The sequence below is a fragment of the Convolutriloba macropyga genome, chromosome 4 (assembly GCF_964194025.1).
Source record: "Convolutriloba macropyga chromosome 4, txConMacr16.3, whole genome shotgun sequence".
Lineage (NCBI taxonomy): Eukaryota > Metazoa > Xenacoelomorpha > Acoela > Convolutidae > Convolutriloba > Convolutriloba macropyga.
Genome location: NC_134471.1, coordinates 7,365,181 through 7,437,269, shown reverse-complemented (window position 1 = coordinate 7,437,269; position 72,089 = coordinate 7,365,181). Strand labels below are relative to the sequence as shown.

Sequence of the window (72,089 nt, the reverse complement as noted above, 5' to 3'; positions counted from 1 at the left end):
TCTCAATTTTTACTTTTTCCGGTATCTGAGTACTTTTACGACTCTAAGAGGCAACAGTGTCTTCTATAATGGCTACTGGAAGAGGAAAATTTGAGAAATGTCCTTTGTAAAATAATTATATCTGATTGAGTTTTTGGATCGATTCTGTTTCGGCCGGCAGTGTTTTTTGGACCCCCATTACAAATTAAATGTTAATTTTTAGCACATTACTATGTAAAAAAGAGCGCGTGCACCTGGGGGACATAAAAAAACTTTTGCTTGCTAAGCTGGAGGGCCAAAACAAAATAGATGCTTTTTCTGAAACAGGAATTGAAACGAATGATTCTAGTAGTTAATGTAAAGCAAAAATGAGAGTGGGCGTGAAAAGAGATTGTTTGTGAGCATTTTTGTTTATTCAGCTGTTTTTGAAAGAGCGAGAAGTTGAGGAATAAAAAAACTTGCTTTAACACAGCAATTTTTTTTTCAAGTGCTGTTTTTTTGGGCAGTTCTGCTTTGAAATGTTTTTTTTGTCTTAGTGGTTTGTATGTGTCATAATGATAATTTGAAACTTGCGTCAGAAACTCTCTTTGATTAGTCAGAGTTCGATTAGATTTTTGAAGTTGTTCAGCTATTTTGCCTTTTTAATTCATTCTTACTGATTGTTTGTTTCATGCTTTGTTTTTTTGCATTCTTCTATAATTTATACGACGTTCGGTGTAATAGTTATTTTTAGCTGCCAGATAATTGTGTGATTCTTTAAAATCTCATTGAAAGGCGGTTCTAAAATTTAAAAGTTTGACAACCCTTGAATAAATTCCGGGGCCGAGGTTTCACCCTTAATCCACAGCCCTAAATAGCTGGGATTAGAGTGTAATGCAAATTCAACTCCTGTTTATCGGGGAAAAAATTGTAAGATTGTAATTTTAAAAAACTGCATTTTTAAAATTCTTTGCAATGAGTGTAGTTTAGAGTTGACGGATAAAAATTACACACTTACAGAATTACCCTTATAAGCAAAATGAAACGATAAAATGATGTATAAGTTGGCGCAATGATTAATGCAAAAAGCGAGAGTAACATGTTCGAAATAGGAAAGGACCCGGTATCAATCCTCACTACCTCCTTCCACCTTCAATTTTTGAAATTACACTCTTATAGTTACCCTCTTCCACCGTCAATTAAGCGGAGGAATACGGGTGCAATTTTTTTTATTTTTACACTCTTTAAACTTTTATCCCATTTTTTTGGGAAAATCCTCGGCCCTGGTTAGGACCCCTCTCTCGTCATCCTCCCAGCCCTGCCCCGTTTCCCAAAGCTCTTCCATCCTCATCCCCTCCCCTTACCCCACTAATGCTCCCCACTATCTACCAACCTAAACCTCAGCAGGTTACTACCAAAACCAACCTCGTTCTGAAAAACGAATAAAAAATTCTAGATTTTGTGACGATTTATCATTATTCAGCAATCACTTTAACAATGTCAGAGAAGTTTGTGAGCCCTAAATATTTCGATCCTTTCCATTGGAAAGAAAAAAAGTTTTTGCACGGATAAATTTTTTCATGTTCACTTGTATTCCATGAAAAAGTAGTCAAAACTCTGATATTTGTGTTCAGTTGAATTTTATGAATATTTTCTTTGGTTTGGCTTTATCGTTTTCTAATTTTTTGTATCAGTTCAGTGAAAAAAAATCTTCTTAGCCATAGTGACGGGTCGTTTCAGGAATTGTTTTGGCTGTGTTTTGGTTAATAGAGTGAATATTGTTTGAAGAAGTCGTTCCGGTGAACAGATTGGAAAGCAGAGAAAAAATCGATAAGGCTTTCCATCTCCTAAGGAGTTCCATCCTCTGCATTCGTGGGTCAAGGAGGCTTAGGCGACGCAAATTTTCCGATGCTTCTCCGGGAGCTCTGGTTGAAGAAAGGAGGCTGTTAGATTGACTCATTTACTTTTGTCAATAAATGTTTGTTTTCTATTGCTGTCTGTCTTTTGTTTTACTTTCTCAGCTCATGTTTCTACATATTATCATTTTATTGATAGAAATAAACAACATGAAATGCTTTATGAAGACTTAGTGCTGGGAGAAACCCGGACCAGCCAATATTCACGCAGTGTTGAGGAGGGGCATTTCTTTATTTACTTTTTTTTTAAAAAAAAATGCTTATATGGTTTCTTCTGACTACTGAATTAAAGCAAGAAATGTACGTGTTCAACGACTTATGCTCAGCAAGCTTTTGTTTTAAACACAGGTGCTGCCTTTTCAATTTTTTGTTACAAAGTCTTCATGCTCTCTGAAGGTTTTTTAGACTGAAGTAATAAAAGCCAGGTAGTTTTGATCCTTTTAGAAAATTATAAGGAGTTCCAATTTGAGTGGTATTCACCTATTTTACGGAAATTTTTATTGGGTCTACTTGCAACTCAATTGCATTAAATTTCTCAAATCCGTTTTCCATTGAGAATTCAGTAAAGTTGTTGGGTACAAGAAACAGTTGGCCATTAAATTTGACAATATTGAGACGTTTTTATAAATTTTTTGCAGGTTTTTCTAGTGTTCAAACTATAAATTTTTGAAAAAAAATGTGAACAATTATATACTCCTGGGCCGACACACCAAGTTTTTGTTTCAAAATGTTTTAAGAAATGGGGGAATATTTATGCGAAGCTGGTTTTTTCTTTAGTCAAATTTTCCATTTTTGTTATGTATCTTAGCGTAAAATGAATGACACCACTTTATAGCCATCAGGAACTATTTTGAAAAAAGGGAACTAAGAATTTTTTGAGAGAACGATCATTATGGGAGATTGAGGTGGGGGACAGATCGCAATGAATTTTGAGATAGAATTAAAAGAAAACTTTATAGCACAATTGGTTAGGTTAAAAAGAGTTTTTTAATGTTACTTTACGTTTCCAGGCCTAAAAATATCAAAATAACTTGTTTGACCAAAAAGTTCACAAAAATTAATAGTTCCGTTTTTCTCAAAAAAATTCTATCTATCTCTGTGTTCTGCTACTTAAAAACTATTGTACGAATCGTTTTTTCTTTCTCATTTTTTATGGGAAATTGAAGAATTGAAACAGTTTAGAGCTCTCAAAATAGCAGAAAAGTTTTTGCAAGTGTAAAAATATAAGAAAAAATTGTTTTCTTTGCCAAATTCTCGTGTTGTTCTTGCAAAAAATTATTCGCAATTTCTTTGGTCTGACTTTATAGTTTTTTCTGTTTTTGACGGAGTTTTTATGTATAAGTTCAGTGAATAGAAACTGTTTCCTTGGCAGAAGCGACGGGTCGCTCCGGGAATTATTTCGGCCATGTTTTCGTTAACAGACTAATTAATGTTTGAGGAAATTGTTTTGGTGAACAAATTTGAAAAGCAGGGAAAAGTTGATTGCTGATTTTGTTCGTTCTGTCTATCGAAAAAGAACAAGGTATGTATGTATTCAAAAACTTATGCTAAGCGAGCGAGTTTTTTAAAAAAATATATGTGGTATTTTCGTTTTTTTTTGTTTCAAATTGTTAATGTTCTCTGAAGGTTACTCTAGACTGAACAATAAAAGCCAGGTTGTTTTGATATTTTTAAGAAATTATAAAGAGTTCTAATTTGAGTTGTATATGCCCATTTTACGGAATTTTGGGCAATATAAGTGTTTGTTGGCCCTTATTCCTTCATTGTTTTTATTGAGTCTACTTGCAACTCAATTGAAGCAGATTTTTCAAAGCCGTTTTCCATTGAGATTTCAGTAAAGATGTTGGGTACAAGAAGCAGTTAGCCATTAATTTTGACAATTTTGATACACATTGAACAATTTTTCTCAATTTTTGCAGGTTTCTCTGTTCTTGAAGTTAGAATTTTTTCGGCTAGCCTAGTATGTGAGCAATTATATATTCTTGCGCGGACACACAAAGAAGTTATTGTTACAACAAATGGGTGGTTATATATGTTGGGGAGGGTTCTTTTTGAAAAATAGGGGGATATATATGGGTGGCTGGTTTTTTCTTCAGTCAAATGTGGTCATGCATCGTAGAGTAAAAAGAAAAGAAAGACACCATTTTATACCCCTACAGTTGAAAAAAGGGAAGTTCTGAACATTTCAAAAGAACGATCCTTCGGGTTTTTTTTCAAGTTTTGCTTAAAAAATTTCTATCCATCTCTGTGTTCTCCTGGTTAGAAACTATTGTACAAATAGTTTTATTTTTTTTCTGCATCAGTTTTTCTTGGGGGAATTGAAGACTTCAATTAATTTAGAGCTTTTAAAGTAAGCAAAAAATTTTTTGACAGTGTAAAAATATAAGAAAAAAAGGTTCTTTGCCATATTTTTGCAAACAAATTCTTTCCACTAGACCAGAAATAACAATCAGTTTATCTTCAAAACCTCCGTAACATGAATAGAAACAGTATTGTGATATGAACATCAAATCAACCAAAATAATTATCGACAAAAAGAAGGACATCTTATCTTCTTTATTTGTATTCCTTATAACGTCAGAGCAGATAGTTCAAACTAATCTTCTCCATTTTAATGAGATAGAAATATAATGAAAGTTAAAGAGTTTATAGATGGTCAGGTTGAAACATTTCATGCATGAAAAAGAAAGAAAAGTTTCAACTTTCAATTCTGAAAAGAAGAAAAATTATTTGTCAATTTTCTGTATTTTTAAAATGATTTTCGAACGGAGCTTTTCCTCTCTTTTGGCGTTTCTGTAGCTTGAAGAACTAAAGCTTTCTCTAATTGCGAAACTCCTCAAATGAAAAAAGAATTTGTCAAGAGCAAAAACTATCAGAAGTACCGAAAAATGAGAAAACAGCTTCAGAAAATTTTGCTAAATTGCGGTTTTTATAATATTCATAACCAAAATTGTGCTCATTCAATCTACCTTTTTAACACATCTGAGAAATTTTTAGTTAGCGAATTGGTTGACAATGCTAATGAAACATCAAACATTAGAAAATATTTTGAATTATTCAAAGTCATTTTGCAACTTTATTACCAATACAAATGCCATATGAGTGGCTTTCGGGTACTAACATCAGTTTCTCAGCCAGAGCTTAAGAGGTTTTTTGCAACCTTGAGAGGTATGTTAGAACGTACTGTGCTGCGAACAGACTCCAGCGAGCCGATTTGTTTTGTTTATCATATATATATATATATATATATATATATATGTATATTTATATATATATATATATATATTTAAATATATATGTATATATTTAAATATATATATATATGAATATATTTATATATATATATATATATATATATATATATATATATGATGTTTTATATATATATATATATATATATATATATATATATATATGATGTTTATATATATATACATATGTATATATATAAATATATATATATATATATATATATATGATGTGTACTTTTGCTTAATAAAAACGGAATTGATTTTTTAAATATCAGTTTAGGTTTTGGTATTGTTTTTTTGTCGTTTTGTTTGCTGCTTTGATGCGTTATGCTGGTAAATGCTAGTTAGTTGGAATGTAAGTTATTGACGAAGATGACTTGGAGTTGTGTCGGAACTCTTCTGGCTATGTTTTATTATTCTTTGATCTGCTATTAAATTTGGGATTTTTCCGTATGTTCCCCTGGTATGTTATGCATTCCCAGTTACAGAGCACGTACCATCACATAGTAAACCATTATTTAAAAAAATAACACGTGCGTGTTGGGGTTGCAAATAACATAAACCCAATCCCTCCCCTCCATTCACTAATGCTCCCCACTATCCACCACCAACCTAATCCTTAGCTGGTTGGCACCAAAACCAACCTGGTTCTGGAAAATTAAAAAAAATGCTGGATTTTTTGACCTTGACCATTTATCGGTTTTCATCAATCAGTTTCACCACAGTAGAGACGTTTGTGAGCGTTGAACATTTTGTACTTTCCATTGAAAAGAAAAAAAATTTTTGCACGGATAAATGTTTTCATGTGCACTTGAGTTCCATGAAAAAGTAGTCAAAACTCTCTGATATTTGTGTTCAGTTGAATTTTAGGGACATTTTCTTTGGATCGGCTCTATCTTTTTCTAATTTTTTTGTATCACTTCAGTGAAAAGAAAGTCTTCTCAGCAATAGTGACGTATCGTTCCAGGAATTTTTTGGCTTTCTTTTGAATAATCGAGTGAAAATTGTTTGACGAAGTCGTTTCAGTGAGCAAATTTGGAAAACAGAGAAATAATCGTGAAGCGTTTCATTTAAGGAGTTCCATCCTCTGCATTCGTTCAAGGACGCTTAGGAGGCTTGAATTTGCCGATGCTTCTATGGAAGTTGTGGTTGAAGAAGGGAGGCTGTTAGTTTGACTCATTAACTTTTGACATTAAATGTTTGTTTTCTATTGCTATCTATCTTTTGTTTTAATTTCTCAGCTCATATTTGTACTTATCATTATCTTATTGATAGAAATAAACAACATGAAACGCTTTAGGAAGACTTAGTGCTGCGAGAAACCCAAACCAGCTAATATTCACGCAGTGTTGAGGAGTGGCATTTCTTTATTTACCTTTTTTAAAAAAAATGCTTATTTTGTTTATTCTGACTACTGAATTAAAGCAAGAAATGTACGTGTTCAACGACTTAAGCTCAGCAAGCGTTTGTTTTAAACACAGGTGCTGCTATTTCGATTTTTTTCCAAAATCTTCTGGCTCTCTGAAGGTTTTTTAGACTGAAGTAAAAGAAGCCAGGTAGTTTTGATCCTTTTAGAAAATTATAAGGAGTTCTAATTTGAATGGTATTCAACTATTTTACGGAAATTTGGGCAATATAAGTGTTTGTTGGCTCGTATTTCTGCATTGTATTTATTTTGTTTCTTTCTTTCTACAGTTTGTTCTTTTTTAAAAAGAAGGCATTTTGATTTTTGATTCGAACAGTACTAGTTATTTTCTCTAATGCATATAAATGGCTTTCGGGTACTCACTACAGTTTCTCAGCCAGAACTCAAGAGTTGTTTTGCAACCTTGAGAGGTTTGTTGGAACGTTCTCTGCTGCGAACAGACTCGAGCGAGCCGTTTTTTTTCCAAACATGTAAATTAATAATATAACCGAAAGGTTAAAGTTTACACGCCTTCAGAATAATCACGAATATTTTTTGAAATATTCAAAAATATACATCAAACTTCTGGTTATTAATGGATGTTACCCATTAAGCTGTTCGTTCTACTTTATAATAAAATTAGACACGAATGATCCTAACTGTCTATCTATTGGAAAATTTTCATGCTGACGTTGCAAAAACCCTGTTAAATTTCTTTTGAAAAGAATTTTGTTCTCCGTCGCTCTTACGTTAGAGGATAACTTATTCCATTTTTGTATGCTCTTTAAAATCAAAGATCTATTACTCTGCTTAGTATACTTTTGCGTTCTTATTATCAGCTGTTTTGTCCGTTTGTTCTGTTTTAACTATAGGCGGTTTGCACTTTTTTAAAAAAAATTTCTGATACTATCCTCTGATTCAAGTCTGTGTGGAGTTTCAGTATACTAAACTTTGAAATAATTAATTCAGCTGGTAGGACGTGGGATTTGAGAAGGATATCACGAAAATGATCGAATTTACGACGCATATAGCACTTTTTTATGCCCCATTTATTGTATCGATTTATACGCTGTATATTTTTTACTGACAATGTTTGTAGATTAACTCCACTGAGTGACAAATAAGACAGGACTAAAGATTTGAAAACTTGCAACCTTACTTCCAATGGTATATGGTTTCTTACTAGATATAGTGAGCGAATGGTTTTTTGTTTTTATGCGTACTTTTGCTTACTGAAAATGTAACTGATTTTTTAAATAACAGTTTACGTTTTGGTAGTTTTTTTTGGCGTTTTGTTCGCTGCTATGATGCGTTATGCTGGTGAATTCCAGTTAATTGGAAGGTTAGTTATTGCGTAAAGATGACTTGGAGTTGTTTCGGAATTCTTCCGGCTAGGTTTTAGTATTCTTGGATCTGCTAAGAAATATGGATCTTTTCCGTATGTGCCCCCGTACGTTATGCACCCTCTTCCCCCCAGTTACAGAGCACGTGCCATTACATAGTAAATCATAATGTAAAAATATGGCACGTACGCCTGGGGGTTGCAAATAACATGCACCCACTAAGCGGGGGCGGGCACAAGCGGAAAAGATTCGAAAATATAGATTTGGAGTTCAGGCTCAGTGTGCTTTCGTCGCAGTACTTAGCTGTTTGTAGTCTCTTGAATGAATGCGCGCATCTTTTGAACCGGGTTTTGGTTACAGCTCATTTCAATCTCATTGACAAATTGTTTTATTGCGTTAAGTGCTTTCGATAGGTGCAGCTTTTCGTACCATAAACTGTGTGATCAACCTTTGATAGATATTTACATTAGGTTTCGAAATATGGGAACTGAGAGATGTTTTATCGTGAACTTAATGAAACAGTTCTAATGTAAAAATCCTGACACTTTTTTGACTGAATTTGTTTTTTTTCCAGATAATCTCAATGCAATATGTGGTCCTACTTTTCCCGCGATTCTCTTGCTCAGTTCGGTTACGAATTCTCCGATGAAGTTATGTATCTAACTGACAAAACGTTATGGAAAGTATTCAACGGCAAGAAAAAAGTGACCCCATATGATAAAGCCACACTGTTTTTATGTGAACTAAAAGGCCTGATGCCTGATAAAAGTGAGCAAATGAAAAGTTGCTTCAGGAGTTTTAAAACTCTCAGACATCCGAATTTGTTAGCTTTCGTAGACGGGGTTGAAGCTGCAGATAAAATCTGTGTAGCTACTGAACCTGTGATTAGTCTCAGCCAATACGCAATGGACAACGATTTATCAATAGAAGAAGTAACTCTCGGTCTTAATCAGATCTGTACAGCCTTAGAATTCGTCATACAGAGGTGCAATATGATCCACAATAACGTCAACTGGAACTCAGTTTTTGTCACAAGAAGCGGCGAATGGAAACTCGGTGGATTTGAATTCCTTATGAAGAAGGATTCGGAAATATTTCCTTCTAAGCTGCCGTCATTGCAAGTGTATGATCCGCCCGAAAAATCACGAGGTGGTTTGAATAAACGGGCATTACACGCGACTGATTCTTGGGGTTTGGGTTGTATTTTGTGGGAATTGTATAATGGACCTATGCCAAAGCCTCAGGCTGTGAAAACTGCAGGAAAAATACCTCATTCTTTGTGCGATATCTTTTCTACATTGACCACTACTAACCCCGGCAACCGATTGTCGCCATGGCAATTGAACGAGCAAAGTTTACTGCCCGGTGGCTGCATGAATAATGTGTTAGTTAAAACAAATTTATTTTTGGATGAAATTTCTATTAAGAATACGGAAGAAAAACGTTATTTTTTCCAATCGTTGCACGAGAAACTAGAAACATTTCCGAAATGTTATCTGGTTTATAAACTGTTACCAATTTTACTAGAAACGGTGACCAGTAACATTGCCTTTGGTTCCATTATTCTGCCTTCCTTGATGAAAATCGGCGAAAGTTTGGAAAGCGACGAGTACGAAGCTCAAATAGTTCCAGTTGTTGTGAAGTTATTTTCATCACCAGATCGACAGACCAGAATGAATTTGCTGACTAAAGTTGATTGCTATATCGAGCATGTTAAAAACTCGACTGTTAACAATGATATATATCCGCATATCGTTCAGGGTTTTATGGACACGAACCCTACAGTGCGAGAACAAACAGTCAAAGCCATGTTATTTGTAGCACCTAAACTCAACTCCAAAAATTTGAACGATGATCTAATGAGACAGTTCGCCCGAATACAGGCAAAAGACGAACACGCTGGTATCCGAACTAACACAACAGTGTGTATTGGGAAGTTAGCTGGCTACATGGATCCAGCTACAAGGCAGAAAGTCCTACCTGCTGCCAGTGCTAAAGCGATGAGAGATCCCTTCCCGCCTTCTCGAATTGCTGGAATTCTTGCAATCTTGGCAAACTTGAAGTACTTCACGGTGAAAGATACAGCTTGTAGATGCTTGCCTACTGTTTGCCCATTAACGTGCGATCCGGAAAAACCGGTTCGAGAACAAGCTTTCAAAGCGGTCAGTTTGATGGTCAAACGTCTGGAAGATGCCCACGAGAAGCCAGAGAAAATTGCCGAGATGGAACTAGAAGTGAACAAAACTGTGAGTCATAGCAGTGGTAACAAAGATCTGCTTAAAAGTTTTACAGGTTGGGTGCTAAGTTCGTGGTCCGGTAACACTGCCAGCGATTCCTCTCAACAGAATCAACAAGGAACTGGAGAAGAACGAGGTGGTGGAGTAGCAGCAGTAAGCGCTCAAAACGGTTCTGCTGTAAAAGACCAATCGGCGAAAAAACTGAATTCTTTGGGTGGTAGTAGAACGCACAACACCGATTCAAAGATTAAATCATCGAATTGGAAAGATACAGAAATGGTTAAAACAGAACCATCCAGCGGGGAAGTAGCTTCTAAAAGTGGTTGGAGCGATGATGACGCTGATGATGAATTCGAACAAATGTTTGAAGACAAACCACCCATTTCCAAAACTTCGCCTTTCAAATCATCAGCTGGCACTGCGAGTAACAAAAGCATATTTACAGCACCGACTGGTGATACCAAACAGGATAGATTCTCAGTTTGGGAAGACAAAAGTGCAGGTTGGGGTGATGTTGATAACGATGATTTGGATGAAGATGATGCCTGGGAAGATTTCGACCAATCAGCCTCCCGCAAAAGCTCAAAAACCTCAAATTCATGGAAAGCGAGCCATACTTCCAATTTAGACCCGACAAGAATTGAGAAAACATTCCAGAATGAGCAATCTTCCATTTATCCAACTTCAAGTTCTGTATCGACAAGTAAACCATTTAAAGCAACTATAAATTCTCTCTCTGCATTTAGTGATGACAACCCGTCACGAACGACCTCAAAAGCATCTACTGCTGCTAGTTCGCAACAAAAGCCTTTATTCCTTCCCAAACCGGTCAAAAAGCGACCAGAACTTAACATAAAGCCAGATGATTTTTTGAGCCGCATTGAAAAAGAAAGCAATTCCTCAACTTTTCCTGTTTCTACTGCGAAATTTGGAACCTTGCCTCCACAAGGTGCAAACTCCAAACAAACAAGCGGAGGGGGAGGAGGTGCATGGGACCAGTGGGGAGCCTGGTGATATGGTGATTATTATTAGCCACACGTGGTTAATTAATGCAACTATGGTGCTCACTCAATGTAATGGTTTCGGAATCACGGGCTATTAATAATTAAATCAATTATGTAAAGATTGTAAATTTGCTGGCACATTCTTAAAAATTCCTGTTAGATTATTCAGATATCTTTACATGCGTTTTAAAAAGTTTTATTTTTCAAGTGATACGATGTTAATTTAATTTATGTGAATTAGTTTTAGACTAATTTACGAAAGTTTTAAATCTCGAAAGTTTTAAACGCTTCTAAAGGAATTCTGAATGTGCTGAGTAAAGTTGTAGTAAAGTAAAATGTTTGAATTGATGTAGATTAATATGGTAAAATGTACAATTATTTTCAGAATTTTGATCTCTGCATATAATGACTGTTTCCAGTAAAGTATTTCTTCACCTGGAATTTACAATTGGAATGGAAGAAAGTATCAATTGTATTTTAGTAGTGTTTTTTCTCTTTCTAGTATCGAAGAATTAACATATCAGTTGACAATTGTTTAGTATCTTGAGTTGTTGACGATTTCATGCAAGTCTACTTCTGTCTACCACCTCAAGTTTAGACAATATTTGCTGATAGGCGGAACTGTCGCTGGACCTTCTCATTCTGCTGTATGTTTTTGGATGCGATTCAGCTTTGTCGTTTGGTGTATGTCTTTAGATGCGATTTCAACTTGTGTGACAAAAGTATCTACATTCAATCCCGCTTAGTACTGTTTTTCAATAGTATTTGCATGCAATCTAGCGTTTTAGAAAACTACTGTTTGACCAAAGTGCTTGCATGGAATCCCTCTTTTCAACATCAAAATGTGTTTTTACCTACTTAAAATAAGTTGTTTTTTCCGTGGGTCCTTTTCCCGAAAAAGTGATGCTAAATTGTCAAATAAGTCTCAAAATGCGCCATGAACACGGGAGTTTGTAGTGAACAAGATGTTCGCATATAATAGCTATGCCATTGTGTCAAATATTATCTCGATAGTTCAATGAATGGACAGAATTTAAAAAATACGGCTCGTGCGAGTCTGTGCGTAGCACACTGTTCCAACATACCTAAAGGTTTCTCTAAAGGTTTTAAAAGCAACTATTAATTTCTTTCAGAAAAAACGACTGAGAGTATCCGAAAGCAACTTATATGCATTGGGGAAAATTACATTTATGGTTTGAACCAAAAATTGTCTTTTGGCAGACAAAAACGGAAACTGTTTAAAACATTCGTGAAACATAAGTGTAGAACAATTTGAAAGACACAGACACAGACAAAACTCGCAAATACACACACACACAAACACACATAGAAATCCCAACACCAAAAAAACATTTCGAAAAAAATTTCGGGGCAACTATATTCAAGGTTCGTTACCGTTCATTTAGGTCTTTTTATTTACTCTTGAACGAATTTCATAGCAATTATTGTAAACGTGTTGGTCTTTTTTAATGCAAATTTTTCGCTTGACCATTTTGCGCTTTTCTAGAACATTCTTTGACTTCTCAAGTGACTTTGTCACGCTTTCGTTCTTCATTTTTGAGTGATCTCTATTCGGTAAAAAAGTTGTTTTAGAAATACTCTCTGCTGATGTTAAATAACTGGAAATATTGGGAAAGTTTGATCAACTAGCTGATTGACAGTTTCCCTGAATATTTCACCAAATCGCTGCTCAGAGCTTGCAAAAGCAATTTTACAGTAAATTTGTGATTTTTTCCTAAGAAACTTTGAATATTTAGTTTGTATGTATTTAATAAATTAAAAATTCAGTTTTCTTATCGTTTCTAAATAACTGTGTGATCTGATATGCTCTATGTTTGAAATTGATTTGTTGGTTCGTTTCCGAGGTAACAAATGCAAAAAAAATCCGAAATTCTGAAATCTTGTTCTTTTCTAGTTTGATAAAAATTTTGAGCTGTTATAAGAGATGCTGAGTGTTTGAAAATAATTTGCATCTTAGTGGGGATAAAAGCTTCAGTGCCTCGATCTGTTGTTTTTATAGGACGCCTATAAACAAATTGCATTTGAAAAGATGCAGCTAGCGCCACTTCCCAAGTTTGCTTATCGATATACTCATTTTCAAATAACTGAATCCTCTGATTTGAAAAGTTATAAAGTTATCAATCAATTAGAGTAAGTAGTTTTTTTTTCGGTTTTCTAACTTAGACCAATTTTTTTGCACGCGAGATGGCAAGTTGAGGTTAGGTACGTCTATTGAAAGAAGAAAGTAATTAAAACTACATTGAATTTCATTTTTGGCACTCGTAAACAGAAAGAGATACAAAAGGAATTACAATGGCCGTATTTGCTAGTTCAAATCCAATTGTCAGAAACAATTGGCATCCAATTTGATGCTGTGAAAAATTATATATAACCCCATTTTGAAATAGTCGTATTGGGCTGCGCAGCAAATAAGGCCATGCATAAAACTATAACTGATCAACTATTTAAAAGAAAACAGAAAGAGCACTAAAGACAGACAGCAATTTTAGAGATCAGAATAAGAAAATTTGCTACTCGAAAGAATGCAAAGATACTGCTGATTAGTACCTGAATATTTTACTTCCAAGATCACTACTATCAGAAAGCAACGGTACATTTTAAGTTTTGTTACACTAGGATCTCAAATTCAATGAAGTAGGCTTCTAGATACTTTAAGTTAGAGGTAGTGTTGTACCCACTTGTTACAGAATCGAAAATCCGCAGTTCAGAAAGTTCATAGTTTCATAATAATTATGGCATTCTTCAATTTTCATTTACATGCAGTAAGTTATTCAACTTTCTACTCGTGAAAATTCAAGCAGTGCGTAATCCTTCAACTATTCTGTTAAGGAATGTGGATTTTAAGTTAACTTTTTTAATGTTTTGTGCATTGTAAGCGTCAGGAATAATAGTAGATAGTTCACTAGCCTCTAACAGGTATTTCTCCGTTAATGTCCTCCCATTTTCAACCCCCACTATCAAATTATTCTTTGGTGCTATAGCACGTGGTACTGGAGGGTGCAAATGACATGCTCCTATTACTAACATGCCTAAGAGAAGCATTAATATAAAAGGCTTTTGTTTTCTCTTTAACTAACGCTAAAATGTTGATATGAATTCACTCTTTTTTCAGTTTCCTTCTGCAGCGTCTGCATATCCTGTAGCAGATATAACTGACAATTGTGAAACCAGTTACTAGTACCGTAACTAGAATTAATGCTAGAGTTCTTGCAACCTTTCCGTAACTTCCCAAATTTTGACTCACAGATTTCTGCACCTGAATTGCACCGCTCGCTGTTTTCTCAATGACGTCAGCCGATTTTTGATTGCCGCCCAGACTCATCATGAAATCTCGTTTGTTCTCGATGTTTTTGACCATTTTAGTGTACTCGTTGTTTTCAAGCATAGTGTCTAAAGCAGATTCTATTGATTCCAGCTTCAGTTCGCTCAATCGAATGCCCATATTTTGCTCAGCAATTCGTTTCGCCAGAATGACTTGGTCACCGAAACCGGAAAAGGTAAGCATTGGCTTGCCAGCGTAAATTGCATCTTGAACTGAGTTGGCCCCGCAGTGGGTGAGAAATATTTTGACATCCGATTCCAATAAGATACTTCCTTGAGGCAGGTAGGAACCAATGAATAAATTTTCTTGGTTTGTTTGGGCTTGTTTGAGTTGGTCATTGTATTTGTCGAGGACCGCCCATACAAACTTGAATCGGGTTTGGTTGTCGAGTTGTCGTAGCAGGTCCATTTGGGGTTTCTCGCCAATATCGAATACAGTTCCAAGACTCATGTAGATTACTGGTTTCTTATTGTCTCTTAAGAAGTCGGCTAGAGCTTGTTCCTGAAACAAACAGAAAACTTTGTCTGGTGGAAGTAAAATGAAAATAAAACACCTAGCTTTCTACGTTTGCGGCAATATATTAACTTTGAAAACAGTAATATTTTCCTTTCAATAATTGTTTCATAAAGTTGTTCACTGCAGACTGAAACAGCTTTTTCTCATTTTTTGTCTTTGAAGTTTGTTGCATCACATTTTTCTACGGACTGAAATTTTATATCATAAACTTTTATAAAACTAGCTTGCAGTGTAGCGAATCCAAAATTAAGGCTTTTTAGGCTGTTGAAAAAAATGTTATTACCGTAATTTTGGGATAAGTCATATTATCTGGCTTGAATCCACTGTAGTAGACATTGTCGTGCTCCAAATACTTGCTGAAGTTTTTCAAGTTCATCTGAGGCAGTCCCTGATTGATCATGACAGTGTGTCTGTAGTAGTAAGAGAACGGAAGACTTCCGTCATTCTCAGAGTCCGGAATCAGATCAACGTCGAAATTGGAATGTTGCTCCTGGATGAAGTTGAAGATGGGAGAGAATAGGAAGTAGTTGCTGATTGAGAGGATAGCTCGGATGGCGAAAGAGAGGAATGGAGGGAGGGAGAGGGGCAGGTTGATCTGAACCTCGAAGTCCCAGTTGTCGGCATCCTCTTTGAACAGGACAAAGAAAGGTCCAACTGTGGATGTCACCACTGGGATCTCAGATACCTGAATCAGATAACATATTTGCATTCATTTGGATGGTAAAGAAACTCATATTTCTATCAAATCTGTTCGTTTGTTTTGCCTTCCGGAATTGTTTTTGTTCATGGTGTCAAGAAGCTTTTTAATTGCTCTCAAACGAAGTTTGTAGCAATTGTATTAGTCCTGTCGGTCTTTTTTATGCGATTTTTCGCTTGACCGATTTTTCGTCTGACGCTTTTGACTTAAAAAACAGGTAGCGCCCAGCGGGCATTAAGTGCTCTTAGAGCCTTTCAGCTGTTTCAGCTCAAACTGTTTTGGACACTTATACGTATGGTGTGAAGGGCGGTTCTTAGAGGTTGAGACCCCCCCACCCCTGTTTTTTAACATAGCCGGCAGATTGGCTAAAAAGAGCAGCCGTTGACTCCATTTGGGAATATCGGGATTGAAACAGAAAAAGATTCAAATTTACGTTTTTTCCAAATGTGTTCTAAAAGCAATCGCTCTAAGAAACTTTAATAACCTACTGCACTATGAATTAATGACCGGGCTGTGTTGGTTTATCCCGGTTCTTTTGATTTTGTTCTTTTGACATTGACCATATACACCAAATTGTGTAACTCATTGCGTGAAAGATTTTAAAAACCGTTCAGTTGAAATAGTGAGTAAGATAAGTAAGGTGTCCAAAGTTTAAAACATTTCATGGTGCAAAACCACTCGCTTTTTTGCTCCATTTCCTGTTTCTGCGTAACCAAAATCAGCACTTCAATTTGGCTGCAAGCACTGAAAATGTGAGAACAGATCAAAAAACTTATCCGGATGAATTCTTCAATTTACTCGAAGTAGGAAATTGGCCACCTTAACTGACATAATGAACCTCCTACTGAATAATACTAATCATTCTGGAACAATTACTGGGAAGTTAACAATGGAAAAGTATCTGACGACAAAAACTGATACAGCATCTGATTAAAATTTCTTTACAATAAGAAACTAATGGCAATAAACCTTGCAAAAAGATTACTTTTGATTCAATGAACGACTACCAGTTAACAGAAATACCAACAAAAAATAGTTCATATAGAGAAAACGGAGGAAAGGCAAAGGAAATGAAGGATAAAATCAAAAATATTCTCCATGAAATTTTTGAATAAAGTTATCCAAATACTAATAAATCGGAACCATTATTTTGAGATAATAGTTCTTTGCGTCAAACATTTATGCACCCAACCTCTGGCGGAAACATTTTAAACAAACAAAAATCCAAAGAAGGAAGAATTTATGCAAAGTACTTTACATAAAGATGAAAACCGGCCCAAATTTGCTTAAATTTACTCAAATATTTTGAACAAAAATAACTTAATATTCATATCAATTAAAACTAAATGCAGCCAAAACAATTAGATCAACTAATTTGAACCATATAACTACCTAAATTTTCTATAAAATTTTCAGGAATAAAAAATGATTAAAAACGTCCAACCCGACGAAATTGCAGAAATGGCTCAGAATTGCATCTAAGAATCTCATATTTGCTTCAAATTGTCAAAAATGTTTCCAAACACACTATTACTAGTTTAGAAAAAGGATACAACCCCCTATAACTGAAAAAATTGTTGTTTGATCTAAAAATCTGCTTTGAATATTCCGTATGTGTTCGAAAAATAGGTCGCTTAACAAAAATTTTTCCACACCTACTTTTCTCACTTTCACACAAACGCGAATTGAACGGAGAAACACTCTCTTCTATCTGCTCTTCGACAATTTTATCTAAACACTTTGTCTTCGGTCCTCCAATACTCCGCTTCGAGAGAGCGCCCCAATACAAATCAATTTCCTTGAATTGTAATGGAACGTGGCAGGAGCAGTCCTGAGCTACAATTCATTGACTTGACAAGAAAACTAGACCTAGAATGAACTAGGAATCCATCGGGAGCTAAAACCATTTAGAGAAAAATCCGATCAAAAACTGTGAGAAGGGTTGAGCCATGAGTAAAATTGCTTCACGTAAACATAAAACCACTGGCGGGAAATTTTTTTATTCGTAACACCGTTTTCTCACTTTAAAATTAGAGTGATAAAAATGTATGCCTCAAAACCACTCCCTTTTTGGCTCCACTTCCTGTTAGGGCGTGACCAAAATCATCACATCAATTTGATTTCGAAAATTATGCAAACGTGTGAACAGATCTTACAAAAGACAGCGCCCCAATTCAATTTAAATTTTTCAAAAAGGAGAGCGCCTAAATGAAAGACGTTGATAGGTTGATTATGGGTTTTAATAAGTGGTAAAATTAGCATCCTCTCAAATAGCAGAAGGATGGATATCATTGCTGGAGGATTGGTTGAGGTTGAAGACTCCTTCAGATTCTCAAAATAAAGATTTAACTAATGTTCTGACTGCATGTGGTTTTTGAATACATATACTAGAAAGAATATTCTATTAATTGTTCCCAACCCACTTTAGTGGGAGTGGGGCTATAAAATCAAATGGTTTTTTTTTTAATTTTTTGTTCAGTCAATTTTGGCCGATCGATATATTCATCGTAGAGGCTTGTGAGTGGTATAATTAGAAAGCCCGTCAGGCTTAGAATGTATAATTAAAACAATTTTTGATTTCGGATTTTTCCAGTGAGTTACCGAGGTCTACTGTTTTGTGAACGTTTGACTGATTTCTTTGTTTTTGTTCGCATTTTCACATTATTCTTGTGCCAATTTTTCGATGGAAAATGTTAAAAGTATAAACGATAGTGCTGTTGGTGTTATCTCCAAGGATATAAAAGTGTTGTTGTTGAACTGTTTGATCCAATTTTTTGGCTAAAATGTTTTTGCTAAATTTTTCAAAACTAACACGATAATTATCCAAAATGCTTTATTTTTTTGATAGATTAACTTTTTTGTGAAATTATCCATATCCATAATATTAAAAATAACTACTTGCCTAATGGATGAACAGCAATGCGAGTCTAGGTTTTTGTCCAATCGTTGTTTAGACGCAATTGTTGCTTTCTATGTTTATTACGGAACATAACTATTGAAATCAAAGCTTACTAATTACACGTCCAAGAGTTTAGGGGAAACCTAAATAGTTTTTAGCCGAAAGCTTATGCTCGCTTTGACTTTTGCAGATACTTGATTTCAAATTCAAAATAAACAATGGATTATTGAGCTTTGCCTCTTTTTTGTAATCTTGTAGCTTAAGGGCAGCAAAGACAGGTTGCATCCTCTTTGTAATGGATTAAAGCTCATCATTAATTGCGGTTTTTTAAGTAGTGTTTCTTCTGTTTGGATACCTCGAGTTTTCACAATTTTGGATATTTTCGCATCTTTGATGTTCTTGTCTTGTCGCATTATTGGCGACCTAGTTATCACATTATTGGCGTTTAAAAAGGAACAAAACAATTGGAGATATTGTTTTTTCTGTGAATAGATGCTTTTAACGGCTTTGACACCGTCTTCTAGCAGAATTCAGTGCAGCTTTTATTTTTGTCTTTGTTGGGGACATTTGCTTTTCTTTTTAAACGTTAAAAATGCTTTTCTATTTGCTCTTCCTTTTAAACGAAATTAAATTTGCTCTTTTTCTGTAGTCGTATAAAAAAATTCTGAATAATTGCCGGTCTCAGTAGTTTCCTATGGATGAGCAAAGACGCCTATTTATGGATTTCAGTTGGTAGCTAAATGCTTTCATGATTATTCCTGTAAGCTGAGCGGTTTTTTGTTTTGTCATCTGACGCCTTTTTGTTTTACATTTATTTACACAGCAAATCTGAAAAATCAAATTTTCCGAATGGCTTCTTCGGTATTTGCGCGCGTGATGCCATTTCTCTCTCTCTCTCTCTCTCTCTCTCTCTCTCTCTCGCTCGCTCTAGCAAAAGTTTCAAAGTCGTTTGCGTGATTAAATTTTGGCTTACAATAAAATGGCTTTTGCACTTTTAAACTTAAGTTTAATTTAAATTAGTTTAAGGTCAAAGGAACTTATATGTGTAATAAAGGCCGCTAATGAAAAGGCTTTTGCGCAATGAATTTTAATCAGCTTTGTTAATTTATCGCTGAATGTTTTTTTACTTAGCTTTTTGAGCGGCGTCGATAACTTTCTCAATTTATATCTGTATCTGTTTCTATCTCATACGGCACGCAAGTCTCTTTTTTTCGCACCTACTCCGGCCATCTGCCGGCTATGTTTTTGAAGTCAAATGTTTTAATAAATATTTAAACGTATTTTTTAACTTTGCGCTTTTCTCTTCCTTTTTGTCTACTTGTTACCTAGTCTCATTATTCAGAGGTCACATATCACATTGTTGTCTTCCAAAGAAGTTGCAATTGATTATATCTTTTATTACAAAATAGATTATGGTTTAAAGACTTCGACTCTGTTTTCTTACAAAATTAATTTGAATTTTTGTTTTTCTGCATTTGTGTAATTTTGTAGATGTACGACATATACTGGATAATGACAGGTGTCAATGACTGCATACGGAGATATTAATGAACTTAAACTATTTAAAGGATTCAGTTGATATCTATTGATTTTCATTATTTGAAATTATTCAGAAGATATTTGAAATTCAAAAGTTATAAATGCATTTTTTAACTTCGCCGTTCTTGTTCTTTTTGTCTACTTCTTGCCGAGTCTCATTATGGACTGGTCCCATGCTTTATCTAGTGTTATAAACTAATTTGTTTGGTGTAGGTGTTTTGACGCTAATTTGATAGTAAGTTTTTTTTTAAATAGACATTGAGTTTTGGATGTAAAATATGTTTGTTGTTATTTGATATTGTTGTCTGTCTTGTCTTTGTCTCGTAGTCTTAAAAATGGCAGGTCTCATCGGCCCTCTAATGTGGCATTTTTTTCTTTGCTAAGTTGTTTTATTTGGGAACTTTTTTGTACACGATTTAATTTTGAACAATATTTGAGTTTTTGAAAGATTTCTATCTTCTTTTGGTGGACAAATTAAGGCAAAAATGTGGATGAGCGGTGTCGGAGCATTATGTACAAACGCACATTACCGAGCCGCCTTGTTTGTTATTATTGGTATCTCTTAAAATTTCGGAGCAGTTTTTGTTTGTTTGACTTCTAGGGTCAGCTAAGGTTATAGCCTCTAAGTTCGCTATTTTGTAGCGCTTTCGAGACGATAAGTTTTGTGAGATGACTGTTACTTTAAACGTATTTGTTATAGTTTCTTCAATCTTCTCATTTTTAAATACTTCTTTGATTCATTTTGCTTATAATGGTCAGAAAATTTTTTGTTAATTTGTAGCTTGATTAGTAGCTGAATATTGAACAAGCTTAATTATTTTTATCTTCAGTTTTTAAATTCTTTCCTTGGGTTTCTTTTGGGTTCAATGATAATAATTCGGACATATAGGTTTTGGTTGGTAGCTATTGATTAATTGCTCTCGAATGAAAATTGCTTGACTGTTTTTGGTTTTTCAAATGACATTTACGCGTTCTGCGTGATCTAGATAATTTTGCATTCATAATTTTAATCAGCCGAGATTCACATTAAAATTTACTCAGATCAGCTAAGATTCAAACTAAAAGTGCCAAAATTTTTCGTAAATCTTAACAGTGGTCTATTATCCCATGATAAAAATTAAGTACCTGAGTGATAATTTCCCCCTGACTGCATGCTACTCGCAAACACCCCGACATAAGCAGGCTACAATAGAATGTGGCCCCGTCAGTTGTTCTAGAGCAATGCTTTTGACTTTAGTCGATGTTTTTTTTAATTTTGAGAAAGGGTTTTCAGAATTTTGAATTTTTGTTGTCCTCCTGCATTCTTTTTAATTTAAGTTTAATTCATTGTTTGAAGTAGCGTCTATTAATTGAGGGTAATATTCTCACTTTGAGGGTCAGATGTGACATTTTTCAAGTTTGTGGACTGGGTTGCAGGATATGCCTGTTCATGTTTTTGTTTCTCATGCGTTTTATTGAGCTCGGGATGATTGTGTTAATTACTCTCGAAGAATGTTTGTAGCGTTAATGTCGTACTGTTGGTCTTGTTATTTTATCTATGCGATACGCCTTTTTTGGCGGTTTTTAAAATAAATTTTCAAAAATTTAGCGAGCTAAAATTGCCTTGAGCGTTTTAACTGCTGGTAGAATACTATAGACAAAAGTTTTTGATGGTAGTATTGCTTTCAAAACAGTTCCAAGCAAACTAAGAATTTGGCTGAAATCATCTGACCATAGAAATATTGGTCACTTTGTACATTTGCTTGACTATTTCTCCTACTATACGCCCACATAATTTGCGCGCCCATTCTCAAGCAGTACGTCAATTTGATTGATTTTTACCGAAGGTGCAAGTTATCTAAGATGCTCAAAGTAAGCTCATTTATGAAAGCCTTTCGCTTTACTCAAACTCTCCAAGCAGTAGTCAAGTGTCGGTCCAATGTTGCTGGAATGACGTCTGAATCATGAGGTTAAATTTGGGTTTGCTTGAATGGTGAACAAATATGCAAAAGCGTAAACTCAGTTGAACTAGACAGGCGCGTGGGCTGTGCAATCTAAGTTTGAAATGATCTGTAAACAACTCTAATCTGCCCGCTTGTTTATAAACCAGTTTTGAGCTTTATTTTGTTTTATCAACGCAAATCTGGCATGATAACGGCCAAAGGTTATTGGAGGTCATTTCAGCTACAAAATATCAATTTCAACTGGTGTTACTTTCACCTTCAAATTATTGCTCAAATAATTATTCAGCTGCCCAAGAATTCTGATAAAGTTTAGAATCTTTTAGGACAACTTAAAGTCAAACCCACTGAAATTTGAACAAAGTTATACCAGTTGTCAATTATTTTGTTCACGTATCATTAAGATGGACTGAAGATAAATTTCAGTAGTTCTTTTTTGCTATAATGAGTCCGAAAGTGAACAAGTAAAGATTGTGAAATTTCTAAAAAAATTGTTTTGCGCCATAATTTATTATAAAACAAGCAGACCGTTTTAAATTGCTATTATCAAATAATCTTAAAAGTTGGCATTGTTGATTTGAGAAATACAAATGACCTGACATTTAAAGCGTTTTTTAAGCAAATAGTGTTTGTTGTACACATATCTTGTTTTCACCGGTATACATGCAATATACCCTTTTTCTGCAATATCTTGATAGTGAGTGATAACAATGCTAAAAAATACCTGAAGAAAGTGGAGAGAGTTCTAGATGTTTAGTCTGTGATTTTGTTGGTATCTCGCCCAATGAGGGGGAAAATGTTAGTGTTGAAATCAGATAGATGAGAAACTGACACTCAGATTGTTGACAGATGCTTTAATTTACCTGGCATTCCTAACTGAGTTTCTTAAGTTAACCTTATTTCACAAATAAAAAAACGAAAAGTTTGGATTTTTCCTAGTTTTTTTTAAAAAATCTGCCTCAAACATTTGAGGCATTCAGTTTCCTGATTGATCCGTTGTTCATAAGACTAGTAAATATATAAACCTTCCTCACTCCTCGCGGAGGAAAAATTATTTTCTGTGATCGGGAAGAATTAAACATTTTTCCCCTCTATCCGTGTTGGTCACTCGTGTTCTCTGTGCGAGCACTTCATATTGATATATCAACTTCGGTTCTATTTTGTAATATATGTGATTCCTGAACCATTTTTTGTTACAACTTCTAATCCTTTTTAATTTAAAAATCAGCCTTTCAGTTCACCTAGTTTAAATGCGCATCCGTCTTGCCATCCTTTAAGCTTATGCGTGACACTATTTTGACAATTAATTGGCAGCCGTGCGTGATTTTAGCAATGACATACGAGCAAAATTATCCCTTAACACTATTATTTGAGCTTTTTTAATACTATCCTAGTGATGAGCGAATTGAAAAATTGCAAGAATATTGCAAGTTGATTCAAAGCATGCAAGATTATTGAGAGATATTAATTGAGATATAAAATATAAATCAGGGTTCTAATGTTTTAGAAAGTACATCTGGAAAAAATAATTGATTTGAATTATTAAACAAGTTTCAGAACTCAAAGCCATGAAAAAATTTCAGTCTTGATTTAAAATATTACAAGAATCTTGGAAGAATTTCGCAAGATTATGATTTCTAAAACATTCAATGACACTAAACGGACCAATTATGACCAGTTCTAATAGAATCCAATGCATTTTATTAAACCAAAAATTGAAATTGATTCTGCGTCATCCAAAAAAGTTCATAGCGATGCCGTTGATTATCACACATTAACGCAGCAACTTTAATCACACAGATTGTGTACAAATTGTCGGAGATAATATCACATGGATCTAGATCTTTGTTTTGTAAACTAGGAACAATTCTAATTTTGGAGAAGTATGTCATGGCAAAGTTCATTCGAGTTGCATGGAATTAGGTACCTGCAGTGAACTAGCGAGTGTTCGTTTCTTGTTACCCGAACTCTTACAAACTTTCACATCTGTGTTTTGGGTAATTTTGTCATACTTATTTGTATTTGATTGGAAATCAAACATGTACCACATTTGTTTGTTCCTGATTAGGCTTGTTTGCTAGGAGGTTTCTAACCTACTATCTTCTGCACAAGGTGAATCAAGTTCGACCTTTTGAGGAGTTGAATTAGAACTACAATAGAGGTGAAGTGACATTCACCACTGTTTGGGCGCTTTCATTCAAATCTATTGTTATTCGAGTACACGCGAGAGCCTTCCGCTCTTGTCCCCACTAGAGCTGCAGGATCTGCAAAACTTTGTCTCACGTTTCGCTTGTAACCCATAAATGTCACGTTTCTCGATTTTTATAGCATTAGAGGTCATTGTAATTGCATGCCCTACGTTGAGAACATACCCGAATAACGTCGGGCGAATTGCTCTCAAACGACTGGAGTGGGGTTGGCTGCGTCAGTAGCTAACTGCGGTTTCGTGAGGGTGGCTTTATTTTAATTGAAGGAGCGTGGCGGGGCGTACGCGAGGGTGTGAGGGGCTAAGAACCTAATTCATATCATCAATTTATGTCTGCAAAACAGTTTCGGCGAATAGCATACTTATTTATTCTATTTAGCCGAAAGGCTCTAAGAGAATTTAATTTACCTCCGGGTGATAGCTGTTTATCCCGTTTTGAGGACGAAAAGTCAAATGGGTCAGACAAAAAATTGGTCACGCGAAAAATTGCAATAAAGACCACAGGGATAATATAATTGCTACAAACTTTGTTTGAGAGCAATTAAAATTTGTTCTCAGATAGTAGCATATTAACGCTCCTGTGACGTGAAAGTGAAATATTTCACCCCCTTAGTTGAAAAAAAATCTGACCCTCGAACATAGGCTGGGCTCCTGCTTATGTCGAGGGGGAGGGGGATAAGATCACTGGTGGTGGTGGTGGTGGTGGTGGTGGTGGTGGTGGTGGTGGTGGTGGTGGTGGTGGTGGTGGTGGTGGTGGTGGTGGTGGTGGTGGTGGTGGTGGTGGTGGTGGTGGTGGTGGTGGTGGTGGTGGTGGTGGTGGTGGTGGTGGTGGTGGTGGTGGTGGTGGTGGTGGTGGTGGTGGTGGTGGTGGTGGTGGTGGTGGTGGTGGTGGTGGTGGTGGTGGTGGTGGTGGTGGTGGTGGTGGTGGTGGTGGTGGTGGTGGTGGTGGTGGTGGTGGTGGTGGTGGTGGTGGTGGTGGTGGTGGTGGTGGTGGTGGTGGTGGTGGTGGTGGTGGTGGTGGTGGTGGTGGTGGTGGTGGTGGTGGGGGGGGGGGGGGGGCTTAAATGACATTGTTAGAGGTTAGATCAGAACAAAGATTTAAATTGCAGAACAACCATTTTGCCCATTTTGGGCGCACTTTTATTGGACTTTTAGTAGCCAATTGCGTCCAGTTGCTTAATTTGTGAATAAGTGACCAATTCAGATCATGCAAAACTCAAAAAGTCAAGGGCGACAAATTCCTTTAAAATTCAAATGGGTCAAGCTAAATTTTTGCATAAACAGGACACGCATGACAACACAAACATGACTAAATTATCTCTTGATGGCTTTATGATTGTGAGCAATTGCTTCAAAATCGTTCTCTTAATAGAAACAAAGCCCTGCCAAATATCACTTTACAGGGAGAAAATTATGTTAGAAATGAAGAAATGAACTGATTGGCTGCACTAGTTTTCCCATTTTATTTTTAATTTTTTTTTCAGCAAAAATGAACCAATATAGATCTTTTTGTACTTTCACATAATCAGCGGGGGTCAAAAAGTGTATATGTTTGTGTATGTGTACTTTTTTGTCCATGTGTGTGTTCGCGCCGCGCGTGCGTGCGTGTGTGTATATGTGTATGTGTGTGCATGTTGGGGGGGGGGGGTAAGGGGAGGGATGACCTTTTTTTGCATCCTGTTGTTGGACGCTATTGTTGGAGTTTGAAATTTTTATAGCCTGAGTGGTTTCGGTTAATCGTACACTCAGATTCTTTTTAGGCGCTAAGCCAACTGCTGAGCGCCCCTCGTGGACCTTATTTACCAGTTTATCGTTTCTCAAGACCAAAAGTGAAGTGGTCAGATGGAAAACGGTTAAATGAAGAGCCGCAAAAAAATGAAATGTAGGAGTAAAATAATTGTTACCAGCTTCGTTTGAGACCCTTTAAGAAATCGAAGAGTCGATTGATTTGACTGTTTCAATCGGTTTTACTTGGGAGACAGCTCTTACTGTCAGCGAGCCTAAAAATATGGGCAAAACAAGTAGATGTGGAGAAAGCTTAACCAAAGTGCTCTCAAAAACTACTTAGCCCAGTTGAAAATAGACCAATTGATTTTGATAAACAATGCTTAATGTATTTTAGTTTAGTATAAGTAGAGAAAAACAGTGGTCATAGCCGTTTGAGTTATAGATTCTAACTTTGGCAGCAAGATTCTAAGTGAACTAACTTTGGCAGCAAGATTCTAAGTGAACTAACTTTGGCAGCAATGATGCCTCCTGGGACTACAAAGTTGCCGACCAGAATGTCGTAGTTTTCCCTCCGCAGTTGTTCCAGTGTTGCATTGAATGCCTGGATTGTGTGCTTCTCAATATACAGCTCACGTGCACTTGCAATCATGTCCAAAAAGTCTCCTTAAAAATTTGAAATCAGCTAAAAGTTGAACACTTATTTGAGCAGAGCAGTCAGATGTTTGGAAAGAATCGACTTTGTTTTAAATATTGGCTCGTCATTCAATGGTTTGTTGGGGAAGCATTGTTATTGATTAATATCAGGACTTCATTGTTGCCCCACGGGTTCAGGTCTTGAGATATCTACTAGGCCAACTCCTACGGTTATCTTGCAAGATTCTTGTCAATTACTCATGTTACAAGATTTTGCTAAGGACTCTTTCAAAGACCCGATCTTTGAAGACTCTTTCAAGTTTCTTAGAAGCAAGCCGTTCCTTGGCAGAACTATTGGCAGAAAACATCTTTCAGGAAAAGCGCTAAATTGGGAAAGCTATAAACGCTATTCTTCTTTCGAGAAAACTGCTTGAGCTGTTTGAAGTCGGTTGAACAGTTTTATCCTTACATCCACCGGAGGGAGTTGGCTTTTAAACGCTTAAATTTCGCATTAATTTATGATGAAATTTCAAAAAATTTAAGAGCTTATTTGAAAAGTTTTTAACTCAAACGCTGGGTTATGCCTTCCCGGTCTATAAAAGAAGCAGCTGATGTGAAAGTTTCCTGATCTTATTACGTTATTAAATTTTTCTAAATACGTTGTTTTCAATGTAAATATTCAATAGAATTGAATGGGAAACAAATTTAAGCATAGCTAAATAAACAACCGACTGTGGGGGTCAATTGTGGGGAGGGGGTTTAATGTCACTGAGAGACTTAAATTGACGATTCTAGAGGTTATTATTGGCCACTATTAAGATATATGGTGAAAAGTTGAAACAATAGCGGCGTCTTTTTGAAAAAAAATGCCGCGAATTAAGTCACCCTCCTAAATTCTGAATCAGATCATATTGGACCAAGCAACAAAATCAAGAAGTAAAGCGTAAAAGGTCACTCAATGATGTCAGACGAAAGATTGATAAAGCGAAAAATCGCATTTAAAAAAGACGGCAACATTTTTGATTTTTTCCAAAAAAATGCATTGTTATTAGTCTCGCAAATGTTCCTGTCAACAGTTCCACTGCTAGTCCTTTGCTATTTCCTTTTAAGCGCATAATAAGGAAGGAGTCAGGAGCAAAATATGGTAAACTTTTCAATTTCTACTTTAAATTTACCATCTGAGTGCACAGGTCGGCGACAAATAATATATCTAGATGAGTTTGAAGGTCGTTATCATCCTTCTGTCTCCATTGTCGGAAAAAAGCGGGAGGGGTGTCAGATTAACTTCATCTAAGGGTTTGAAGCTTCAAAGGAAAGAGATATTTTTTTTATAAAATGGAACTTTCGCCATGGTCATTATCTTGGAACCTCGTATTTCTTAAAAGCGTAAAAGTTTGAATTTGATTTTCAATATCAAAGAATTCGCGTCCCTTCAAGACTGCATACGCCAAAACCACAGCGGGGAGGGGCAAAACAAGGGGGATTTTTGAACCAACCTGGGTCCAAGCACTTTTGTGGATGAATGTCGAGGGCGATCACATTGTTCGCATCGGGCATCAGTGCTCTCGCTGTTTCTGCACACAACCCTGTCATTAGAATGTCCACTTTGTGATTCCGACTAATCAACTCTCTAGCAATCGCTGCATTGGGGTTGATGTGACCTCGATGACAGGACATAGTGTACAATATTGTCAGCTGTTTTGTTTCCCCACTCAAATCTTCTAGATGATTGTCAATCGAAGTATGGATTGGTTTACTGATAAAGGTTCTGTTGCTTATTTTTGACTCTTCAGTTATGGTGAAAAATACCCATACGAGGAGTATTAAATTGACAGTGTTAATCAAAGTAATTATCTTCATTTTGTAAGATTGTGGCTTCGAATGTACTTCGATTCGGTAATGGAACTTTGATAAATGAAAAGCTTAACTGTCAAGGCGATAGGATACAAGCTTGGAATTAAATTAAGAGCCTCGCATTGGCTAAGTTGGTTCGAATGAAATTTGAAAGATTGCCGCTTGAGTTGTATTCGTCTAAATGCGATTTAACTTGAATAAATAGCGATTAAACTTGGCTTAAGGTGATATAAAGATGCTATTTGCCGACAGACCTGCTTGCCGAAAAATTTAAAATTTTAGTGTAAAGTTCAGAAAGTGCCTCGGTTCATCTTGTAAATGTGATTTGGTGTACTATAATTACCTAAAGAAGCAAAACTTGGCACACAAGATCTTAACATTTTTGTCAGAAAATTGAGATGACTTGTAAACTTTAGGGAGGCCAATTTTGCAGAACAAATCTTGATAAGATCTTGTTAAGAAACTTTGTTCTTTGAAACCCTCGTTATGATCTTGCAATTTTGTTCATTAACGGTTTCTCATCGACAAGATCTTTCGTCACGATCTTTCAAGTTAGGATGTCTATGGGCGTTTCCTCTGAATTTCATTATCTTTCTCGGATCTGATATTAATTAGTTGAAGTATATCTATTGTTTCTATTTCTCGCTGATTTCACTTTAACATAATTTTATATTCAGAAAACGCTCTCAAGCTTATTTTGTAAAGGATTGTTTCGTCGCTTTTCTCAATTTTATCAAATTGATTGAACTTTCCTTTGAATAAGGAGGATCTTACTACATATAGCCTTTGTTTTGGCAATTACTTTTGGGGTTATCAACAGATTTTCAGAAGACAATTTAAATTCAATGGACAACTGAACTGATCATGCAGAAAATTATTTTTTGCACAAATTTTATTCTTAATGTACTGGTAAATAACTTGTAGTAGTAGGGGTGTTGTGCTGGGTTGTTCTTAAGATTATTTCAAAATGATAATAAGATGCTCCATAAATTTAGTTTTCTCTGAGATTCTTTAGCATCAAGAATTATTGTTCCGAGCCCACCGGAAGGAACTATACGCCCAAATGGGTTTGTTTTTTTTTGTTCTGTCAATTTTCGCCGAGCGATAAATTCATCGTACACAGCTTGTCAAGCGTAGAATATCAAATTAAAAAGATTTTCAAATTTCGCTGTGTTCAAGCATTATTGAGGCTTAAAATTTTGTGAAGATTAGCCTCGTTTCTGTCGTTTTGTTAAAATTTGGATCAATTTTGCTGAAATTATGAAACATAGCTGGCAAATTGCCGGAAAATAACCGCCGCTGACGCCCTTGATGCACAATGGGATTGAAACAGCAAACGAAAAAAGAAGAGATGTGCAGTTTCAGTTATATTTAAAAATTTACTTATTTCAGCTCCTAAACTGAAAGCTATTAATCTTAATACTAATCTCAGCTAGCAATCACTCCTATGGACTTTGATAACTTAATGCACTATGATTTAATGACCGGTCTTTATTGGCTTATCCCTTTTCTTTATTTTACTCTTTTGACATTGATCGTATTGACTTAATTGGTAAGTCACGAGTTAAACGTGAAAATCGTGACATGTAGAACGGTAAACGGGATCAAAATAAAGTGAATTTTAAAATAGGAGAGCGCCTAACTAGTAGCCGTTGAGAGAACGACGGCGACTTTTAAAAATTTCTTGGTTTTCCATTTAAAGATAAAACAGACGTTCTGAGTTGTTCGACATTTTTTCAGTTTTTCAAGAAAAATAGCAACAAATTCGATTGTTTGGACCACTTTTTTAAATTTTTCTGGTAGTTCAGACATAGGAAATGCTGACAGAATCTTTGTATAACTAGATGAGGACCGTTTTAACTCTGGGTAAACCATTTTCCGGCCTTTCGCTAATTTTAAAGAGAGGTTAGTCAAAAATGCATCCTTTGTTTTGGGTATTTTGAGATTCTCTCTTGAGATTTGTAAAATTATCTATTACGCAACTATTAGTAAACATTACGTTGTTTAACGGCCGCGCAGGTATAGCGGGGGCAGTTGTGGTCTCATCGTGAATTTTTACAATGAAAAACAATTATTCCAATTGTATTTGTGCGACGAACTTTTAAAAACGTTTTGCATTTTGTTTGATCCCTATTACAGTTCAATCTGATTTCATTAAGGGAATCGATGAACGATAGATCCCATTTAAGTTTGTGGCCCAAAGGACAAATGTTTTATTTTCAGAGTGAAGCTCATAATTTTTATGGTTGCGACAGTGTTGCAAATTTTTAATGAAATCTGACAGAATGTTGTTCTGTCTGTAGTCTAATGAGTTAGTCGCATTAATCAAAGGTCTAATTCGCTAGCTAATGAGGTGGTAACGGAACTATTTAATGTTTTCAATCGCAGCCTAGCGGCTCTTGTCTTTGAGTATATATTTTTTAAAATTATCATTGAACTTTCGATCTTTGCAACACTTTTTACCTTATTTCTGTCAAACTGTCCCTTAGTGTCATTAATGAGTGGCCCCAGCTTCTTTCTAGTTATACGAACACTAGACTGTATAGAGGTTTTGTTTTATCTTGATTCTTTTGACTTTGAGTATATTTCGTTGAAAAGTAAGTCTTTATTTTTAACTTTATTTTTGTCCACTAGTAACTCAGTTCAATTACTGACAAGTCGCATCCGATTCTGAGGAAATTAAAAAGTAATTAATGCTTTGGATGATTTTGACACTATGAGTTTTCATTAAAAACTTCTATTCTGAATAAAGACAAGTACCAGTGGCTCCCTATTGAGGTGTAAGTGAACTTATTTAACTCTCTCAGTTGACAGTTGATGGTTTTATTCACATTGAATGTTCTTGTTTTTTGTATTTTTATTCTTATTTCTTTTTTAACTTCTCGAATTTTTTGTCTTTTGCTCAATATATAATCTAGTCTCTTAACTGATAGTTCCCATCCTCTTTATTGTGATTTGGACACTAATCTCTATTGGTTTTTTTACTGACGTTTTTTGACGTTGGCACTGAGTTTTGAGCTTTTTAAGCTGGTCAACGAATTTGGTTCTTTTTGGTGTTATTTCTTATTGCCACTTTCAAAACCGGCCCTGATGATCAAATTTGGCACAAGTGCATATATATATATATATATATATATATATATATATATATATATATATATATATATCGTTAGCAGCTTGTGATTTTTGTGTCGCCTGTTTTTGTTTTTTGTAGTCCTATTGTTTAGTGTCTCTGAAGGCAGGTGAAGTTGGCTTCTCAAGCAGTTTCATGCGAATTCATCCATTTTTAGTAGAGTTTTGATGGTTGTTATGACTTGGGAATTCATTTGGTTTCAAATTTAAATAGATTTTTCCCTTTTTTTCTTTTTGTAGACTTGTTACCGAGCCTTATTAAAGGCACGTAGCATCTTATTTTTAGTAAAATACAAGCTGATTTGTTTAGTTTAGGTTTTATCTGATTAATTTTGACAATTGATGCGGTTTTTGAAAATGATATTAAACGCAGCAGTTCATTAGGAGATCAAGAAATTGTTCATAAATTCTTCGGGCGTATTTATTTTAGTCTCCTTTTGTTTTTTCCAAGAAAGAAAACTTGTGGTTAGAAATTAGGATTTTCAAGGTAAAAATATTATCTACACACTATACCTTCTTCTATTTGCATTCATTGATAAACTACTATTTGGTCTATAAAATGCTTAGCTCTGCGGGCAGTAGATAGCGAACTACAATATAAAACATACCCGACTAACATAGGACGTATTGCTCTCGTACGAGTAGTTGGAGCTCAGTTAGGGGGAGTAACTAAATTTAAGAGGCGTTAAATGACGTCATAAGAGGTTGTATACCACTATAACAACTAATAAAATTTAAAGTGATAAATTCGCACCAATTTCGGCGCACTTTCCATTTGTTTTTTATCAGTGAACTGCCGGCACTTGAGTTCAGCTGCTGAGACTTGTGAATGAGAGATCAATTTAAATCATGCTTAGCGAAAGTGTCAGGGGCGTGAAATTCACTGGAAAATTCAAAACCGTCGAGCCAAAATTTTGCATTAAAACAAAAGACCAACACGTTTAGAATATTTACTTCAAACTTCTTTCAAGAGCAATCAATAATCGGATATTTAATTATTTACATTTTTTGGTAGATAATTTTGGTGATGTTTTGTTTGTTTCTGATAGGGTATTGAACAAAAAAAAGAACAAACTGTATTTGGATGCTTCTGCGAAAAGAGAAGTTTCCTAGAAAAATTTTATTTTTTTTGTGATGCTGTAAGAAATCTATTGGAACTTTATTTTTGTTCTTCTTTGAAACTTACTTGAATCTTGGCTAAAAATCAGGCCCGAGTTAATAATACTTGCTGAATGCTGTGAGAGATCGTCAATGACGTGGAATGGAAAGCGAATTATTTGAACGATTTAAAAAAAATTTTTAACGTTCAGACCTAGTCCTTTCTTCAGCGCCTTGTTTTAAATATCTACATCCTAATTAAGAAAAACAAACATGCAAAAAATTGAATTCATGATAGATAAACGATATAAAAATTTGTTTTCAGATTCATGGAACCAATTTTCTGTGAACCCTGTTTGAATGGAATACAACGAATTCATCAACCAAGAGCTTATATTTGTTAAAGATTGCATTGAAGCACAAAATTTTTGCAAAAAATATCAAAGCTATTTTTTCTCATAAAAGTTATCTAGATCAGTTAAATATCGGAACTGCCAGTACGCTAAGTGGTTGCTTTGAATTTGTTTTTGAATTCCACAGTTAAAGCATAAAAGTTCTTTGTGGAACTTGTTACTATTTAATTGTCCTCTATTTACCACTTCAAATAATAAATGTTTGTGTTATTAGAAAAGCGCTATCATCCTGCGGCTTGTGCAATAGTAGTTTCAAAGCTGCAATTAAAATTGAAATTCTTTTTGAGAATATCAAACCCTCTTTAGAAAAAAATGTCAGCTTATTGTTATTGTTTCTATTTGAACTTATGTGACATATTATTAAGATTTTTTATCATGATCAATTCAAGGAAACTTTGCAGTGTAAATATTTTTTTAACATAGCTGGCCGATTGCCAGAAAATAGCCGCAATAACTTAGTAGATCAACAGTCCTTACAAAAATGGAAAAAAAACAGACCAAAAAATTCGTCTTTTCATTGAAGGCTGATATGTTATATTTTGAATAAAAATCTGTATACGTTTTTGCTGCCTCTTTTAGCTCCTCTCAAATACCCTTCAATTAGAGTGACACACACCCATTTGACCTTATCTCTTTGACTTAAAGTAATTAAAAGTCAATTTCAAAGTGAAGAAGTCATTTTTGAGAGTGAGGTAAGTCAAGTGTGACCGAAAAATTAATCACGCGAATGAACAAAAAAAAACTCTCTCCATTAAGAGCGAAAAATGACGTCACGCACGCACTTCAGTTGAATTGGCATGAACGAATGAGCAAAAAGCAGATTTGAAGTGGTTATGACGTCATGTGGTCGTAACGATGATCTTGACTAAACTGGACTATGAGCGAATTGAGAAAACCATTTTTAAAAAAATCAGATCGAAAAATTAAAAAAAAACGGAAAATCAATGTCAAAATGCCGCATGTGAACAAAGAAACCACTAGCGAGAAATTAAGTTCAAATAAAAAACTAGGCCTAGACTGAGCTGTGAATGGATTAGGAAAACGATTTAAAAAAATTCGATCCAAAAATAGAAAAAAAACAGTAAAAATCAAAGTGAAATTGCTGCATGTGAACAAAAAACCACTTGCGAGAAAGCGAATTTCTGTTCAAAGACCTTTTCCTCACTCTACTTTAAAATTAGAGCGAAAAAATTTCACGCAGCAAAACCACTCGCTTTTTCGCTCTATTTGTTTTGGCGTGACCAAAATCACTACAATTTGACTTCAAAAATCATAAAAATGTGTGAACAGATCTTTAAAATAAAGACAGCGCCCCAATACAATTCAAATTCTTTGAATTGTAAAAAAGCAATAGAAAGTCAATAATAGCCACAGCTATCGCTGTTCGGCTATTGAAAATTTGTACGATCATGCTGCGCACATTTCACGTGTTGGGTTGGCCGCCTTAATGCTTCTTTTGGAAAATTTGTAATTTTTTTCATCTGGTTCAATTGAATTATGAATGCCAGTTGTATGTCAACTTCTGTCGTCTTAACGATGTGAATAATTTGTTTTTGACAGAAACAACATTTGAGTTCGAGCACAATTAAACATGGCCAACAAGTTAAACTGTGAATTGGACTAGCGTGATTCAGTTTTCGGCCTCAGAGAAATTTCATCAAACTTTTTTTGACAATTTTAACTGCTTATTTAATTAAAATTTAATCGCATTTGCGTTGTATTTTGCAAAAATGTGAAAATCATTTTCATTACTTTCTGTTGATGGAATTTTGCATCGAGTTAATCAAATTGAAAAATAAATGAAATCAAATGTTTTGATGCTAAATTTTACCAAGAATAAATACCACAAAAATGAGAAATTAGCATTTTCAAGGTAAAAATATCTTCACACTATACCTTCTATTTGCATTCATTGATAAACTACTATTTGGTCTATAAAATGCTTAGCTCTGCGGGCAGTAGATAGTAAACTACAATATAAAACATACCCGACTAGCATAGGACGTATTGCTCTCATACGAGTAGTGAGAGCTCAGCTAGGGTGAGTAATTAAATTTAAGAGGCGTTAAATGACGTCATAAGAGGTTGTATACCACTATAACAACTAATAAAATTTGAAGTGATAAATTCGCACCAATTTCGGCGCACTTTCCATTTGTTTTTTATCAGTGAACTGCCGCCACTTGAGTTCAGCTGCTGAGACTTGTGAATGAGAGATCAATTTAAATCATGCTTAGCGAAAATGTCAGGGGCGTGAAATTCACTGGAAAATTCAAAACCGTCGAGACAAAAATTTGCATCAAATCAAAGGACCAACACGTTTAGAATATTTGCTTCAAACTTCTTTCAAGAGCAATTAATCATCGATTATTTAGTTATTTGGTAGATTTTTGGTAGATAATTTTGGTGATGTTTTGTTTGTTTCTGATAGGGTATTGAACAAAAAAAGAACAAACTGTATTTAGATACTTCTGCGAAAAGTGAAGTTTCCTAGAAAAATATTATTTTTTTTTTGTGATGCCGTAAGAAATCTATTGCAACTTTATTTTTGTTCTTCTTTGAAACTTACTTGAATCTTGGCTAAAAATCAGGCCCGAGTTAATAATACTTGCTGAATGCTGTGAGAGATCGTCAATAACGTGGAATGGAAAGCGAATTATTTGAACGATTTAAACAAAATTTTTAACGTTCAGACCTAGTCCTTTCTTCAGCGCCTTGTTTTAAATATCTACATCCTAATTAAGAAAAACAAACATGCAAAAAATTGAATTCATGATAGATAAACGATATAAAAATTTGTTTTCAGATTCATGGAACCAATTTTCTGTGAACCCTGTTTGAATGGAATACAACGAATTCATCAACCAAGAGTTTATATTTGTTGAAGATTGCATTGAAGCACAAAATTTTTGCTAAAAATATCAAAGCTATTTTTTCTCATAAAAATTATCTAGATCAGTTAAATATCGGAACTGCCAGTACGCTAAGTGGTTGCTTTGAAATTGTTTCTGAATTCCACAGTTAAAGCATAAAAGTTCTTTGTGGAACTTGTTACTATTTAATTGTCCTCTATTTACCACTTCAAATAATAAATGTTTCTGTGTTATTAGAAAAGCGCTATCATCCTGCGGCTTGTGCAATAGTAGTTTCACAGCTACAATTAAAATTGAAATTCTTTTTGAGAATATCAAACCCTCTTTAGAAAAAAATGTCAGCTTATTGTTATTGTTTCTATTTGAACTTATGTGACATATTATTAAGATTTTTTATCATGATCAATTCAAGGAAACTTTGCAGTGTAAATATTTTTTTAACATAGCTGGCCGATTGCCAGAAAATAGCCGCAATAACTTAGTAGATCAACAGTCCTTACAAAAATGGAAAAAACAGACCAAAAAATTCCTCTTTTCATTGAAGGCTGATATGTTATATTTTGAATAAAAATCTGTATACGTTTTTGCTGCCTCTTTTAGCTCCTCTCAAATACCCTTCAATTAGAGTGACACACACCCATTTGACCTTATCTCTTTGACTTAAAGTAAATAAAAGTCAATTTCAAAGTGAAGAAGTCATTTTTGAGAGTGAGGTAAGTCAAGTGTGATCAAAAAATTAATCAGGCGAATGAACAAAAAACTCGCTCCATTAAGAGCGAAAAATGACGTCACGCACGCACTTCAGTTGAATTGGCATGAACGAATGGGCAAAAAGCAGATTTGAAGCAAAAAATTAAAAACGGAAAATCAATGTGAAAATGCCGCATGTGAACAAAGAAACCACTAGCGAGAAATTTAGTTCAAATAAAAAACTAGGCCTAGAATGAGCTGTGAATGGATTAGGAAAACGATTTAAAAAAATTCGATCCAAAAATCGAAAAAAAACAGTAAAACAAAGTGAAATTGCTGCATGTGAACAAAAAACCACTAGCGAGAAAGCGAATTTCTGTTCAAAGACCGTTTCCTCACTCTACTTTAAAATTAGCGAAAAAAATTCACGCAGCAAAACCACTCGCTTTTTCGCTCCATTCGTTTTGGCATGACCAAAATCACTACTCCAATTTGACTTCAAAAATCATAAAAATGTGTGAACAGATCTTAAAAAAACAGCGCCCCAATACAATTCAAATTCTTTGAATTGTAAAAAACCAATAGAAAGCCAATAATAGCCACAGCTATCGCTGTTCGGCTATTAAAGTTTTTACGATATTGCTGCGCACATTTCACGTGTTGGATTGGCCGCCTTAATGCTTCTTGTGGAAAATTTGTAATTTTTTTCGTCTGGTTCAATTGAATAATGAATGCCAGTTGTAAGTCAAATTCTGTCGTCTTAACGATGTGAACAATTTGTTTTTGACAGAAACAACATTTGAGTTCGAGCACAATTAAACATGGCCAACAAGTTAAACTGTGAATTGGACTAGCGTGATTCAGTTTTCGGCCTCAGAGAAATTTCATCAAACTTTTTGACAATTTTAACTGTTTATTTAATTAAAATTTAATCGCATTTGCGTTGTATTTTGGAAAAATGTGAAAAACATTTTCATTACTTTCTGTTGATGGAATTTTGCATCGAGTTAATCAAATTGAAAAATAAATGAAATCAAATGTTTTAATGCTAAATTTTACCAAGAATAAATACCACGAAAATGAGTCAAACTAATTTTTTTTAATTCGTTTTTCGTCTCAAAATCAGCTCAATTTTTTCCTTTGACTATGCTTTTCTTAACAAAATTAAACGTCCAGTTTTAATTTTCACGATAAATTGCGTTTTTTGAAGGACAATATTGTCAAAGGAATGTAATTCGTTATCGCAGTTATCATCAAGACTGTGCAAATCTGTCAGGTACTTACAACGGAAATCCATTTTAATTGGTCAAGGAAGTAAACGTTGAAATGCAATTAGGTAGCACGCTAATGTGTTTGAAACTCGCAATTTGAAGGTTCGTTTGTTAGATTTTCTAAAGAGCCAACTACAATTATTGAAGATTTTTGGCACTAATTTTCAAGAATGTGACGTGTACTTACCGAGAAAATTTTGATATATATCCCTAGGTAACGTTAAATTTTATATCACGTGCAAGCTCTTCATTTTATTCATAGAATTTGATTCGCAATTCAATTCAATCAAGTTCATTGCGGTACGGTCAGATGGGACATATTTCACGTGATACGCAATTAAGTGCTTGAGTAAATTTGGCGATTTTTGATCTATACTTAGCACCCTATAGATTAAAATGAAATGAAAACTAAATGTTGGACAAATGATCACAACAAAATTTAAATGTTTGGAATTTTTTCTCATCAATGAGCCCCCACTATTGATCTAGGCATTACTTTTAATTGTTTTGAACGAAATTTGTGATCTTCGTTTGTGCCCCCCAGCTTAGTGGGTGCATATTATTTGCACCCCCAGACGCACGCGTCATGTTTTAACATACAGATTTTCTATGTAATGACACGTTCACCGTAACCGGGGGGTGGGGGGACACAAACAAAAAAGATCCAAAGTTTAAGCCAAATATTGTGAACGTGTCTTTTTTGCAAAATTTTTGCTTGACTGTTTTTTTCTAGAGCATTCTCCTTTAACCCTCAACGTCTTGATCTGTGCGTGACCTGAATTGCTCTGATCCAGAATTAAGCCTGATGCCACAACAGTGATTAATAGATAAGATATCAGAAGCACCGGATAGCCGAGTAGTTAATGCTGCAGTCAATTACGCCGGAGGTCAGGGGTGCGAACCCCTCCTTGATTGCAGTTTTGTTTAACCACAGAAACTATCTAGGCTACAGCCCCATTTGAATTAGATTGCCCCACCTGTCGTTCGAGACCAATTTGTCCAATATTAGTAGGATTATGTTCTGATTTTTTAAACATTGACCGATTTTGCAATTGGCTTTGAGATCACTAGAAATGGAAAGGACGTGAATTTTTAAATTAAATTCATAGCTCTGTTTTACTGTGACGAATCGATGGATATCCTTCTTTTGATATTCAAAATTACATGTTGCGCAGAACACTGGTGAACAGTGGTTTCAAAGGTTCTCCAAAAAAAACGTGGTAGAAATTGATATGGTAATACTGAACATCAAAAGAAATTTAGCGCCATATAGTTCTGCGAAGTAATAATTCAATCTTTGATGGTATACTCATTCACAAACGTGAACGTTCAAATTGCAAAAAATTACACAAAAAACTGCCGGTTTTCGAGATTTTCTCTGATATTTATATGAATCGACTGAAAATTGACAAATTTTTAATTTCAACAGTTTTTCTAGAAAGCGACAAAAGTAGTGAGTACTTTTGTCGCTTTCTAGAAAAACTGTTGAAATTAAAAATTTGTCAATTTTCAGTCGATTCATATAAATATCAGAGAAAATCTTCTCGAAAACCGGCAGTTTTTTGTGTAATTTTTTGCAACTTGAACGTTCACGTTTGTGAATGAGTGTACCATCAAAGATTGAATTATTACTTCGCAGAACTATATGGTGCTAAATTTCTTTTGATGTTCAGTAGAAGAGCTGGAGAGAAGTTTGCCAGTTTTCCGTAAAATAATTAAGTTGAATCCAAAATCTGTTCATCTTGATCACGAAGCGTGTGGATTTTCAACACAAATAATTGCTTAAAACAATGGAGACATAATCGAGATAAACAGATTGCACAGGGGACTCGTCGTTCTGATTTTTGTGGAAAACTGGCAAACTTCTACCTGGATTTTTTCTGAGTGCTTGTCTTTTTCTAGAATTTACACAAAGTTTTGCCTTTTTATATAAATTTTAGATAAACACATTAGAATAGTTGTGAAAAACACTCTTCAAAAGCAGGTAGTTTACTATGTAGTTATGTTATTTGAACGCTTACTTTTGCAAACCAATGTCTATTATATAAGTGTTCAAAAACAATTGATCCCCTCCACTACTGGTCTTGTCGTCTATTAAGTAGAGAAAAAACGTAACTTACCAGATATCACAATGCAAAGTTGCTGAACTCCATCCACGTTTCACTGTAAAAAGAGTGTTATCACGAAATCACAGTTTATCCATGTCTTTCTCAAATGTTACGCAAATCTTACGCAAATCAAAATCCAACCATAGTTGAAACGTGAAAGAATCTCAATTTGAGTTGTTTCTTTCTATTGTAAAACTTGTTCTTACGTTATGTGGCAAATTCTTCGAGATTCGGTTATTTGGTAAATTACCATTGCGTGATTTCTCTATTTAAAATGAAGACAAGACCACTGGTAGAGGTGAACAATCGTGTATAAATCGTTTTTTTTTAATTTTATCACAAGTTACTGTATTATCACGTCAGATTTTTACTTCGCTGAAATAGAGGGAGCTAACTTGCTTTTGATGTAAATTTTGTTTGAAATTACACTTCTCATTTTTCTAGAAAATAGAGTAATTGAAACTGCCTTGACTATTCGTCAACTCCCATAAAAATCATCAAACGGAGATTGGAGTATTTATAGTAAAATTATAGTAAAAAGGGTAGTTCAAAATGGGTAACTACAATTTAGGCGCTCACTTTTTTCAATGAGAGTGGAACTAACGTCTCTCTAAATCGGCTATATTATGGTCATTGTCAGGATGAGTTATTTTTGCAAATTTAGTTAATTGATACAAAGGTGGGCAAATTTTACGCGTGAAACCGTTTTCATTTCAAGTTATGTTTTATGAGACCTACTTGTGTTGTTTCAATGATATGTTGATGTATTCGGAATATAAAACCAGCTAAAAACAGCCAAGTAGTTTAACATATAACTTTGCCATTGTATAATAACGATGAGCGAAATGGAAACTTTGGAAAAATTTAAAAAGGTAATAAATAGAGGTTAAAATATCGAGTAACCTTTTTTTGATGTGAGATGGAATTTGAATACTGTTGACTATGTTTGAAAGGTAAACGCCCTTTTGGGACAAATAGTCGGCATAAAGTTAAAGCGCAATATGACCAATTAAACAAAATCGAAGTTCAACTGGGTTTATATAAATACGTCGTAACTTGGTAACTGGTTTCAAAGGTAGAGGTCACCTAACCAAGTGTATAGATGACCGAAAAGTTGCACAGAAACAAAAGCTCAGTTCTACTTGTGTTTGATTTTTGTAAACTATCAATTGTTTCTAAACTGCATAACTATCAAATACTTTGCTGAATTAAACAATAAACAAAACTCATAATATCACCAGGTGTTCTAATTGATTTTGAGTAATTTTGAAGAACAACGTTTGAACTGAACTGTCTTTTAGTCAACCTGGTCGGAGACGGTGAACTAAGTCTAAATGTGAATTCACAGCAGAGGACAAATTGTTACAAGTTGAATGAATTCGATATTTTTAGTTATTCCTTTCCCTTAGCTGAATAAATTTCTTATTTCACGCCGCCGCGTGGAATAGACAGCCGAGCATTTTTAATTCTTTACCAATATAAACAGCGTCATGTAAAAACATTTTGACTTGATTAGGAGCATATGAGAGTGCTATTTATAGAAAGTCTTTTTATGGATTGTCTCCCAAAATTGTCGTAAAATTTCTAATTATAGAATTTGATTTGAGTGGGGGCTCTTTTCACGTGGGAGACGTACTCGTGGTTGATAAACGTCTGTTAGGTAATACGGCTAAAGTGTTAAGGTAAACAAAAAGTGGTTTGAAAAAAAAATAGTGTCTTTCGCATTACACCCCCCCCCCCCCACACACACACACACACACACACACACACACACACTCCCACCTCCCATGAAGTTAAATTATAGCCCTCATTATAGTATAATGCGATAATTGGGGACTGGGTGAGGTTTTGACGCAAAATAAGGTAGCAAATTTAGTGAAAATAATTATTTTTACCCCCAAAAATTTCACATTATAGCGTTTAATTTAGCGGCGAATTTTGCGAGGATTTTTTTTTCACCGCAGTTCGTATAAAACTAAATTATAATAACAAGATCGCTCGCGCGAGACGGTGCGTAGCACAGAATGTTCCAGCATACTTGTCAAGGTTGCAATGAAATTTAAATTCTGCCAGAATACGTTGGGAGTATCCGAAAGCAACACATCCATTGGAGAAAATTAAATGTACTGTTTGAACCAAAAAATATGCCGCCTTTTTTCGAAAGAACAAACTCTAGAAAGATCAGTGTAGTACAATCTGAAAGACGCAAAACAACCATACAAACACACGCACTCACCACACATTACACAAACAACACCAACACACAAACACAAAGCCCAACAACTTTTTTTAAGCTGCGTTTTTTCAATTGGTCACTGCTCAAGGTCGGTTGGTCACTTCATTTAGGTCTTCTTTGTATTTTTGTAAAACAAGGCGTGGACTCCTTGAGGTGATTGTCTTGATAACTGTGATTTTGACAAAAAACTTTGAAACTTTTCAGAGTAGAATTTTTGTTTCCAAATTCGATATTTCATGCACAATGCGACAATTGAATCTTAAAATTCTCGCAGAAGTGTTATCGGTGACATTTTTGGTTTTGGTATTGTACACATTTGAAGCCGCAATTTGTATGAAATATTAAATAGTTCTTCTAATTTTTCTTTCTTTCTGACAGTTGTTGAGCTCTGCCTCTATTTGTGTCTAATATTTGAATGAAATATCTCACACTCAAGAACCCTTTCTTCTCATACCATGCATACCACACACATGAGAAACGCACGCCAACTTGGAAATGCCTACACAAGCGCACGCAAAGACATACAAACCTTACCACCCAAAAGAACTTTTTAACGTTTTCAAAATTTTTTTGTCATTTTTCGTGTTTCATGAGCATAAGGGCACAATTAAATTTACAAAATTTACACGAACACAGCCTTTGCATTGTATATATTTAAATTAGCAATTTGTAGTAAATTTTGTGAGTTATCTTTCTATTCCATGATTTCGCCAGTTTTTGCTCTCTGCCTCCATTCGTGTCTAATATTTGAAGGAACCGTTTCTCTCACACTAAGTCTCTTTCTCGCTCTCTTACAAACATATCGCAATCATTGAGAAAACGCACAACCATTTATACACGCACACAGGCTCGCACGCACAAAAACACACACACAAATACAAATTTTGTGAGTAATTTTTCTATTCCATGATTTCGCCAGTTTTTGCTCTCTGCCTCCATTTGTGTCTAATGTTTGAAGGAACCGTTTCTCTGACACTAAGTCTCTTTCTCGCTCTCTCACAAACATACCATAATCATTGAGAAAACGCACACCCATTTATACACGCACACAGGATCGCACGCACAAAAACACAAATACAAGTTTTGTGAGTAATTTTTCTATTCCATGATTTCGCCAGTTTTTGCTCTTGGCCTCCATTTGTGTCTATTATTTGAAGGAACCGTTTCTCTCACACTAAGTCTCTTTCTCGCTCTCTCTTACAAACATACCATTATCATTGAGAAAACGCACACCCATTTATACACGCACACAGGCTCGCAGGCACAAAAACAAACACAAATACAAACCTCGCCACCCAAAATGGTTTAAATTTCGAATTTTCTTTTGGCATCTGATCTTTGCAAATTGTTCGTCACCGTTCTTTATATCTTGATTGTTTTTTTTTTCTGAAAAAGTAGGCATGAAATTCTTGAGGCATTGGTATCGCGGTAGTTGAAAATTGACACTAAAATATCGGAAATGAACTTTTCGAGTTAATTTAAAATTGCCATTTTTTATGTTTCATGGGCATTATCCTCCCATTCGTTTTTTTTCTTCAGAAAATTAATTAGATTATTCAATGTTGAAAATCAAAAACAGGTTTGGTTCTGAATATTTTTGATACAGCTATTCTTAGCAAAATTTTCTAAGTGGTTTTCTGTTTTGTTAATACTTACAGATTCTGCACTCTGCCTCTAGTTGTTTTTTAACATGTAAAGAAGCGTTGAAAGCCGTTCGTAAATTTCCTTCTTTAGTAGCTTTGAGGAACATTGATGATCAGTAAATTTAACGGTTGGGCCTTTTCCATCTTTTAAGTGTTTTTTGAAAGACATTGAAAAATTTAATAATGTTTTTGAGAACTGAGAAAAATTTCAAATTGAGTTTCGCGATCAATAAAGGATTTTATTTCTCAATTTTTAGTAACGGACAAAGACTGGAAAAGATCAGTTCGATGAGCAGTTTCAATACAGAATGGAACATCAGTTCGCAGAGCAATTTCAATACAGAATTGAACATACATTAAATTTTTCAACCTGAAAAATCATCAACACTCCAACTTTCTTTTTCATCTGTATTTCTTTGTAGGGAAGATTAGTTCAAACTATTTGTAATCTTTGTAATGTCTGAAGAGATTATAAAGATTACAAATAAGAAAGATAAAAAAAGTTTCCTTTTTTAAACAATGAGTTTGGTTGATTTGATGTTCATTTCATAATACTGGTTTATTTCCGTTTCCAAGTTTTTGAAAAAACTGAAATGTTTAGTTCTTGTTAATTGAGAAGAATTTTTTGCAAGAATAACTCCTAGAATTTAGAAAAGAGTTCATTTTTCTGCTTTTAGTTATTTATTTTCAGGGTTGATTTTCGCTATTTTGGGGCTCTAAATTGCCTGAAGTCTTCAATTTCTCCAAAAATTGCCTGAAGTCTCCAAAAATTGTTTTGATACGGAGAAAAAAGGTTTGTACAATAGTTTTTAACCAGAGGAAAACAGAGAGACGGATAAAAATGTTTTTAAAACAAAAAAGGAAACGAAATTTCAATTTAGAATATTTTTCGATTGTTTCCGTCTTAATAATAAATCTGATCTGACATCTTAGATTTGTCTTGACCTCTCCCAGCTTTTATTCCAAGTCTTTGTCTATTAATCTCCGTATTAAAATGATGTTTGTTTTGTGTATAGAAGCTACAATTGAACTTCACGCTAATTTTTGGTAAAGCTAATTTTTGGGGCTTTCCCCAAGCGATTTTTGGTTTAAGATTGTTTTGGACGATCTTATTTATTTTCAAACAGTTTAATCCACAAGTCGCACGCGTTTTTCAAATGTAGTTTAGTGTCTCGTATACGTTTTTATGCTCAACCTCGTTTTCAAAATGTTTGTGCCACGTTTGAGTTTTGTTTTTTCTCTCTCTTACGAGCATGGGTAGCTTTTTTATTTGAGTTTTTATTGTATTGAAAACTTGGTAGTTCTAAAGGTACAGCTGAATAGATGAGAAATAGTTCAGAAATTTTAAAAGAGAATCGAGAATTGTGTGCGAAGAATTTTGGAGCGAATTAATAGGACTTGGCATGGCTCGAAAACATCTGATTGCTTTTCATCCTCGTGGTAAAATTATGAAATTCAAGAAAACTGGTGGGCGCTGAAATCTGATTTTTACACAGTTTTCACAGTTTTTGAGAACACAGAATATTGTTATGGCACTGCTCAAGGTCGGTTGGTCACTGTTCATTTAGGTCTTCTTTGTATTTTTTTTGTAAAATAAGGTGTGGACTCCTTGAGGTGATTGTCTTGATAACCGTGATTTTGACAAAAAACTTTGAAGCTTTTCAGAGTAGAATTTTTGTTTCCAATTTCGATTTTTTCACGCACAATGCGACAATTAAATCTTAAAATTCTCGCAGAAGTGTTATCGGTGACATTTTTAGTTTTGGTATTGTACACATTTGAAGCCGCAATTTGTATGAAATATTAAATAGTTCTTCTAATTTTTCTTTCTTTCTGACAGTTTTTGAGCTCGGCCTCTATTTGTGTCTAATATTTGAATGAAATATCTCACACTCAAGAACCCTTTCTTCTTCTCATACCATGCATACCACACACATGAGAAACGCACGCCAGCTTGGAAATGCCCACACAAGTGCACGCAAACACATACAAACCTTACCACCCAAAAGAACTTTTTTAATTTTTTCAAAATTTTTTGTCATTTTTCGTGTTTCATGAGCATAAGGGCACAATTAAATTTACAAAATTTACACGAAAACACAGCCTTTGCATTGTATATATTTAAATTAGCAAATTGTAGTAAATTTTGTGAGTTATCTATCTATTCCATGTTTTCGCGAATTAATAGGACTTGGCATGGCTCGAAAACATCTGATTGCTTTTCACCCTCGTGGTAAAATTATGAAATTCAAGAAAACTGGTGGGCGTTGAAATCTGATTTGTACACAGTTTGCACAGTTTTTGAGAACACAGAATATTGTTATGGCACTGCTCAAGGTCGGTTGGTCACTGTTCATTTACTTCTTCTTCGTATTTTTTTGTAAAACAAGGTGTGGACTCCTTGAGGTGATTGTCTTGATAACTGTGATTTTGACAAAAAACTTTGAAACTTCTCAGAGTACAATTTTTGTTTCCATTTTCGATTTTTTCACGCACAATGCGACAATTAAATCTTAAAATTCTCGGAGAAGTGTTATCGGTGACATTTTTAGTTTTGGCATTGTACACATTTGAAGCCGCAATTTGTATGAAATATTAAATAGTTCTTCTAATTTTTCTTTCTTTCTGACAGTTTGAGCTCTGCCTCTATTTGTGTCTAATATTTGAATGAAATATCTCACACTCAAGAACCCTTTCTTCTTCTCATACCATGCATACCACACACATGAGAAAGGCACGCCAACTTGGAAATGCCTACACAAGCGCACGCAAAGACATACAAACCTTACCACTCAAAAGAACTTTTTTAACGTTTTCAAAATTTTTTGTCATTTTTCGTGTTTCATGAGCATAAGGGCACAATTAAATTTACAAAATTTACACGAACACAGCCTTTGCATTGTATATATTTAAATTAGCAAATTGTAGTAAATTTTGTGAGTTATCTTTCTATTCCATGATTTCGCCAGTTTTTGCTCTCTGCCTCCATTTGTGTCTAATATTTGAAGGAACCGTTTCTCTCACACTAAGTCTCTTTCTCGCTCTCTTACAAACATATCGCAATCATTGAGAGAACGCACAACCATTTATACACGCACACAGGCTCGCACGCACAAAAACACACACACACAAATACAAATTTTGTGAGTAATTTTTCTATTCCATGATTTCGCCAGTTTTTGCTCTCTGCCTCCATTTGTGTCTAATGTTTGAAGGAACCGTTTCTCTGACACTAAGTCTCTTTCTCGCTCTCTTACAAACATACCATAATCATTGAGAAAACGCACACCCATTTATACACGCACACAGGCTCGCAGGCACAAAAACACAAATACAAACCTCGCCACCCAAAATGGTTTAAATTTCGAATTTTCTTTTGGCATCTGATCTTTGCAAAATGTTCATCACCGTTCTTTATATCTTGATTGTTTTTTTTTCTGAAAAAGTAGGCATGAAATTCTTGAGGCATTGGTATCGCGGTAGTTGAAAATTGACACTAAAATATCGGAAATGAACTTTTCGAGTTAATTTAAAATTGCCATTTTTTATGTTTCATGGGCATTATCCTCCCATTCGTTTTTTTTTCAGAAAATTAATTAGATTATTCAATGTTGAAAATCAATTTTATCAAAAACAGGTTTGGTTCTGAATTTTTTTGATACAGCTATTCTTAGCAAAATTTTCTAAGTGGTTTTCTGTTTTGTTAATACTTACAGATTCTGCACTCTGCCTCTAGTTGTTTTTTTAAACAATGAGTTCGGTTGATTTGATGTTCGTTTCATGATACTGGTTTATTTCCGTTTCCAAGTTTTTGAAAAAACTGAAATGTTTAGTTCTTGTTAATTGAGAAGAATTTTTTGCAAGAATAACTCCTAGAATTTAGAAAAGAGTTCATTTTTCTGCTTTTAGTTATTTATTTTCAGGGTTGATTTTCGCTATTTTGGGGCTCTAAATTGCCTGAAGTCTTCAATTTCTCCAAAAATTGCCTGAAGTCTCCAAAAATTGTTTTGATACTGAGAAAAAAGACTCATACAATTGTTTTTAACCAGAGGAAAACACAACTATTTGCTTAGACATTATAAAGATTACAAATAAAAAAGATTAAAAAAAAAGTTTCCATTTTTAAACAATGAGTTTGGTTGAATTGATGTTCGTTTCATGATACTGTTTTATTTCCGTTTCCATGACTTTGAAAATCTCAAATGTTTAGTTCTGATTAAATGAGAACAATTTTTTGGAAGAACAACTATAGAATTTAGAAAGCGTTCATTTTTCTGCTTTTAGTTATTTATTTTCAGGGTTGATTTTGCTATTTGGGGCTCTAAATTGCCTGAAGTCTTCAATTTCTTCAAAAATTGCCTGAAGTCTCCAAAAAGTGTTTTGATACAGAGAAAAAAGGTTCGTACAATAGTTTTTAACCAGAGGAAAACAGAGAGACGGATAAAAAATGTTTGTAAAACAAAAAAGGAAACGAAATTTCAATTTGGAACATTTTTCGATTGTTTCCGTCTTAATAATAAATCTGATCTGACATCTTAGATTTGTCTTGACCTCTCCCAGCTTTTATTCCAAGTCTTTGTCTATTAATCTCCGTATTAAAATGATGTTTGTTTTGTGTATAGAAACTACCATTGAACTTTCAGTTAATTTTTTTAACTTCACGCTAATTTTTGGTCAAGCTAATTTTTGGAGCTTTCCCCAAGCGATTTTTGGTTAAAGATTGTTTTGGACGATCCTATTTATTTTCAAACAGTTTAATCCACAAAGCGCACGCGTTTTTCAAATGTAGTTTAGTGTCTCGTATTTGTTTTTATGCTCAACCTCGTTTTCAAAATGTTTGTTCCACGTTTGTGAGTTTTGTTTTTTTCTCTCTCTTACGAGCATGGGTAGCTTTTTTATTTGTTATTATTGTATTGAAAACTTTTTGGTAGTTCTAAAGGTACAGCTGAATAGATGAGAAATAGTTCAGAAATTTTGAAAGAGAATCGAGAATTGTATGTGAAGAATTTTGGAGCGAATTAATAGGACTTGGCATGGTTCGAAAACATCTGATTGCTTTTCATCCTCGTGGTAAAATTAAGAAATTCAAGAAAACTGGTGGGCGTTGAAATCTGATTTGTACACAGTTTTCACAGTTTTTGAGAACACAGAATATTGTTATGAAACTGGATACGATACACTGTTTGCGCTCTCTGCTTATTTGTGACCGTTCAGTTTGTTTTTTTAGTATTTTCCTCTTTCAATTTGCAGACATATGTTACTTTTTTACTGAAACTTTGATTTTGCTACAATAAATTAAATTTGCTCAATGGTAATAATGCTTTCATTTTTTCGCTCAACGGTAATGCTTTCATTTTTTTATAAGACAGGTTTATTGAATCTTTTGGTTTGATGTTTATGCAAAATTCTGCCCTATAACCTGCTCCGACAATATTCATTCAAAAATGAGGGCCTCTACTGTCTTGTAAATGTTTTTGAACAAATTTGAAATTTCGGTGATTTAAATCAATTTAACGCAATTGTTTTTTAATTGAATTTTTCATGGCAATTTTATATATTCTCTGTTTTGTCGTTTGATTGGCTCGCGAGTGCTACTGAAGTTGTGATATCTTTTCTAATGGTGCCTATTTGCTTTTGTTGGAATCTTTCAATGGGCTGCTTTTGATTTTATGACTTTGACACTGTTGTCATTGAATATTTGAATCTGTTTTGCTTGTATTTTTTTGTTTTCAGTCTTATCATGTGGTCTCAAAATTGCCAGGTTTCCTTGCATGTTCAATGAAAATGTTTTGAATAAAACAACCTATTTAATGCTTTTATTTAATGGCTGATAATTGCTTTCATACTGTGTATTCATAAAAGTTTTGGCTATTCCTGTTATTGTTCTTAGACTCATCTTTTTTTTTCACTGGTGACAGATCTCATTGGGTTTCTAAATAGGAATAAGTAATCATATACTATGGCTTCAGTTGATAGTTAACGGTTCATATAACTTCAATTTTTTTAAATGTCAATGAATTTTAATTCTGCTAATAGTTTTTGTTCTTTGTAACTTACTCTCATAACGTGTAACTTACTCTCATAAATGACCGGCGCCACCTGACAGAAAATGGAATCTCTTTTGTATTTTTAGTTGTCAGCTAATGGTTTTTTTCTTTGATACCGTTTGTTATTGAAACATCGTGAATTTTGAGGTTTGCCGTAATTGTTGATTTTTGTCTCAAAAAAGTTTTAATCTCCTCTATAACAGACCTCATACGTCCTCTTGTTTGACATTTTTCAATTTAATAAGTGTTTTTAGTTTTCAGCTAATGTTGATTTTTGAATCCAACCGTGGTTTTCATATGCCTTGATATTTTTGTCGCTTATTGTAGTTAAAAAACGGTGCTAGCCGCTGTTTAACAATGAATGGTATGATGTGGTTAAGGATTGTGATGTGAGATTGTGTTCTCGTCACTTTTACGCTGCTATTTCTAGTTTTGCAGTTGCCTTTTTCGTTTTGGTTGGATTTTTGGCATTTTTTTTCTCGTAAAGTTGATCTGTGACTTCTGAGAATGCACTTTGAACATTTCCATGACTTCTAGTAATAGGATTTTGATAAGCTTTCTTTTTTTCAGCGAGATGTTTTGCCCAGTTCAATTTTTGCCCATGCCAGGAAATTGAATACAAAATTGACCTGACTATTATACGTCTCCATATTTGAGATACCATCAAGTATCCTTGAGAATGCATTGCTGTGCATTATATTGAAATTTTCCTATCTCTACTTCATTTGCACAAACTTGAGCCACAAATGTGGGGTCGGACAACTGCGTGTAAACGCACATTACCGAGCCTCCTTGTTATTGTTTCTCTCCCAAGTGAGAATGAATGTTTTTTTGTGTTTATGTATTTTTGAAATTCAAAACAAATTTGTCTGGTATTTCGAAAATTCCAACTGAATGGATAAATCATAGTTGAATCTATAAAATGTTCAATGGAGTACCTGGTCGTTTTCGAAAGGGAGTTTTTTTTTGAAAGGCCTTCGAAGCGAATTAGTAGGCCTCTACGATGGCATAGCTGAAGAAATTGGATTGTGCCTTCTCGTGAAAAAATCAGAAATCAATACCAGTGGTAGCTGAAATGAGATTTTTGAATACAAGTTTAAATCAAGCTAAATTTGTGAACAAACTGAATAACTGCAGGCGGTCTCTGATTATATATAAGCATTCAGTTTGTATTTTTGTTTTTCTTTCAATTTCCAGTCGTATTTTTGATCAGTTAATAAAGCCGTACGAGCAAAACTGTCAACTAATACTATTCATAAATCGGAAGAAGGCAAAATTGGACACTAAAACGATGCAAATTTTTAAATCAAGTGCATTAGACTACTGGTTTTTTGACACTCATTAATGGATTCATTCGGCCTAAAGGTCTCGTTTCAATCCATCAATAACTCGATTCCTCAAAAAACTGTAATCTGATATGCACTTATTGAGGAAGTAACCTGCGCTATGCAGAGTTCAAAGTTCTTGGTATTAAATTCAAGTTGGCCCTAGTGTGCTCTACTCAACTGTAAAAATGGCGAGTAAGCATTCGCTAATTAACAAAATTGAAGAAAGAATGACGATCACTGGATTAAAAATATCGTATAATGATCTGAAGTTTGAGCAATTTTTTTGTAGCCATGAATTGAGAGAGAGAGAGAGATGCTTGATTTTTGAGCGTTCGGCGTTGTTAAAACGAGATAGGAATGTATAGATATCGGGATACAGCAATAGATAATAGGATCTTTTCTGTCCCCCCCCCCCCCCCCCCCCAGTGTTTTTGACACCCCCAGAATAGACCCAAATAATAATTCAGCTGGCAGTTTTCTGTTAGTTTTGGTATCGAAAGAAACCGTTATGATATCGTAATGGGACACAAGAAATTAGTTGCCAGTAAATTTTTCAGTTATTTATACTATTCCTCTCACCATTTGGGAGAAAAACCTGTAATTCTTACCCCATCATTTAACCCCAATTAATTCAACCCTCTGTCATGTCACCCCAATTTTAATTCCTAATAATTGGACTGGGGGGGCAGAATAGATGCTATTATCTATTGCTGTATCCCGATATCTATTCATTCCTATCTCCTTTCAACAACAACGAACGCTCAAAAATTAATACTGAACATAAGTGTTGGGTTTGGATAAAAAGTCTAGGAATTAATTCTAAAAGTTAAGAGATCCGCAGGGTTTGGGGAAAGGTTTTGAAATGATGTAGGGTGAAAAGAAGGAGAACCCTGTTATCACTTCAATTTACAATAAGATAAGAAATCGAGCAAGAGAAATCGTCACGCGGTAATTTGAATTGTCGGCAAAAAGAAATATCACTAAATTACCTCACTTTGCTAGGGAGCTACGTACAGAGATAATTGAAATTTTGTAAACCGGCCAACTGAAGCACAAAGAGAAAATGATCCGCTTTTGTCAATTAAAAAAGCTGATGATTTTGTGCACGCCGCAGGAATTAGTTCAGCCACCTCCGCACGTCAAAGGTGCCTTATTAAGTTCACTTTTTCCCCATGATAATTAACTCCGTTTGGCGCCTCGCCATTGTTGGCGTAATAGAGCCATCCACCCCGTCCCACGTCTATGATTTGGTATATGAACAAACTCTGAGTTGGAACTATCAATCGAATTGAGTTAATTGTCTTTGCCCTTTCCTAGTATGCACCCCAAGCAGGAAAGTGACATTTTTAGGAAGCGTTGACGAAAGAGAAAGAAATCGTTGTTTCAACTAAGGTTATCAATTTGAGATATATTAAGGACTTAACCATTTATGGAATCTGGTAGAATAAGTGAACAAAAATGAAAATGGAAAAAAAATGAAATGAAACTTGAACATTGATATAATGGAGTTTCATCTCATTTGTTATCTACTGAACGGAGTTTTTTTCGTTTTCTACTGAAAACCGTATGTCCTTAAAATGGGCACAAGCAGATATAAAATTCACCAAAATGTTCAAATCGATATATCTATGGTTTTTTTAAATGAAATTAAATATGAAGTCAAGTATGAAGTTCGAAACCACCTTGTTTTCCTGTTCTGTTTTCACACATGTTCAGCCGATTTTCTGCCACAGTACTAAGTTGATCTGGAAAATGTGCATCTAAATAACGCGGTGATGAACAAATGTTAAAATGATCTGCCTATTTTGGCGTACAATCTAAACGGCTCCACAGCTTTATTATTTTCATGGAAGGAGTCTATAAAGAAAAATAACGTTAAATTAATGGAAAAAAATTGATGAAAATTTATTTATGGAACGAATTGTTTCAGATTTGCTTTGAGTTTTGATAGAGTCAGGTTTGTTTACGTAACTCAAACTCTGATAGAAGGACAGCAACTTGACTGTGAAAGACACTGGTCTCTACTTTGGGTCTGGATTATTACTAACCCTTCCAGTGCAACTTGAGAGAATCTTGCAAACTATAAATAATGGTGAAGAAAATGAAGCCGGGCCGTCTAAAGGAGACGAAGAAAGACAAACTGGAGAAAAGGAAAGACATGATAGAAATATACAATAAGATGTACACTGTCGTCATTCCAGTCCTCACATCGGTAGCACTTGGAATCGTCGCCCTCATCTGGTTCAAAACTAGAGTACCCTCCACAGTAGAACCAGAATTCTAGAATCTTCTAGAACGATAAGCAGAGATTTTGAAGACGCCACGAGGAGGACGATCCATAGCCAATAATGCATTATGACCTTGTCATTTCATTCCAAAAATATTACAAAATAAAGGTTAGAATACTAAATGTAAGTTGGAACCCCGAGACAATGTTAAATTTAGTGAGAAAACACGACAGGGGAGCCACTTGCAAGGTTTTCTCACAAACCGTCTTTACATAGGGAAAGGGAGATGGTTTCATGATTTGAGGGGGGTTTCAATTTCGGTAGGTTTGAACATCACCCAAACCCCTTCTTCATACTCAGTGTGGATGATCTCCCTAAGTTTTTGCTAGCTACAACCAAAGTTGTCCCTTCGCCTGTCGTTCTAGATCAATTTATTCGACAGTTGTCGGTTTTTGTTTTTCGGCTTGACACCAAACACCCAGCAGAAAATGCATTTAACAGGAATTTGCTTATTTGCACAACTCAATGAAGATAGAAAACAGTGTAAATAACAGAGCTATCCTCAGCAGAAGATTATCCCAGGTTTTAGTCAGTTGAAATAAGTAATGTTATTAGTATAATGTTATTATTACTGGTTAACTTGACAAATCTTCCAGTCGGTTTTGCATTGCAAGCGAATATTTTATAATTGTTAATTAGGTTTTTTTCAATGTTTCTTTTTCCAATCCTTTGAAATACCCCTTTAATTGCGACTGCAAAACAATACTTCACAACAGGAGGTTGATATTGACAATATCAGCCTTTTAGCTTTTTGTTCCGACCCTTCTTGAGGGGGGAGGAACTATATACTGAAATGGGTTTTTTTGTTCAGACAATTTTCGCCGATCGATCGATATATTTATCGTAGAGAGCTGAGACTGGTATCATTAGAAAGCTCGTCCAGCATAGAAAATGGCATTAAAAAGATTTTTTTCATTTTCCTTTTTTACAGGGAGTTATCGAGTTTTAAACTTCTGAGAAAAGTAGAGTTAATTCCGTTGTTTTTATTCACAATTTCCGGAATTTTTGCCTAAATTTTCGTCAATTTTGTTAATTTGTTATTATTTTTAGGAATAGTGTTGTTGATTTTATTTTTAAAGACAAAAAATCATAGCTGATTATTTTGATTTAATTTTTTTGTCAAAAATTCGGGCTAAATATTTTAAAATTCAGCCTTTTTAATCAAAAACAGCACGTTATATGCTTCTTTTGTCCATTTTGATTAAAAATTGCCGGCAGAACCCCCCTAAAACACTAATATAATATTTGTAGACCCAAATGGGGTTAATTCCTACTTCAACTTCTGTTGATAGTGCTCTGTAATTAAAACGTTGTCGTTTTTAACTTTACTCGTTGATGATCAAAAAGATCAAAAACGCAGAATTTCTTTTTGAGTTTTAACTATCAAATTATCTATATAACATTCGCCAAAATTATTTGTTCCTAATAGAAGATAGGCATTAGCAGGGCTAGTTTTGGCGTCCAGCGTAGAAAATGGCATTAAAAAGATTTTTTTCATTTTCCTTTTTTACAGGGAGTTATCGAGTTTTAAACTTCTGAGAAAAGTAGAGTTAATTCCGTTGTTTTTATTCACAATTTCCGGAATTTTGCCTAAATTTTCGTCAATTTTGTTAATTTGTTATTATTTTTAGGAATAGTGTTGTTGATTTTATTTTTAAAGACAAAAAATTATAGCTGATTATTTTGATTTATTTTTTTTGTCAAAAATTCGGGCTAAATATTTTAAAATTCAGCCTTTTTCATCAAAAACAGCACGTTATATGCTTCTTTTGTCCATTTTGATTAAAAATTGCCGGCAGAACCCCCCTAAAACACTAATATAATATTTGTAGACCCAAATGGGGTTAATTCCTACTTCAACTTCTGTTGATAGTGCTCTGTAATTAAAACGTTGTCGTTTTTAACTTTACTCGTTGATGATCAAAAAGATCAAAAACGCAGAATTTCTTTTTGAGTTTTAACTATCAAATTATCTATATAACATTCGCCAAAATTATTTGTTCCTAATAGAAGATAGGCATTAGCAGGGCTAGTTTTGGACCGATCTTGGACTGTTACAATCCAGAAAGAATTCGGATTGTAATTAGTCGGTATTTTTTTTAAAAAAATGATTCTTTGTATTAATTAAAAAACAGAATATATCAAATCAAAGCTCAGGAGTGATAGGTCCAATTGGCGCCCCAAGTAGCTCCAGGTTAATGCATTTAGTTTTTTACTGGAAAGCTTATGGTCGTTTTGACTTTTAAAAATAATTGATTTTTCAATAAATAATGGCTTAATGAACTTTTCCTTTTTTTTCTTAATTTGGTCAGCTTGTAGCTTAGTGTCAGCATAAAATGAATGCTTCTTCTTTCTGCTGATGTAAAATTTTATCTCTATTGCGGTATTAAGTCCTAAGTTATTGTTTTTTGGCTTTGATACTACTAGATTTCAGATTTTTTTGTTTTTAGATATTTTCCAGTTTTTCACGTTTTCTAGTTTTGTCACATTAGCTTATTTTTGACAGTTCTCATATCAAATTATTGGCGTTCAAAATAAAGCACAATTGAACATATCAAAATCTTGAATGATATAGATTATTGTTTTAACGGCTTCGACACTTCTTTCTTGAAGAATTTAATTGATTTTTTAATTTTCAATTTAACTGTCGTTTTTACTTTGTCATTTTAGTCGAATGAAATTTCCTGTATAAGGACAGGTTTCCTTGACGTTTCATGGAAGGTTAGATCAGCCGATATACTGATATTAGTAAATAGTTGATGGCTTTCATGACTTCGAAAACAATTGTTTCCCAAAATAAAAAAAAAACTTTTTAACTTTTGTTCTTTTTATTGTCTTTTTGTTACCTAGTCTCGTTAATTACAGGTCAAATATGACATTGCTGGTGTCAAAGGAAGTTGTAAAAAGGGATTAGTGGCACAAAATCTAATATTTTGAAGGATTCGTTATGACTTACTGGCTTCGACACCGGTTTGTCAAAAAAAATTAAATAATTTGATTTTTGTCATGTTTGACGTTCTTTTTGTAGACGCCAGACATTGAATTTTTGCAGGTCTCAAGGGCTTCCTTGGGACGAAAACACGAACCTAATTAGTTGTTTCATTTAGTAAGTAATGGCTTTCATGACTTTGGAAGTAATTGTATTTCAAAAAAAAAATCTAAATTTTTACTTACTTTTGTCTTTTTCTATTTTGTCTACTTGTTACCTGGTCTCAGTAATGAACGGCCACATACTGCATTATCGTTGTTTGAAGAACGCGCAATCGAACATGTTTTCAGAGCCAAAATCCGGCATCGACAGCGTTTTCTGGCAAGTTTTAAATGAATTTTTGTTTGTTGTCTTTTTTAATTGCATAAAAAAGTGAATACAGGTCTGAATGCCCTTCTACAGAAGCATTGATAATCTTTAGCATATGGAATATTTTACTTGATTTCTAATATTTCTAATGGCTTTCATTACTTTGAAACTAATTGTTTTTAAAAAGATAAGCGAATTTTTCAACTTTACTGTTTTTGTTCTTTTCTGTCTAATTGTTGCTAAGCCTTTTTATGAACTGGTCCTATAACATTTCTGGGGAATAACAAGCTATTCTGTGTTGTTTCAGTTTTATCTGACGCTACGTTGACTTTGTTAGTAAGTTTTGTTTTTTAAAACGGACATGTTTTTGATGTAATTAATGTTTGTTGTTGTTGTTTGATTTTGCTGTTCGTCTTAACTCGCTTTCTTAATATTGGCTTATCTCATCAATCTAGTGAATCATTTTTACTCCACTGAGTTATTTGCTTTGGAGGCCATCTTTTCGTTCATACTCTATTTTTTGAAAAATACTTAGTTTTTGTTTATTTTGGGTTTTTTTTGGGATTCCCAAAAATAATTTTTGGGTTTTTCTATCTGTTCCTCATTTGGTAGACAATTATGCCAAAATTGTGGATGAGCGGGGTCGGAACCTTATATGCGATCGCACATTACCGAGCCTCCTTGTTTAGCATTGTAACAAAATACAAAGCTTTAAAATCTTTAATTTTTTACAGATTTTTCTGCAGATTGCCCCACTGCCAATTCTCCCACGAGACTGTGAAAACTGTTTGATCATTAATTTACCATATAATTGACAAAAGAAGAAAAAGATTTATGCCGAGAAAACCAGGAAAATGGAAGAAGGAAAGAAGAAATTCTGATAAGAGTCTCCTATAAAGTTCAACAATGTGCGACTTGTAAAAAAAATTAAGAGACTTTTTGATGCAGTTTTGGTTCCATCAGGACAAGGGCTATCATGAGGGGGTATTATCTTAAAAATTTGTTCAATGTTTTGTGAATACTTTTGTTTCAGCAATAAATCGGGGATAGAGAAGACGAATATACAATGAGAACCGTTTCTGCAAGATCTACGACATCTAATATCGGCAAAACAAACTTTGATTTCTTGTTTAGATTTCCAAAAATTGTGGGTAATAATTACACTGAAATCTTTTTGTAAAACTCAGCTATAGCGGTGTCATTGTTGTTATCACATTGATTGCTCGCTTAAACTTTGTTATCTAAATTATTCTTTAAAGGTTCTTAGTCATTTTTTGACCTTTTATCCCCATTTTAGTGTAACTGCTGTCTATATTGAGTTAAACTCAAAACTATATGCCATGTTTTAGCAAACTAAATTATGAAGTTATTGGTTCCCATTTATCGTCTAATGTATTTTCCATGTCCATTTACTGTGCCTTAAAAATTTTACAAATGGTGTATATAAAGTTATAGCGTTTATCAGATTTGAATAGCTGCCCAGAGCTTGCCATTATAAGTAATAATGACTTGACTTTGACTTGAACGGTATGTTATAACGAGAGCTGATTATGTGATAACTTGGTAAGTAATAGTTGCTCGTTAACAGAACTTATACTGTTTAAAATGGAAAAACGCGCATGTCTTGAATTGAGTTTCACTTATGAGATTTTCCATCAAATATATCGATGGGGGGGGGGGGGGGGGGGGGGGCAGTTCTTTTGATAATATTAAAAGGGGGGAAAATCGCTACGACCAGATTTTATTTCTCCGGATAAAATTTTTCTGCAGTTTTAATGTAATTGAAACTTGAAATTTTGTCCTCTAGAAATAGCAGTGTTATCTTCAAAGTCAAGTGCTAATACTAATTGCATTTATCATGCTTTCAGCTAAATATAATATAATAAGAAAAAGGGTAGCTGAGAACAGGTCGAATTCGCCTAATGCTGTTCGGCTGTGATTAGGCAGGAACCAAAATTATTATTGTTATTAAGTTTTACGAACGGAAGTATTTTACCGCAGCTATTACTAATATCAAAAGTTATGGGCAGCATTCGAAAAATTACTTAAAATCATTTTATGTCAGCTGTCATTTATTGGTTCTCATGAAAATCAATACGTGTTTATAATGTGGATAATGATAAATTATAAATTTGTAGCCGGTAAAAGATGTTTTGTGTTATGTTGTTAAATGTTGTTAGGTTGACACCGCTTCGCAATTTAATTTTACCCATCTATTCGTTTTTTTTAGATTCAAGCTATGAGCTTACTAAGTAGTCCATAAGAACCTTATTCAAATTTTTAGGTCTTTTTGAAACCGCTACCCGGAGGTCTGCTTTTCCTGTCCCATTTCTTATGTTTTCTACGTAAATTACTGCCACTGAATTAAAGTTTAAACTGAGTCTGTTTTCATTTGGTGTCTTCTAATGGTGACAACCCATCTTGGTAATCATCGTTGTCTGCTCCGTTCATAAACCAAGTTGACTTTTTCCCTTTAATTTAAGTCCCAAAATTTCATTCAGTTTCTGCGATGTTCCTGCATTCGATAAATTTCAGCGGATAGCTTGGCTATGAGACTGCCATCCTGGTTAAGCTATGAGACTGCCATCCTGGAGGACGCGGGTTCGAATCCCTGATGGGGCGAGTTTCTAAGCTACACTTTCTAAATCAATTTGTCCCGTGTGTCTTTTGAGAGCAATTCATCCGACGTTAGTTGGTTTATATAGCTTTGATTAAATATTTTTTTCGGTATTTGTTGATAAGTCAAGGGTAGTTATTCCTACAACTAAAAACTATGTGCATCTTTGTTCATGAATGTTGTTTCAAGGATTCTCTTTTTAGTTTTAAGGATTCTCACGACGCATTTTATGTGGACATGGATATTTAGTTTTCTTCAGATCTGCGCATCAAAGTTCGTTACGCAAGTAAACCTACTTCCTGTTTAATATCGACTTTACAATTTTCCATAAAAGTTGTTATGTCAATGGTAATCTTTTGCTTGAGAAATTATCAGGATTTCAAGCTAGAAAGTGCTTGAGAAAGAACTTAGGAGTAAATTTTGGAGAGAATCTCAAGTCTAATTACTGTGTTGCGGCGATCGGAGGGTCCTTAGTTTTGGACTTCGGGCTGTATTGTTTATTCCCAAATACTTGGTAATATCTCAAGTAGCCCCTATTCGTTTGCCAAATATAGGAGTTAATTATCAATGCAAACGATTACCCTTCAAGCACTTTACGTATATACTCCACAATAATTAAGATGTCATTCTGTTTTTTTTTGCATATCAAAAATTTAAAGGCTAGATGGAAGTACGAGCAATATATGGTCTTGCAATTTTTTATTATTCATGAATGCAATTAAAGCAACAATTTAAGGAAAAGTTTGATATATTCGTATCTCACCTGAGAACAAGGGATTGGATAGAGCAAACGAAAATGTGTCAACAACTGTCCAAGAAACCGAAAATATTTTTAGCTGAGGAGGTTTCCAAGGGCTTCTGTTTTTTTTTACATTAATATCTGAGACAAAACTTCCAATCAAATGGTTTCTCCTTTAATAGTGTTCGTGTCAAAACCATGCGACAATCGTAGTTAAAAAATCCAAACATTGAGATATTGATTTTGCAAAATGAGTTTTTTTTGCAAAATAACAAATTCTCCGTCAAAAGTTTTTTTTAATGATTTTAAAACTCTTTTCCATTCAAAAGCTTTCGTTTTTGATTGAACAAAAATTACTATGACTAATTTTTAGGCAACATTTAGTTGTATCTTTGTGACCATTTCAAAATAAAACATTGTCGAACACTTGAAAAATGAAGCATTTCAAGAATAGATTTTTAATCAGTGACGTTTAATGAATTAGAGAAAAAAGTGCAAAACATTTGCGGCAACTTTGCCGAAGTGCTGAAAATTTAGGGAAAATATCGTTCTGCGTCGACCTTTGAAAACTAAACCTCGATATTGATTACATTGAAATATGCATTGATTACAAATATGCAACGATGTTCTAAATTTTATTTGTTTAGGACAGTGTTATTTCAGGATGATTTTACCGAAGAGAAGCAGAAAATCAACTTAAAGAATCAGCATCAGTGTAATAACAAAAGCTTGGCTAAATAATAGAAAAGTTAGCAAATATTTTCAGACCTTGGGATCTCGACAATTGTCAAAATTGTTTGCGTTCTGGGGAATTTAATTTTGTTGGACTGGATTAATCTGCAACAAATTTATTGCAATGCTAGGGAATTTTAAACTAAAGTTTGTCAGTTATCAATTGTCTGAAGTCCTGAAAAGAGACTCAGGAAACCCTGCGTAACTAAGCAAAGAGCAAATAGTCAAGATGCATTAACAATACTATGCCGAAGGTCTCAAAAAGTCAAATATATCTCAAATTGACACATATAATGTTGATATCCCACAACAAAAAGGGGTCAATTAAGAGAAAGCCCCTCCCCTAAAAGGGTAGTCGGTCAACTCGGGGGCAGCAAGTCAACTCCTATGTGTATTTATAAATTCTGACAGTAGTCAAAAATTGAAGCATCAGATGCAAAGGATAAAGAAAATAAAGCATCAGAATTATGAACAAGATAGATATGGTAAGTAGCAATTAAAGTATAATATGCAGTGATTTTGAATCAAGATTAGAAAAAATATCAAGCATTTAGCATAACAGCCTCCCTTCCTCTACAATGGTTCCTATTGACGCTTCTACTGCAGGGCGCCTGCGCATGGAGCGCGCGCCACGGAGGCAGAGTATGGAGCTACGTAAAAGAGCGAAACTTAATTTTGTCCTTATGTACGTGATCACGTCCGAATATGAATCTTCTTTCTTATCGCTGATCCTAGAAGCCAATCTCTGTATGGCTTTTGATGCTGATGGACCAGCTCCTCCTGTACACGAGAAGATTAACGGACAGAAGGTGGCTTTCTCGACGTCGATTATCCTTTGTTCGTATTTCAGCTTCTTGATGGACTCGTGATATTTGTAGGAATCCGGTATGCTTCTTGGGCAACTCTTCGCATACGGATTAAACACTTTCACATCAAAGAACGTTCTGCTGAAGCGTGAATCGAAGAAACCATTAGCTTTGATATCTAGTCGAGCGTCGTCATCAATAGTAGTAGTTCTATTTGCGAAGGTTTCCCCTTGCAAAGACTGAAGACAGGGCTCTACTTCGACATCATTGCAGACCTCATTGAGCAGGTTGGCAAAAGAGTCACGGATGTCATTGTGTCTTATGTGCGTATAGCCACCTTTTGGACAATGAAGAGCATGGGCTACATTAAAATTTTCTCCACATGCGCATCTTGATGGCAATTTTACGGGATCCCATCCATATCTAAGAGCAATTCCATCTCTAAACTCTCCCTTGGTTAAATCAAAATGATATCTTTTCAATGGAAGTGCATTTAGCCAGCATGATGCTCCTTTTTCCATAGCCAAATCTAGAGAATATGCCTCTTTATCATTGATGAGATCTTTGATTGCCAACTTTTTCGCTATAGCTTGTTCCTGTTTTTCTTTTCTGATTTTCTGAAGTATTTTCTCCTGATAAAACTCTGCATCTATAGCGTTTTGATTCTGTAACGGCTCACAAACCCGAATGGATCTTTCATATTCGTTTGCCCTGTCTTCAGGAAGAAGAATGTTCAGCCCACCCTCTTTAAGAGGAAGAGAGAAAACCTTCCGGTATCTGTCACTGTAAGAGGGATGATTCAACATTGAAGGTATAAGATTTTTATCAATTATTTTTTCGGCTTCCCTCAGCAGACTGTCCGCGTTTGGAGTAGTCCTAGCAATAAAAGTCAACTTGTGTTGCAATCCGTTCGTAAAGGATTTGTACACATTCTGAGGGGACACCTTACTATGTTTAGCGAGTTTCTCAAGCATGTTAGAGTAGTTCACTGACTTTTCTTTCAGAAAATCGTTACAACTTTCATCAGAACCAATAACTGAACCTAGGACTCGATGACCTTCAATAACATCAACATCTAATCCCGAAAAAACTTTGTTCGCCTTCTGAACAAACTCAGGTTTTGCAATAAGATGACATTTGATCACATTATAACCGAATGCACTGCCTTGTTCATAGAGCTTATCTAGCACGAATCGCAGTGATTCAAGACTACCGGCCACATTACCGTCATCTGCGTACCATTTATGAGTCAAATTTTGATCTTCGAGCATGTCGATGAGAGGAAGTATAGCAACTCCGTACATTGCCATGGCTATTGGATCACCTTGTGTTGTTCCTTCTTGAGACTTGATTACTTTTTTATCAATGAAGAGGTCTGATGGGGTCTTATACGAGTTTCTGATTGCTGTATAAATTGAGGGACAAAGCTTTCTGATGTTTTTTAGAGCCAGATCTCTATTCAAGCTATTAAACGCGTTCCTGGCATCAATCAGTAGGATACCTTCAGTATGATATTCAAGAAAGCGCTGCCGGAGTGCATGGATAGCATGTTCGATGCCACTCTTTTGTCCAAGGCACATCTGTACGTTTCCCCCAAGTAATTGGAGATCTCGTTTAACGCACTTTACTATACTCCTGCCTATAATTCGTCTTATGACCTCGCCAATGCCAATTGGTTGAACCCCAGGGCATTTATCTAGTGCTATCAGACGGCAAGCGTTATAAGAATTCAAGAAATTTAATTCTTCGGTGGCAATTCTGATTGCAAGTTTGGACACTGTTTTGCAAAGATTGATTGAGGAGGATTTGTATGATGTCAAAAGTCGTCTCCACTCGCTAGCATCAAGACCAGATGGGCCATGGCTGCCATTTGTTTTCATTGCGGCGCGTTTTATTTCAGAGACATTTATTTTTTCAAAAATAAAGGGATGGAACGGCAAATCCCGATTTTTCAGGTCAGTTACTACGTACTTAAGATCAGCTTTCTGACTGCATGGATGCTTTTCTCGAAGAAGATCGAGTACGGTGCAGTTTTTTCCTTTGATAGTCACTTTATCGGATGTTGATAGCACACCGCCCTTTGCATCGTCTGAAAGACATCGTAAAGCATTCGATATCTTACCGGACTCCATTTGTTTGTCAAAGGCTTTAAATTCATCCACTTCTCGTTTTCTATTTAATTTCCTTAAGCGTTCCTGAAGTGCCTTGGCCTCAACAAAAAGGTCGTCGAATTTGCATCTGATCCACAGATCGAGCCTTCTAGATAAGGTTTTTGTTATTGAAGCATCATTTTCACTTTTGGATCTTGCGAGAAGTAAATGCGTCATTATCATTGTGCAAATCATAGCGCATTCAGTCTGAGGCCCATCTTCAAGCGTTCTTGTGAGAATGATGTTCATGACATCTGCAATTTTGAAGCCTACTTTATTTTTGCTAATGGTAAAGAAGATTGGTTTCCAATGAACTATTTCGTTGTATATTTTCCTTAAGGTTTCTATTTGTTCGTCTTTAAAATTTTTCCAAAAGTCGCATGGTTCCGGGGGTGTCTCGATTGAGGGTGTTGGATCATGTTCTTGAGGATCAATTTTTGCAGGTTGACTGCAGTGTTTGCAAATGAAGTTTGGATGGTGATTGTTTTTAGTTGACAGACCACTGCATTTGATATGCATATATGTACCGCACCCGTAGCACCAAACTCCACCTCCTCGGAGGTGAATAGAACACTTAGAGCAATGGGTTTGAGTATCTGACATTGTCAGAGGGAGGCTGTTTACCGAGTGTAGATTATTGATAAAGATGAATATAACTATGCATAAAATTCATTGCAAAAGGATATCACATTATGTAGATACAACGTAAACAAATGGTTACCGTAGAAAGAGAAATGAATACCATCTCGACAAAAAGCAGACCTGCTGAAGAAAAAATATGGTGAAACAATCAAAGGAACTGCATAAAAATGAAGAAATCGATGCAGAGCCAAGTTCATGAGATATATTTTCCTGTTGATATCCCACAACAATAAAAGCTTTGCAACTGATAACAGCAGCGAAAAACAAACGGATTCAAAGAGCCGTTTTATTTTCTATGGGCTTTCTAGTTTCACCACGTAAAACGTTCTAGAGCCAATATTATCCGTCAAAGTTGATTGGAAAAAAAGCCAGAAGAACATTGGTTCCTCCTGTGCTATACTTATCATAAGATAAACTAATAGGTAACCAGCTAGAGATAGTTATTAATCATTGCGATTTTGGTGTTATCGCAGAGTAGCAAAATTAGGCAACAGCTTCCTGTTTTTGGCTGTCTTTTTCTTATTCCCCACCTTTCGGGCTGTTGTTATGAGCATAATTGCTCTTTTTGTTCACTTTGGCCTATGTTTTAGAGCTGGAATTTTTACTCGGTACCACCAATGCAGCCCATATTGGTCAGGCTATGGTCAACTTTAAACTGTGGATAAGTTGGATTTCATCCTCACATGGCAGTTAATGAATAATTATTTCAACAATCAAATCAAAGACAGCTCGTTGATTTTAGAAGCCTTTGATCTAGCATGGCTCGAAATTGTTCAGTGATCACAATCTTGCATCTAAGCCGCTAAAATCTTAGCCTCTATAATTTAAATCGGGCTGTTGACTTCATCAGCAGCTAGCTATGGGCGGTTGGCTTTCTGAGATGCTAGCTTCTCGGGAGGCTGCTAGCTTTATTTTATTTGAAAGATAGTGGAGAGCGCGCCGGTGGAGTTGGGAAAGAGCACAACGGAGGAGCACCATCAATTTTTGTCTTCAAGACGGTTTCCACATACTTAGAGTCTCTTAAGAGAGCTTGATGCACTCCGGGCGTTAGCTGTTTATGCCGTTTTTGAGGACAAAAAGTCAAAAGGGTCAGAAAAATACCAGTCAGGCGTAAAAAAGACCGCACCACTAATATTATTGCTGCGAACTCTGTTTGAGAGCAATAAGTAAATAGAAACCCACATTTTTCAATTCAACACAACATGTTTCTTCAGTTTTCCTGTAGCCTCTAATTTGCAACTGTCGTACTCGATGAAAAATGGCTTCTGACTTTGTTGGGGATATATCGCAGTTGTTAATTGCTCTCACAATCATGTAGCAATTATATTAGTCCTGTTGGTCTTTTTAATGCGGTTTTTTTGCGTGATCCCTTTTTATTCCAACACATTTGACTTTTCGTCCTCAAAAACGGGATAAACAGGTAGCGCCCAGCGGGCATTAAGTTCTCTTAGATCTTTTCAGCTCTGTTTCAGCACAAACTGTTTTGGAGACTTATACTTATGGTGTGAAGGGCGGTTCTTAGAAGTTGAGCCCCATCACCCCCCCCCAATCCCTACCCCTGCACATCGTTCATGCCGTAACGGCCGCGTGCAGACAAAGACCCCACTATAACCGTTGCCCCCCCCCCCCCCCCACTGTTGCCCCCCATCAGCCCCCGGTGCAACCTCCCCCCGCTGCGCTCACTTCACACCCCTTCAATTAAGCTAAAGCTGCCCTCACTAATCCCTGGCTAGCTACTGTCGAAGTCAACCGGTCGTTTGAGAGCAGCTCGCCCGACGCTAGTGGGTTATGTTTTATATGAATTGACAAGCCCCTCAAGTTGAGTAGTTCGTATGTTGATTTTCCGAAGGCTTCGACATTTTTATGAAAAGATAATAGCTCTTTCAAGATTATTTTTAGTGCAAAAGGGATATCCTAGATTAGAAACTTGTGAAAAGTTTAGTGTTTCTTTACGCTCCGAACTTTGAGGCAGCACTGCGCTCATCGAAACAAAAAGACTGAAAACAAATTGTTGACAAATATTCAATTTTTGCAGCTAAGTTGCAACAATTTATCGTTTAGGTATAATTTTTGGTAATATCTATAAATTTACAGTGGTGTACTTCAATTTTCTTCGGGGTCGGCGGTGAATGTTTATTGCATGCAATCTTAAATTGAAAGATTCAGATGCATTTTTGCAAGAAATATCATGGTCTCAGAGGTTATGAGAATATTGTTTTACATAGGATGCATACTAGTACAAAAGTTGATGAAAGAATCTTCTAGAAAATTCTTCAATCTTCTGTAAGATTTCTGACTGACTCTCACAAGGAGAGCATTCACTCTTAGGAGATTCTTATATATAAGCATGATTCGTATCATTACTAGAGTCTACCAGTATCAAATTTTATGGAAAAATTTAGTTTTGATGCTATTTACAGTGTTTGTACCATTCCTTTTTTTTCCTATCCATTTTGATTCAATATGGTTGCATGCATAATTTTGGTGTTTTCCACATTATCTCATAAGCCAACTTTCTTTGTAATTGTTTGTTTTGGTACAGTTAGATGCTTGTAATGGTGAGAGTTTTGCAGGAACACCGCTCAAGTCATCAAAAAATTTTATCGGAAAATTTGTGCCAGAATCCTGTAAGATCATACAAAATAACTGTTTGCCCGCGACCCGTGCATACAAAATAACTGTTTGCCCGCGACCCGTGCATACAAAATAACTGTTTGCCCGCGACCCGTACATACAAAATAACTGTTTGCCCGCAACCAGGCTGAAGTCCAATAATGAAGTGACCTCTGATCAGACTATCTTCGAGCGCGCACCTTTGCATCGTGCCCTCCAATTACATTATCTGGAAAATTCGTCTAGCTCAGCAAAGTCTGGACAATGGTCTGGAACTTGTCTAATTAGAGGTCATAACGGTATGGGATTGTCTGTTCAGAGGCGGATTCGATCGCATACTAGTCTGATCATGGGTCGCTACGGCCTGGGACCTCAACCTGGGTAGCAGTGCGACTTGATCTGGACACTACAATTGAAAGGCTCTTTTTGGGATAGTCTGCTGAGGTTGCGGTGTATACATGAGTGTTAAGAGACAACCTCATTTTGTTTTCTGCTTGTTTTCGGCGACAGCAATTGACTCCTTTTTGAGGAAATTCTTGTCGATACATCGCGGCTGTACGAAGGGACATCAGAACTCAAACAGCACATGCTCAGCTCCCTATTGAATGTCTATTTTCTTATAATTGTTATATGCAAAAATTATCTTAACTATGAAATGTCAATTATTCTAAAGTTTTAATTCAAAATGTACATGACTGGATGTCCGTGAAATTGGCTGTAGAGCCAAAAAATTTCATTGGAGTAAATGGAGTATTGAAACGCTCGCACAACAATAGGTAAGTCATTAAAAACTAGAAAATTTGTTTAATTTTAGAAAACAAAAATCAAAAAAAAAATTAAGTTATTTATCAAATTTTTGTCAATTTTCTCTACGAAAAACGTTCAATACAAACAAAACAGGTCAGGTGTTAGCATTGTATCTAAACTTTCCTCACAACGCCATTGAGTTATACCCCAAATTTTCTCCCTTAATCAAAATCGCTCGAAAAATAGATACATAATATGAACGAAATTAGGAGACAAGGTTTATATCATATTTTGCGCAGTGGTTTCGCCAATTTTTGCGAAATTGAGGTACTTTAAATAAGTAAAATAAGTAACAAGTCTTGCAGCACGTTTTTGCTCATTTTAGGTACCTATTTATCTCATTAAATGTATCTCTAATCCGCAATTGAGCCTAATTAAACGCGCGCTTCTGATATAATTGTTTTGAAATACAATTGTTTTAAATTGTGGTCTTTGTTGTAAATATCTGTAAGCATCTGTAATTATCTGCTTCTGAACTTAATATTTTGAGAAATCTGTTTAATGAGTGTCAGAGAGAGACAGCAGAATGGTGGGATTTTTCAAACATCAATAGACGTTTGTAAACCTGTAAATGGACTCAAAAAATTATTAGACACCTGTAAACCTGTAAAAAGACGCATAAAGGATGGGTTTTGAAAAAAATTGACATAAAAATAGGCGCAGAATGGAGGATTTTTGCAGAAAAAAGTATTGGATACCTGTAAACCTTTAAATGGACGAAAAAAATATTGAATAAATTGATTTTAACAATTTCAATTGCTGAATGCAAATGGGAATCACTCATTTAATCAAATCTAGCAAGAAAAAAACATAGGTCATTTCACAAGTATTTTCTTACCGAAATTTCGCTCTGTCCTCTCTTGTCTTGTTATGGACGAACGAGAGGAGTTAAGAATTTGCTTCAGGAAAAACCAGCGTTTTATTGGTGGAAAATTTTACGGAAATAGTGACGGAACAAACAAAAATCTCTGTTGATGAAAATTCCATTTTCCTTTGCCATAAATTAAAACTTAGCGAGATTTCAGAAATTTAATATATTTGTCAAATTTCGTAAAAGTAAAACAATAATGCTTGAGTACAAATCTAAGCCTGAAAAACCATGAAGTTGTTAGTGTATGGTGTAATATTAACATGTAAACTACTTTTAAATATTTAATTGATATCAAATACTATAGCTTTAAACCACTTTTACTTGCTCAAAAGCGCGCTTTAAGTTGGTCTTAATCGCTGATTGTAGATCCATTCTGTGCATAAATTAGATACAGTCAGTGCGAACTCGAGTTACGTTGCGTGCGAAAAAGAGATACAGAAATCGAACAGATTCGTGATACATAGTGCGGAAAAATAGGATACACAGCTTGTATCTCAATTTCGCGGTTAAAATTTGGACACATTTGTGAGCACGGGTTGCGCAATTCCCTTCATTTTTTGCCTGTTTTTGCCAAAGTATCCATTTTTCCCAAAATTGTGTAACTTTCTTTGTATTAACATAAGAAGTACAAACAAAAGATACAGAGATCAGGCAAATTTGCCCGTGACGATTTGAGGGCGCGATATTCCCGCCGTGATATTCCTCTGCGGTGATATGCTTAAGCGTTAAGCCTTTATTCAAATCCCACTTAAAGCTGTAAGACAATACGAAAGCGATAAATTGCTTGATTTTGCCGAAATTCCAGCAAAATAGCTAAAAAAAACCTCAAATTACCACAAAATTTAATGCCATAAAAAGGTCAAACAACTATCAAAACAGGCCTGAAGTTAATACAATATGATAATTAAACCTTCTTAGTAAAAATACTTTTTGTCAAACCTCAATTTCTTCCCTCTCAAAAACAGTGGCGTGAACAAAAACTACTTGCTTTTCGCGCTCAGTTCTTCAGTTTTGTTCAGCACCCAAGCCACTACAATTTTTTCACGCATTTCCTTGCTTCAAAATTCACTCCAATAAAATTGATTTAAAAAGAGAATTCTCCAATACTCCTCTTCGAATCGTAAAAGCAATTAGAAGCGCAATACTATCCTACTGAAAAAAGGACGGCGGCTGTTAATAAATAAATGAAATTATTTTGAATTTACCATATCCCATTTTTGAGCAGGAAAAGTTAAAAGCTTCAGGCTAAAAATCGATCAAGTGAAAATTCGCATAAAACAGCCGGCAGATGGCCGGAAATTAGCCACGACAGACGCTTGTGGCTTTCGATAGAATTGAAAATAAATAAGATAGATTGGCCACAAGTGCTCTTAAAACCATTAGACTTTTTGGGTTAGATTCTGACTGTCATTTTTATGAGACATATGCACTCTAAAGAAAAAACCCTAAAAGAGCTTTTTCAAATTTAATATTCGAAATAAAAATTCAAGACTCTAATACTCAAGCTTTAAGGCTTGTACGTTTGGAACTAGTTAGATGCGCACTAGTGATCTTTAGCTAGTAAAGGTTCATAAGATTTGAAGTTCATTATGTGAGCTCAGAACTTATTTCTTTAGTGAGATAAGTCACGCATTCGACCTAAAAGCAGAGAAAAAGACGTCACAAAAACAAGTTTTAACTGCAAAGCAGTAGAAGTTACTGAAATTGAAAAACTCAGTTTTCGCAAGAATCATCGATGGAGACAACGAATTAAAATGCATAGCAGCAAAAATCCTGATGTACAATCCAAAGAACTGAATAAAGAACTTAGAAGTACTATACCTGACCAGCAGATCATTGAAGAATGTAAGCCAAAACACAAGCAATAATCTCAAAAAAGTTGAGAAGCTAAAGCAATCAAAAAACTAAACAAAAATATACTCATTGCTAAAACTCTTGAAGCTTGTAAACCGGAGGCAAAAGTTGATCCCTATAAAAATACCTATTTCAAAAACATGTTCAAAACCAATTTTTTTCTTTGAAATTGGTCCAGTATTATATCTGCAAGACATGAAAAACATTCATGGGCCCTTAAAGATCGAATAACTCTGAAAATGACAGAAAAATTCAAAAAAATATAAATCAATTGCAAATTTTAGCGAGATGTTGCTGAAAAGCGTTATATTAATATCTTTAGAACCATTTCTTGATCTCTAGATGCTATCCAGTAACCAAATTCCCATCTTTAAAAAATTCAATTGGTCATAAAGATCGATAGACTAGGTACAACACATTAATTAGAAAAAATTCCAAATTTTGTCAAAAAGTAGAACCTCGTTCTATTTAATGGTTGAAAACCATTTCATTGCGCCCAGCAACTATGTAACTATATATACATTCAAACTCTGGAGGAGGTTAACTGGCTACTGAGGTACTTTAAAATTTTTAAAATCGAAATGTCAAATTGTTGGAAACAGTTCCATTGATTCTAAGATTCATGTAGTAACTTTTTTATCAGACCGTGGAATAGGTTTTGTGGCACTTGAGGCTGAGCAAAACTCATAAATTGACAAAAACTTTCCGAAAAATTGAAAAAATTGAAGTTTTTATCAAAAATGCTAAAATTTGAGACATTAAGATTAGAAGCTATGCAGTGCCCTATTACTAAACCTAAAAAGAGATTCCCTGGCCCCTGAGTTTCGAAAAAAACTCAAAAAACTTTCAAAAACTTGAAAAAAATTGCAAAAATGAGTATCATTTTGCGTGTTTGTGTTTGTATTACCAAAAGATGTAGCTCATAGAATCGTCATAACAACTGTTTTTGTTTCGCAAAAGTCCTTCATCAACTTTTAAAAACTTCAACCTAAAACTAATCAAACAAAAAACTCAAAAAATCACAAAAAAAACATGAAAAATTGCTCCATTTTGATCTCAAAAACACCTAAAAATGATTTTTAGCCTTAAATTAAGGTTATCCCAGCAGTTGCACCACTCGAAGCACTTGAATCACTACTAAAGCCCACTTTGGGCCTCTAATGAAACTTAACATCCGCTCGGTTTTCCTGTTTATCCCACTTTGAAAGATTAAAGTCATTGCAAAATATGTGAAAACATCTTAAAAAAAACAGCGCACCAATACAATCCAAATTCTTTCGTTTGTAAAATATCATGATGTCCTCAATAATAGCAGCTATCGCTTCGCGGCTATTAAAAAGACCGCAAGACTGATATAATTGCCA

At 34.9% G+C, this 72,089-nt stretch overlaps 3 protein-coding genes across 8 annotated transcripts in view; 1 reads left to right on the top strand and 2 right to left on the bottom strand.

Moving 5' to 3' along the window:
• Window positions 1-8,417: 8,417 nt before the first annotated feature.
• LOC142337443 (N-terminal kinase-like protein) lies at window positions 8,418-11,278 on the top strand. The gene has a single exon (XM_075386673.1). The coding sequence runs from the start codon at window positions 8,464-8,466 to the stop codon at window positions 11,122-11,124; it is 2,661 nt and encodes an 886-aa protein (XP_075242788.1). The 5' UTR covers window positions 8,418-8,463; the 3' UTR covers window positions 11,125-11,278.
• Window positions 11,279-13,210: 1,932 nt separating this feature from the next.
• On the bottom strand, window positions 13,211-41,798 carry LOC142337442 (NDP-glycosyltransferase YjiC-like). 3 transcript variants are annotated; one of them, XM_075386670.1, is made up of 5 exons: window positions 40,793-41,798; window positions 28,112-28,646; window positions 26,491-26,645; window positions 15,257-15,658; window positions 13,211-14,958 (listed from the first exon to the last, which is right to left on the bottom strand). In XM_075386670.1, the coding sequence occupies exons 2-5, from the start codon at window positions 28,473-28,475 to the stop codon at window positions 14,233-14,235; spliced, it is 1,647 nt and encodes a 548-aa protein (XP_075242785.1). In that variant the 5' UTR covers window positions 28,476-28,646; window positions 40,793-41,798; the 3' UTR covers window positions 13,211-14,232. The 3 variants fall into 3 exon arrangements, with proteins under 3 accessions (XP_075242785.1, XP_075242786.1, XP_075242787.1); XM_075386671.1 differs by having other exon boundaries at window positions 28,112-28,812; window positions 40,837-41,798; XM_075386672.1 differs by having other exon boundaries at window positions 40,958-41,798.
• Window positions 41,799-67,069: 25,271 nt separating this feature from the next.
• The window catches only part of LOC142338240 (uncharacterized), a 97,739-nt gene continuing 92,719 nt past the window's right edge, over window positions 67,070-72,089 (bottom strand). For 3 of the 4 annotated variants that reach the window (XM_075387905.1, XM_075387906.1, XM_075387907.1), the window contains exons 5-6: window positions 67,571-67,767; window positions 67,070-67,322 (exon numbers count right to left, since the gene is read on the bottom strand). In XM_075387905.1, the coding sequence (XP_075244020.1) occupies window positions 67,077-67,322; window positions 67,571-67,767 (443 nt within the window). In that variant the 3' untranslated portion in view covers window positions 67,070-67,076. Of the gene's footprint in view, window positions 67,323-67,502; window positions 67,768-72,089 lie in introns of those variants that run through there. The other variant, XM_075387908.1, reaches the window with a different exon arrangement.

What these genes read in the sequence shown, in the direction of transcription:
- LOC142337443 (XM_075386673.1), top strand. Translation starts at nt 8,464, where the DNA reads ATGTGGTCCTACTTTTCCCGCGATTCTCTTGCTCAGTTCGGTTACGAA.
- LOC142337442 (XM_075386670.1), bottom strand. Translation starts at nt 28,475, where the DNA reads ATGAAGATAATTACTTTGATTAACACTGTCAATTTAATACTCCTCGTA. An exon ending in ACAAAAGTGCTTGGACCCAG is followed by an intron (nt 26,646 to 28,111) that starts GTTGGTTCAAAA and finishes CAAATTTTTAAG; the next exon opens with GAGACTTTTTGGACATGATT. An exon ending in TGACTTATCCCAAAATTACG is followed by an intron (nt 14,959 to 15,256) that starts GTAATAACATTT and finishes TGTTTGTTTCAG; the next exon opens with GAACAAGCTCTAGCCGACTT.